This window comes from Phocoena phocoena, chromosome 17 (assembly GCF_963924675.1).
Source record: "Phocoena phocoena chromosome 17, mPhoPho1.1, whole genome shotgun sequence".
NCBI classification, from domain to species: Eukaryota; Metazoa; Chordata; class Mammalia; order Artiodactyla; family Phocoenidae; genus Phocoena; species Phocoena phocoena.
Window position 1 is genome coordinate 59,717,954 of NC_089235.1, and position 72,089 is coordinate 59,790,042.

At 39.7% G+C, this 72,089-nt stretch overlaps 1 protein-coding gene across 1 annotated transcript; it reads left to right on the forward strand.

Moving 5' to 3' along the window:
• The first annotated feature begins 11,999 nt into the window (after window positions 1-11,999).
• On the forward strand, window positions 12,000-47,096 carry SLC30A8 (solute carrier family 30 member 8). Its single transcript, XM_065895450.1, has 8 exons — window positions 12,000-12,070; window positions 23,050-23,249; window positions 31,397-31,543; window positions 34,649-34,802; window positions 39,214-39,364; window positions 41,018-41,123; window positions 45,382-45,516; window positions 46,799-47,096. Exons 1-8 carry the CDS (start codon window positions 12,000-12,002, stop codon window positions 46,942-46,944), a joined length of 1,110 nt encoding a protein of 369 aa, XP_065751522.1. The 3' UTR covers window positions 46,945-47,096.
• Window positions 47,097-72,089: the final 24,993 nt, after the last annotated feature.

Here is a 72,089-nt window from a genome sequence, read left to right on the forward strand (position 1 = left end):
AGCCAATGTGGCTAGGATGCTGGGAAGTGCAAAGCTTCCTGCTCCAGATTTTGCCAGATGGTTGTGCCCTCTTTTAATTTCAACTGCAATTATAAGGATAATAAAATGGAAAAACAAATATTTGTGCAATGCATGGGAAAAGCCAATTAGTTTTGCACCAATGAGAAATAACGCAGAACTCCTCGTGTCTTATGATAAAATTGGCTCTTTCCACAGACATTTTTTAAATGCATATATACTGTCCAAATGTACTTAGAAATTTAAATAGCACTGAGATAAAATATATTCTGCACATTTTATTAAAAGAAATCGGAGTTTCTGAATTTTAAGAAGAAAAATAATTATATATATATTTATTTTATTTATTTATTTTTTTTTATGTTGTTTGATTTTTTTGTTGTTCTTTTTTTTTTTAAACATCTTTATTGGGGTAAAACTGCTTTACAATGGTGTGTTAGTTTCTGCTTTATAACAAAGTGAATCAGTTATACACATACATATGTCCCCATATCTCTTCCCTCTTGCGTCTCCCTCCCTCCCGCCCTCCCTATCCCACCCCTCCAGGCGGTCACAAAGCACCAAGCTGACCTCCCCGTGCTATGCGGCTGCTTCTCACTAGCTATCTAGCTTACGTTTGGTAGTGTACATATGTCCATGCCTCTCTCTCACTTTGTCACAGCTTACCCTTCCCCCTTCCCATATCCTCAAGTCCATTCTCTAGTAGGTCTGTGTCTTTTTTCCTGTCTTACCCCAGGTTCTTCATGACATTTTTTTTTTAATAACAGGATCTAGGTGTATAATAATTTAGTAAATGTCAGAGTTGTGTTCTTTTCCTTCCATAATATGTTCCTGCATGATCTTCTCTTCCCTCTTGCTGTCTCCACCCGCATCCAAAGGAAGCATAGATATATCTAAGACTTAACCAGGTAGCAGTGCCATTTCAAGCTTAATACCCCTGCCAGCTCCAATTTTTTTTCTTTAAGGTAGAGAAGTCCAGTCTATTATAGCTTTTTCCTCTGACTTAGTTGAAACTTGACAACTAGATCAGAAAGTACTTTGTGATTTTTTTTCATATTTGATAAGACAAAAATTTCCTATGTGACTACAGGCTGGTTTTATATATGAAGTATTAATATGGATATCCTTTATTTACTAAGCAGTTACTATTAGCTTTATATGTGAAATTCATTTTATATAAATTATTGCATTTAATCTTATAACAGTTCTGTGAGAAAAATCTAATTATCCCCGTTTTACAGATAACAAAACAGGTTCAGAAATGTTACGATAACCCAGTTACTGAGGAGATACACAAGTCTACATGAGTGCAAAAGGTTTACTCTGAATCACTAGTAAGTACATTACTCTGAATGTAATTCTTACTAGTATCTTCTATCTACCCATCCATCCAATCATCCAATCAATCATTCCTTCATTTATTAATTTCTGAAAATTGTATTATTCACCCATTATATACCAGATACTGTGTACCAAGAACTGGGGATACAACAGTGTGAAACAGCAAAGCCCCTTCCCCCAAGAGCTTACATTCTTATAGGAATAGATGAGGCCAGAAACAAAAAACAAAGAAGGTAACACAGATAGTGACAAGGGCTCTGAAGGGAATGAAGAGTGCACTGTGGAGGAGAGAAACTGGATATGGCTGAGACCCCACGGCTTTCCACAAAAAGATCTGAGAAGGACTCTCTGAGGAGGGGATATCCGAGCTGAGACCCTCAAGATGAGAAGGTGGCATCCACATTCACGGCCAGAAGGAGAAGTGTCCCAAGAAGAGGATGCAGTATCAGGGAGGTGTCTAAGAGGGCCAATTCCAGGTCATGGAAGCTTCCCTTTTAAGTGCCTATTTAAAAAACCAGGTAAGTATTTCGGTGGAAATGATCCACAATCAATACCATACCATGCTGCTTTCTAGAAGAGAGGTCACTGGACTAGTTCTCTGGTTTCTGTTGATTACATTAAGGCCGGTATTACATCTTCAGGTGTTCATTTTAGATAACTCTCAAGTCTATCTATTGTATGTACCACATTTATTTTTGAAACTTAGGAGAAAGGAGTCTCATGTGGAAGTTCTTGGGGGAAATGATGGGCAAGTCACACTTCTAATTAGTCTTTTCACATTACTTAATGTCTTAGTTAAATTACTCGTTTTGGGTATCCTTCCCATTTCTTCTCATCTACTGAATAATAATTTGCTGAGTGTTTGTAAACACTATGCCGAAGAGTAATAACTGAAATTCTCCATAAAAGAGATGTGCTATGTAGAGTGACAAGGATAATTTGGCCCTTAGGGTGTTGAAAGAGATACTGTATCTCGTGCACTGCCATTACTTCCTCAATAAGACTAAGCCAGACGTGATTCACCTTCATGTGACATTTCCCTGAAAGAGAGGAAAATATCTGGACTCATATGACAAAGTAAACATTTCATTTTAAGTTGTCTAACTCTTCAGAACACTGTTATAAGCGTCAGTGTCTGTAATTTCAGGCTCTAGAGAGTGAGACTTTCTTTTAAAGCCGTGAGAAACTGTAAGCTAACGCATGATGTGTGATACTGTTTTTGATTGACAGAGCCAGGTCTGATCATCCAAGGGGCTAAGATAGGAGTTCTAATTTTTAATGTTGGCATGGAAAGTGACTGGGGCTGGTGATATTCACTTTAATATTCACTCTGTTCAGGTTTTGTGAACAAATGCTATATATATTCTCCAAGTATAAATATGTTGGCAGTCCTGGGACATGTTTGCTGGTTTGTGATGACCTATAGTATGTCACCCAGTACTGTACCGAATGGATTGCTTTGCAAAGGCAGTTCTACCCTCGATTATACGTTCACAGAGAGCAGTAAGTTGTCTGTATAATTCACTAAAGCTTAGGATAAGCTTGGAGCTTAGCTATTAGCGTCAGGAATTTCATCAAGGCTTGGGAGGAAGGGGAGGATGAGATGGATGCCAAATGTTGGGTTGAACAAAAAGCTGAGGTATCTCCGAGGGCTTCTTGCTTTCTTCTTTAACTTTCCTCCCAACGAAAAGCAACTGCTGGGAATTTTAGCCTGTTTAATTTGCTGTTAAACAAGACATGAGGTGGGACATGGACCTGGACTTGCCGACTTGTGGAGGTCGTGGGACGGGAGCCACAACCATCAAATCATCTTGGTCCAGTAGGTGGAAGACAGGCCTAGGAGTCTCCCAGCAAGAGCAGAAGGAAGGAAATGAGCTTTATTTTGATGCTACCTTAGGATTCACCAGACAGCAACCTCATAAAAATTGGGCAAATTTGGTGGATAAAGGTGTTTGTGAAAGAGTTTTTAGGTCAGTGAAACTACTGTATATGTTACTATAAGAGTGGACACATGTCATTATACATCTGTCCAACAAGAAAGATACAACGCCAAGAGTGAGCCCTAATGGAAACTATGGACTTTGGGTGTACTACAGATGTATCACTCTGGTGGGGATGTTGATAATGGGGGAGGCTACAGGTATGTGGGAGCAGGGGGTATATGGGAAATCTGTACCTTCCACTCAATTTCTCTGTGAACCTAAAACTGTTATAGAAAAGAAAGTCTATTAATAATTAAGAAATGACCTGTAAATAATTAACTGTTGACAGGCTTATAAGTCATTCCTAAAATACACATTAAGTTGGACTGTAAAAAAAAGTTCGTGTACGTCTGCCCATAAATGCACAAAGAATTCCATGAAGACATTCAGGATACTCTTAAAAATGGTTTATTCCCTGTATCTTAGCCTAGGATCTTAGGTAGGAGGACTTACCGTCCATGTCCACCTTCTTAAATTTTAAAGATATTTTGCTGTGGATATATGTTACTTTTTAAATTAAAAATAGGCTAACATTTTTATGTAGGTGGTATCTACCTTAAGGTACGTTTCTTTGTTTTTTTTTTACGTAAATGACTTCTCCATAGTTAATGTGAGTATTTAACAATATTAAATACTTCGGAAGTGCTTTTTTATACCTGCAAGAGGAAGGGGATTCTTTTTACTCAGAAGAGTCTTCTGAAGTAGCTTAGTACTGTCATTCAACATTTTCTGGTTAGGAAATTGGGGCAGAAAGAAGCAAACGGATTCATCGACACACTGAACATTTGTAAAAAGGACAGAACTAGGACTCGCAGCAGCCGGATCGCAAACTGGGCGCATTCAGCATGACAGCGCGGTCAGTGTAGCAGCAGTACCAGTTAAAAACGGGCGGCTGGGCTGGATGCAGGTGTCAGGTAAGCTAGCCCTGAGGGGCAGTATCCTCAGACAGGAGTCCAACACAGGGAAGTATGCCCTGCTGTCTAAGCCATTAGGCAGAAATTAAATAATTGCATCTTCCTAGCAAAGAGTTTGAATTAGTAGCAAATGACCACGTGGATTAGAGTGGAATGCCTGAGGCCTGTAATCTGGCCAGCCAAGAGTGGAAAGGGTATATTTGAGCAGACAATGAATCCAGTGTGTTCAAATATTAGGTCTAACCAGTCTACCTCAATTTAGTTGGGGGCCTGGTCTTTATTAAAGAGGAGAGATGACTATGTATTATAAAGCAGATGAAAAAGAACTATTCCTGATATATTTTGGATAGTAACCCCTTATTGGATATATCATTTGCAAATATCTTCTTCCATGTGGTACGTTGTCTTTTTGTTTTGTTGATGGTTCCCTAGGCTGTGCAAAAGTTTTTTAGTTTGATATAGTCCCATTCATTTATTTTTGCTTTTGTTTCCCTTGCCTGAGGAGACATAGCTAGAAAGATATTGCTAAGACATGTCAAAGAGCATACTGCCTGTACTTTCTTCTAGGAGTTTTATGGTTTCAGGTCTTACTGTAGCATTGTTTACAATAGCTAGGATATGGAAACAACCTAAGTGCTCATCAGTGGATGAATGGATAAAAAAGATGTGGTACATGTACACAATGGAATACTAAGCCATAAAAAGATGAAATCTTGCCATTTGTGACAACATGGATGGAAATAAGGGAAATAAGTCAGATGGAGAAAGAAAAATATTATATGATTTCACTTTATATGGCATATAAAAAACAAGCAAACAAACAAATGAACAAACCAAACAAAAGCAAACATGTAAATACAGAGAACAGAGTATTGATTACCAGAAGGAAAAGGGGGCAAAGGGAGGATGGAAGGGATAAACGGGAACCAACTATATGGTGCTGAATGGAAACTAAATTTTTGGTGGTAAGCATGCTCTAGGGTATACAGAAATAAAAATATAATATTGTACACATAAAACTATATAATGTTTAAACCAATGTTACATCAATGAAAAATAAATTTAAAAAAGAACTATTCCCCATCTGCTGACAGCAACATCCATAATAACAATGATTCTAAGAAGTGATGGAGAATTAGTACTCATTGGGACATTACATTAATCATAGAATGGATTTCTCCGTCTGTTTCCTTCAACTGAAAATGGCCAAGGGGCATCTGAGTTTACCATTTACCAGCTTTCTTGGAAACTAACTTGTGACTAGGAAATGCAGGTTATGACAAATCCCATTCTAGTGAACTTGTACCAAAAACTGTTCATACTGTTTTGTCATATTGAGTTTTGTTGCATAAATAATATTTAAAATATAGGAGGACATTGATTGCCAGTGTCTGTGTCTTGGGTATCATTTTTGTAGCAGTTTAATCTGAATGTTTATAATGTTTAAAATGAAATGCTTGGGCTTCCCTGGTGGCGCAGCGGTTGAGAGTCCGCCTGCCGATGCAGGGGACACGGGTTCGTGCCCCGGTCCGGGAAGATCCCACGTGCTGCGGAGCGGCTGGGCCCGTGAGCCATGGCCGCTGAGCCTGCGCGTCCGGAGCCTGTGCTCCGCCACGGGAGAGGCCACAACAGTGAGAGGCCCGCATACCACAAAAAAAAAAAAAAAAAAAATGAAATGCTTATTCAGTGAACGATGAAGTATCACGATTCTGGTGAAGACTCAGAAAAATCTTAGTTTCAGATTCTGAAGGGTAAAGGGGAATATTAGGCACATAAAAAAATCTGTTGCCAGATAGAATATTTTCAATGATGTGTTATGTGTTAGCTTGTTATAATTAAATATTTTTCTTCTCTTTCAGAGTTAGCTGACTGGGAAGGAAATGGAAATTCCCATCTTTTTCTCACTGACCAATATCTGGGTGACTGAGAGTCTTGGGGTGCAAAAGGTAATATGATGCCTCACTTGTCTTACTGGATGCAAATTCAAAGAACTCGTCCCCTGGCGGTGGTGGTGACATTTGCTACAGTTGGATTAGCAGCATTTAAAAATGTGGACTCACTGGATGCAAATTCACTGATACCAAAAGAAGAGATGAGTTAGCTGTGATGTCTTGTGGTTGCGCTTACAAGCAGAAAACCCTGCTGCTGTCCTCTGATGCACTTTGGGTTTGACATAAAGAGTGATGGCTCAGCCTTTCAGAGGAAAAGCTTCAAGGCAGCTTTTGTCTTATCTCCTGGACTGTCTCCTGAGAGGCAGGCTTGTCAGCTTCGAGTCAAATAAATCCAGGCATTGAGATTCGGAGGAGAAGATGAGCTATGCCTTTGCTCTCTTGGCAGTCATCTGGGGACTTGCTGTGAAAATCCTTTGCCTAAGATGAATTATCAGCCCCTCAAGACTTTCACTAAAGGAAAGTAAACTGTGCTCATGAAAATTAAATGGTGGTACTCCAGATAATGACAAGAGGGTGCTCTCTCTCTCTCCTTTAAATTCAGGAATTCAGTGCTTTGGTTTTCAGTGATGCTCTGTGCATTTATAGATCAAGGAGCTGGAATATCAGGAAGAGTGTTTTTGTCTGCCTTTCTTATTCCAATGCCTTAAAATCATGGCTTAGGTCCTTGGAACCTTTTCTTGCTTGCCAATGTAAATAAAATAAAGAAGAGAGACATATACTGTGGTGAGAATATGAAGTCAGCAGAAAACTGCTGTGGAGTTTGCAAGACACAGTCAACTATATCTAGCTCAGAAGGTGCACTGAAGGATTAATTAGTTTAAGTTGCAGAATATTTGGAAAAGGAAGCATGAGGCATGGAGACTAATCAGTAAAATATACACTTTGTAAACATTTTAACCACCTGGCCCCAATAGCTCTCCCCACCAAAACACTGTTTGTTTATTTTTATATTATTTGTTTGCATCTATCAGCCTTAATAAAATATTTCTTTTATTGTTTTAGTATCGATATTTTATCAAGTCTTTCTTTTCTCAACAGATACAAGCTGTATTTGCACTGGAACATTTCTGTAGATCAATCTCTTTAAAAATAAAAATCCCCCCCCCACCGCCAAAAAAACAGAGTTAGTGCCAATTTATCAAGAAGAAAATAAAACTCAGATGGCTTTCAGTCCATTTTCAAGTAAAGTATGAAATATCAGGAGATGGTTTGTGTTTTATACACGTTCACTTTAGATTAAGATGAAATTTTCATAATGTTCTTTAAAATACAATCCAATTAAATTTCCAGTGTCTTTGTTTACAAGTTCCTAGATGGAACTTTTGAAAAGCTCATACTGTAGTAATGACCATAAAGCCACCTTGCTAAGAAAATGTTACCCAACTTAGAAATAATGTCTTTATAGTCTGTGTGGGAATACATAAGTCCAGAATCTTTAGTAGGTGATTATACTGATTGAGTCTGCATTTTCTCTCCTGTTGTGTCCTCTTTATTGAGGACACATTCTGAATGGCACTCTGCTACCAAGTGGGGAGCATAAGGCAGGCACAAATCTATTATTTGAGAAAGTTGAGCCCTGAGAATTTGAGGCAGCTACTCAAAGTCATACAGCTGATGGCGGGTTCAAGTTCCCAGGTCTTGTTTTCAGAAACCTCTACTTCCATTCCCTGAGTAATTCTTAGCCTCTACTAAGGCTGGGGTCAATTTCTCAGGGACAGCCAAGGTATTATACTTAGACATGGCCAAGTACATAGCAACTCACATCTAGATAAAGTTGGCAGATACTACGCTGAGAACTTTTATACACAATATCTCCTCTACTCTTCACAAGAAGTCTGTAAGATGGATTCTATTAATGTCCCCATTTTACAGATGAGAAATTGAAAACAACAGAGGTCAGGCAACTTTTTCAAGGTCACATATGTAAGAAAATGGCCAAACCAGAAACTGAAACTAAGTCTTTCTGTACATTTGAAAGTCCATACATTAAACCATTCCACTCCATGGCCTCTACACATAAACAAGAAAGATACAAACGGGATGAAAATCTACATTCATTATTTAAAACAAGCACATTTTCAAATGTCTTTTTAGGGAATAGTCATATGCAAACAATGACAAGATGACGTATTCCTGAAATACGAGTTTAAATGCAAACAGTGAGAACCCAGTACTTTAGTGTGTAGGGATGATTACAATGGTTCTGCATAAATACACACATCCTTTCCGCAAGTGAAATAGCAAACTATGTGTAAGACGTGTGTAAATTATTTTTGCATACGTATTAGCTACCACTTGTAAAATCCTATTAAGAAACTGTTGTCGACAATAGCCAGCACTGGGGAGCAGAATGAGATCTCTGGTTTTATCAGTTATGTTCTCGCGGCTGACAGAATATTTATTCCCAGAGTTAACTTATAAATTGTATGTTGCCCCTTCAGTTGCTACAAGCTCGTGATGGAGACTGGGCAGAGAGGACAACCTGTAATTCAGGATGGTTTGGAAGCTGGTTGCCTAGGAAACTGGGATGAGCAGCAAATGCCCAGCAAAACTGACTTGTCAACAAGATAGGGGATTTTCTTTTTTGATCTGCATTGCTTTCTGAATACATATTTTGTGACTCACGTGGAGTCTGATTTGGGCCATTAGCCCTTGGTGGGCTGTGTATGCCAAAGTGGGCCAAAGGTTAGTCAGGGAGGATGGGAAATTTTTTATAAACATTGTGCTGACAAAATACTGGGGGGAAAGGGCATGATGGTGCAGTTAAAAAGGGGTTTATAAGATAAGCTAATCAACAGATGAATATTTTACATAACATAACATGCTTACAATTCTTATCATAACTTTACATCTAAATTTGTAGTAGCAAAACTTACTTTTCTTTAACATAAAAGTTTTATTTGTTGTAATCCACTGTTCCCTGCTCTTATACCAGAAGCTTTGATTTATAGTAAAGTAGTTACCTCCAAGGGTAGCACCTGGAAATTCACAAAGCTTTGAGGAAAATAGTACCTAATTTCCCTATAGTTTTTTTTTTTTTTTTTTTTTTTTTTGCGGTACGCGGGCCTCTCACTGCTGTGGCCTCTCCCGTTGCGGAGCACAGGCTCCAGACGCGCAGGCTCAGCGGCCATGGCTCACGGGCCCAGCCACTCAGCAGCATGTGAGATCCTCTCGGACCGGGGCACGAACCCGTGTCCCCTGCATCGGCAGGCGGACTCTCAACTGCTGCGCCACCAGGGAAGCCCTCCCTATAGTTTTAAAGCATGAACACTTAATTTTTTATTTTTAAATGTATCACACATGTACACATATACATTTTATAAGTATGTATACATGTGTGCATATATATTTAAGTAGAATCATATGAAATTGCTGATTTTAGACTATACTGGGTCTACAAAAATGGCAAATATATATATATATACTTCAACTTATAAACAGGAGAGATCATAGAATACATTTTTTTTCTTGTCCTTTTTTGCTTGGGTTCCCATTTCCTCTTTTCCCATCTCCACCTTACCCTGTCTATATCAGCCCTGCCCTGCCCTTCTCATATATCCTCACTCTATCCTCGCCTCACAAACAATTCACATTAACAAACTATCAATAATATATATCTTCATAGTCATAGAATCATAAACATATGTGCAGCTATATATGGGCTGGCGACCAAACTTGTGGTGTGGAACCTCAAACTTCCAGATTGCTTTTCCCCTGTTGAAATCTATAGCCAAATATTCTCTTTCCTGCATTTAAATAATACTTATCTCCTCTGCTTCGCACTAATCTTTAGTGGATTTCAGCCTGGTTTTACGTAGTTTCTTCACTTTTTGACACTCATTCATTCGAATTCTTTTTCTCTTATTATGTGCTAGAAACTACTCACAATTGATTCAAGCTGTAAAGTACGGCAACACGTCACACGATAGATTAATAATTCTTTTCTGGTTTCTTACTTTTGCCTCCACAGAATAGCCTATTATCTTGCAAAGTTAAGAGTAAGAATATAAGAGAAGGAAATACTTTACTAGACCCAGAATTTCTCCTGCAAATAAAAATGGCCTCTCAGAGCCATTTCTACAGTTTCCATCTGTCAGAGCAAAGTTAATGAGCAGGTTGGCAATGGGGCCATATGAAAAGACCTTAGAATTTATGTTCCAGAGGACAGTGTTGCAAATCTTAAAATCGACAAGAGGTACAGCTTCACGATGGATGTGATAGGAGACCTGGCGTTCTCACGCTCAGCCAAAGGTGACTTCTCCACTCACTGCCTACAGCCATTGCCATTGAATCCCACTTTCCTTCCAGGAGACAATATTTATTCTACTAGGTCATTGTGGGCAATCTCTGCTCAGCCGTATGGGCAGATTCCCGAGATGTTGAGCCATTGGACTACTCAGGACTACACCACTCTGAGTGCTCTCCCTAGGGAGTTAGTGTCAACAGATGAAGAAGGAAATGAGGACTCAGAGGTGGAGGGTCTACGCCCTCTTCCTACGCCCTCTTCTCTCTGCACTCGCCTGCCCCTGCCTGCATCTCTATAGGTCTTGGATGCTCTTTGGCCCACATGTAAATGCCTGCCGTGTGACGAGGCTGTTGTCCTTGGGCTATAGTCCTTTCTCTTATTTGGAAAGGAAAGTTCTTTGTAATGAAATAAAATTCATAGGAGTTTGGGGGTTGAAGGTCTCTTGGGGTCAACTCAGAAGAGCCCATTTCTAAGAGTTGTGATGGGTTTGCCTGGTAGGGGTTCCTTGGGTTGGTCTTTTATCCTCAGCAGAGGGTACCCTGGCCAGGGAGAACACAGCTCATTCTGGTTCTTTTGTGCTTGAGGGCTGTTATTTATTTAGAAGCTGAGACTGCCCTTCTCCTGTCTGTCAAAAGGGTTTCAAAGCTGCTGCACCAGGAACTGTTTCAGATTAGAGACTTCAGTAACTAATGATCTATGTCCTCTTCAGTAGTGAAATCCCCAAATGGTCCTAGAAGAAGAGAAGTAAATCTTGACAGCTGCTTAGAGGGCATTTTATTTTTATTATTATTATTTTTTTGCGGTACGCGGGCCTCTCACTGTTGTGGCCTCTCCCGTTGTGGAGCACAGGCTCTGGACGCGCAGGCTCAGCGGCCATGGCTCACGGGCCCAGCCGCTCCGCGGCATCTGGGATCTTCCCGGACCGGGGCACGAACCCGTGTGCCCCGCATCGGCAGGCGGACTCTCAACCACTGTGCCACCAGGGAAGCCTTAGAGGGCATTTTAGAACTAAATCCTAGGAGAAATGCTTTTAGGTTCAGAGACAGACCTTCCCACTCACTGCCAAGAAAAAGAAAAAAAAAAAAAAGAAAGTTGAAGAGGAGGGAAAAGATATTAGTGTACAGAAAGGCAGCTGTTTGAGCTCACCCAGGTGTGCTCTGAAGACCAAACCCCTACAGCAGCAATTAGCGGGTAACCCTTGATCTGCTCTACCTCCTAGACAGCACAGTGGAATCAGATGGCATGGGAAGTGAGTGCGCGTACACACACACGTCATGGGATCCTACCTGCAGGAAGGTAGTTTCTGTGGGTGAGAGAATGAAGCCAGGTAACATTCCAAACAGACTGTAGTTTTAGCAGATCTGTCAAGAACACTGACACGGGAGGCTTGTTATTATAATCCCAGAAGCTTTTCATTTTTTCTTTGGGAAGTGTGTGAATAGTCGTAACGCTGTTCTGCTTCTAAAACTGGACAGTGAGTTAAAGAGCAGCAGCCGTCGCCACAATAACAGCACCACCACCACCAAAATCTTTTATCCTGGCCACCATGGAGTTTCTCGAAAGAACTTATCTTGTGAATGACAAAGCCACCAAGATGTACGCCTTCACGCTAGACAGGTAACAGACATCTGATACTGCTTCACAATTCGTTGTGTCTTGAGTATTCACTAAGTCCCTAGATCCTACTGCTTCAGAATTGGAAAGTTTTGCTGTTGCAACTTGGGGGCGTTTTGTAAAATTTTATAAACTTGCTGGCCAAGTTATATAATTCTTATCCTGAAAAAGGCAATACTCTGTATAGTTGATTTGCTTCCTTAAATATGCTGAGTGTACGAAGGACATATTTTATTAGTATATTTTTCATCTGTAGATTTTCTTCTAAAAAACGGACATACACAATCTGATGTGTTTCCCTTTCTTTTCCTCAATTCTTCACACTTTTAAGATAGTAAATTTTATTAAATTATATTTAGAAAGAATTAAGGCTTTTCAACTATGTGGCAAATTGTGGTCACACTGATCTTAAGTTAATTGCTATTTTCTTAATTATATAATATCATTATCACATATACACACCTATAATAAACATAGCTGAGCTTAATGTTCTACATAGCTCTAGTTCTTTTTACTATCTCCCACAGTTCCATGTGCAAGATATTCATTCATTTCTCCCTTATTTAACCATAATTGATTGAACGTGTGTATATATACCAGAGACTAAAATATTCCTAGACCTGTATCTCTGTCCTCTTGAAAGCCTGAGTCTAATGTGGAATGCATATAAGAAACAGACAATTACAAAATCGCATGTGTGTTATTCTGGGGGTATACAGTAAGAATACCTCAAGGGAGCCTAGGTCTTTGCTGGAATTTGGGAGTCAGAGAAAGCTTTTCAGAAGTGATAGGCTGAGAACTGAAAAAATAAAAAGGAGTTAGAGTAGGGTTAGGGAAACCCTACATAGGAAGTAGGGTTAGGAAAGTTTTCCTGACTGAGATAATTTCCTGGTAAAGACACAGACAAATAAGAATGAGACTTTGGTGCATTTGGGGAATTCAATCCAAGTGGGGAGCAAAGAGAAACACACTCAGAATACATAGATAAATGAATGAGAATCTGAAATAAGTTCATGTTAGAAGCAGAATTTAAGAGAATACTTCTTACCCATTAATAATATGTGTAACGTTTTTGTGTGTTTCATGAAAACAAATTAATATTCCAAAGAGTAGCGGCATTGCGTTTGATAGCATTGAATGTTTAAGCAACTGCAAAGGGACTTTTTCTTAGGATATTTATAACTTTGCTTAAAAAATATATATGGCAAAGAGTCTAGCACATCTATTATCTCACACTGTAAGAATGATTTTTCTAAGAAAATAATATTAGATGTGATTTATTGAGACCATAAATGACAAAGCCTCACATTAGGTCAGGCAGAAATTTTGAACAACAAATTGTTAACACTGTGGATGCTATTAATAGAGCATCTCTGCATTATTAAAATAGCAGTATTTCCCTTCTCATGAAACTAGACCATTAGTACTCTGTTATGCAAATAAAGCCAACTGTTTATGGTTATAGGGTCTCAGTCGCCTCATGAATTGGTATGGTTTTCAGGATACAGTGATGATAAAAACTGTCAAACTAATTTTTATTTTTTTTCCAAATAAAAACAATTGAACCTAGATGAGATTATTTATCCTGATCCCTCATTTCACCAGTTAGGAAAGTGGATTCCAGAGAGAATAAATGCCATTTTAAAGGTTGGATGTCTAATTATGGCAGAGTTGGGATGTGGACCATGCCTCCTGTTTGTGAATTTTGTTCCCCTCCCCGTCTCCTGCACACACACTTTCACCATGTGGCCTCCTGGCTCCTTAATCTCTTTCCTCCTGAGCTCATATGAACCTTGATCCCCTCACTAATTCACTTTTCCTCACCTCTCCCAATCTCCTTTCTCATATATTTTGTTCTATCTCTATTTCAGAGGTAACTTTGTCCCTTGAAGGTCCTTCTCTTTTCTCCTTCCTTCTCTTTTTTTCTACTTATCATCAGCTTTCTATTTAAGTTGTTATCATCTGTTAAGAAACTTATCGAGAAGGAATCTGTATTCTCTAATTAAACAATAAGAGTGCTTCAGTTATCTATTGTTGTGCAAGAAACTACCCCCCAAAACGTAGTGGCTTAAACAACAATCATTTTATTAATCACAGTTCTCGCTCCATGTGGAGTTATCGAGGTTTGCTTGTGAGGCTGCATTCTGCTGGTGTCTGGGATGTGCTAGAAGGTCAAGGATGGCTTCACTTACTTGTCTGGGGTCTTTGTGTTGGCTTTGACTGGTCTTTGTTCTGCTTCCCATGGCTTCTCTCTCTGTGTGGTGTCTCATTTTATCAGATTAGCTTGGACTTTTTTATATGGCAGTTCAGGGGAGAAACAGAGCAGCAGTGGAATCTGACAGGTGTCAGACAGCTTAAGACCAGAACTGGCACAGCACCATTTTCACCACATTTGATGGGTTAAAGCAAGTCCCAAGTCTGAGATTCAAGGGGTGGCACAGTGGATTCCATCTCTTGCTGGCATGTGCATATAGGATGACAGGAATTGTTGGACATAATTTTAGAGACATTTTACCACAGGAAGTAGTAATATTAGGCCCTGTAGGTACTATTGTGTAATCTCTCCCCCACCAATCCCTCCAATTCCCTTTCCAGTGATGTGATCCCCTATGCTTGGGCTCATGGTAGCAAAGAGATAGTTGTATAAAGTTGACCTACATACTCAATATGGTTTTCTTGGTACTGGAAACGAGCTTTTCTTTTTCCCAAGTTGTATATTAAAGAAGTGCAGGGAATGTGAGGGCAGGTCCAGATGGTAGGGACAAAGTACTGGAATCGTTTCAATGTGAAGCCTTAAAGTGTGTGTGTGTGTGTGTGTGTGTGTGTTTGGGATGGCAGGACTTCTGGAACGGTGGTGTAAGTAGCTCAATGGACCTCCTTCCCCAGTGAAACATTTTTACCATTTTACTGGTAAAAATAATACTAAAAAAACTCCAACAGTTTAGTCTCTGGAAACTGTCTTAAGGGCATACAGCAAACTGAGATTTATTCAAGAAAATCTACTAAATCTCAGTAAAAAGCAAGAGTCTGTGGCATTTGAGCCATGATCTGCCCCACTAACCTCTTTCCCCTCCAAGCTTGTTGTGATGGAAGCTCTACTCTGGTTGGATGTGGCCAAAAGACAGGGATCTCTCTCCTCCCAGCTTCCAACTGGGGCTACAGTTCACCCCTAGAGCAAAGGGCTGCTGGAATCTCTAATTGCCCCAGCTCCATATTATAGAACCTGTATTCAATGCAGACATGGCCAAGAGGACTGGGGGCCCCTTCCTTCACCCAATCCCTACTCATAGTCCAGGAGCAGCAAGCCCCTGAACACCCCTGCCCTGGCTCACACACAGGGTGAGGTTCTTCACCACCCACTTAGGGAGCAGAGGTGGCACTCCAGGATAAGTGGGTCACTGTTCCTTCTCTCAGTTTTGGGGCAGTGATGCAGAGGTTCTGCCCATGGGAGAATCAGGCTCTAAGAACAGAGAGCTATGCATCTTTCCCTTAGAGGACTGATGATACATCATCTGAGTTATTTGGAACAGAACATGGGGTATTTCAAGCATAGCGCACTGTCGAAAACAATGAGGATTTTGCTGTTGAGCAGTCAAGGGCAGGCTGGTTGCTTCATCAGAGCAACAAGCTAAATGGTAGACCAGTTAGAAGTTTAACAGAAACAGGTAGGGAAAGGCAGGTAAAAAGAGCCCTCCTGGAGTTGGCACAAGCCACAAAGATTAGCCTCAAATATTATCCCTGTAAGGAGGCTCTTATGGACTGAATGTTTTTGTCATTCCACAATTCATATACTAAAACCCTAGCTCCCATGTGACTATATTGGAAACAGGACCTTTAAGATGATTAAGGTTAAATGAGGTCATTAGGGTGAAGTCCTGATAGATAGAACTCATATCTTTATATAAAGAGGAAGAGATACCAGAGATCTCTCTCTTTCTACCATGTGAGAACATAACAAGAAGACAGCCATCTACAAGCCAGGGCCACCAAAACCAGAAACCAAATTTTCCAGCACCTTAATAATGGATTTCTAGCCTCTAGAACTATGAAAAACTAAATTTCTGTTGTTTAAGCTACCCAGTCTGCAGTATTTTACTATAGAAGCTAGAGGAGACTAATACATGGCCCAACTTTAATTGGATAACATTGTAATTTATGCCTCAGGTTACTGCTGAAAACATTAGAGCAATCAGCAAGTGATTAAGGAGGACAAGAGCTGAGTGTGATACCAACAAAGGCAGAGCAGCCAGAAGCTTAACAGTGATGCATGGAAAAAGACAGTCAAAGAAAACATGATTAAAATGATCACCATCCCTGGGAAAGCGGGTAGGGAGAGGGAAGGATAACTGTGCACACGTCCAAGGCTGCACTCTCTGAGAAATGGCAATAGAGGCTACACAGCAGGGAAGGTCAAAGAAAATACTCCACTGAACTAGACAAGCCAATTCACTAAACAAATAAAAAAGCAAACAAGTAAGCAGCCACAATAACAAGCCCGCTGGGGATCAGTATTCAGAATTGCTACAATATATTACCTAAAACATCCAGTTTCCAGAAAAATATGACAACCTATGCAAAGGAACAGGAAAGAATAACCTATAAACAGTAAAGAGAGCAGGTAATAGAAACTGCCTTGGAAAGGGCCCCCATGTTGAACTCAGCATTCAAAGATTTAAAGCAGCTATTATAAATATGTTCAAAGAATTAAAGAAAACTGTGTTTAAAGAATTAAAGAAAGTCATGATGACAATGTCTCATCACATAGAGAATATCAGTAATAATAGATAGAAATAATAAAAAAGAACCAAATTCTGAAGTTGAAAAGTACAATACATGGAACAAAGGGACTCAGCAGTAGATATGAGCTGGCAGAAGAAAGAATCAGTGACTGTGAAGACAGGTCAATAGTTATGCAACACAAAGTACAGAGAGAAAAAGGAATGAATAAAAATTAACAGAGCCTCAGAGAAATGTGGTACATAGTTAAATATCCTACCACATACATAATGGGAATACCAGAAAGAGAGGAGGCAGAAAAGGAGCAGAAAAACATTCAAAGGAACAAATTTCAAAATTTGGTGAAAATATTAATTTATACATCCATGAGAGTCAACAAACTCTAAGAAGAATCAAGGCAAACAGATCTATACTCTGACACACACATCATAGTTAAAATATTGAAAGCAAAACACATAGAAAAATCTTGAAAGCAGTAAGAGGAAAAAAGACTCATCGTGAGCAAGAGTTTCTCAGTAAGATTAACAGCTGATTTCTATCAGAAACAAAGGAGGCTGGAAGGCAGTGGGGCAGCATATTTAAAGTACTGAAAGAAAAAACAAACCCTGCCAATCAATCAACTTTTATCCAACAGAACTATCTTTGTAAAATGAAGGTGAAATAAAGAAATTCCCAAATGAATAAAAATTGAGAGAACTTTTTGCTAGCAGATTCATTTTACAAGTAATAGTAAAGGAAATTCTTCAGGCTTAAAACAAATGACACCAGCCATTAACTAGAGTCAACACACAAAAAATCAAACAGCATCAGTAAAGGTAATTATGTAGATAATTATAAAAGACAGAATATTTACTCTCCTTTTTTCTCTTAATTGATTTAAAGATAAATCACATAAAATAAAATGCATGTAATCTTTGATGAAATGGAAAACTTCACAGAAAGATATCAGCTACCAAACTCGAGAGGAAATAAAAATCTGAGTAGACCAATAACAAGTAAAGAGACTGTATTAGCTTCACACAAAGAAAGCCCAAATGTCTCACTGATGACTTCTACCAAAGATGTAAAATAGAATGAATATCAATTCTTCCAAAAAATAAAAGAGTGAACATTTTCCAACTTATTCTATGAGTTCAATATTCCAGATAGAAAAACAATAGAAATGAAAACATACTTCCACAAAACCTTGTATACAAATTTGCAAAGTAGCATTATTCATAATAGCTGAAAAAATGTAAACAACCTAAATGTCCATCAGATGTATATCCATACAACTTAGTACTATCTGGAAATAAAAAGCAATGAAGTACTGACATACTGAAATTTGGTATAACATGGATGAACCTTGAAAACACTATACTAAGTGAAAGAAGCCAGTCACAAAATCTACATAATGTATGCTTCCATTTATAGAAAATGTCCAGGAGAGGCAAATTTATAAAGACAGAAATAAGATTAGTGATTTCCTGAGGTAGGATTGTGTGTAAGGAGACTGGGGATTTACTGGGTATGGAATTTCTTTTTGGGGTGATGAAAATGTTCTAAATTAGATTGTGGTGATGGTTGATGACTTTGTATATATGCTAAAACCCATTAATTGTATACATTAAATGGGTTTGTGGCATATGAGTTATATTATAATAAAGCTGTTTAAAAAAGGGGTGGAACACTGGATAGCTGGTCTGGGACAAGAAATTACACCTGTTAGGTGGACACTTCTATTCCCCACTCCCTCATAACATCTAATCAAATAAACGGTCTCCATATTTTGCTCACTATACTCTAGCCTTCCAAGCAACACCCAAAACGATCATTTTAGAAATGTGAACCACATAATGTTACCTCCCTCGTCAAAACCTTCCGACTTCCTCCTTTTATATTTTGAAGAAAATGAAACCCTTTACAATGGCCCACAGAGTTCTGCATGGTCTGACTTCTGCCTACTTCTTTGACTTGATTCAGTTTTACTCTCTCGATGCTACAGTGGCCACTATGCAGTTTCCTTTCTGTTCAAGACAAGCTTCTGAACAAGACAGGTTCTTTCTTGCCTTTTGGCTTTTGCACCAGCAATCCCCCTTCCTGTGGGTCTGCTCCGGGTTATCTTTTAAGTTACTGCTCAGATATCATCGACAGAGGTGCCTTCCCCTACCACTCTATTTCAGGTAGCCTCACCTTTCCTCTCCCAGTCACTGCCCATGATACTACACAGCCTCTGTTACTATCAGCTCGTTTGCTGTGTTCCCCTCTGCTAGGATATAAGCTTCTTAGGTCAAGAACTTTGCTGGTCTCAAAGGCATGGTATCATTAGCACCTCTGATGGTGCAGGCATGCAACACATTTGTTGAACGAATGAATACACGAAGTGTTGGAAATGCATGGCGGGACCTTAGATTTTACCTCCTCTCCCAACAGGAGGAGTGGTTTAAGGCTCTTGGGAAAGGTAATGTGAAAGTACAAAAACAAAGTGATTTTATATAGTCAACATGTGAAGTAAGAGTGTGAAAAATATTACCAGCTCCACTTAAGAGATATAGAACCAAAGGGGTTTGACTTCTACCAACAGACAAAAATAAGATACAAAATTAAAAACAAAAATGCTTCTCCAAGATCACAAAATAAAGCTCCATTTTCTAATTCTTATTTTAAGAGATGAACTCTAAGTTCTAGGCTATTGACATCAACTTTTGTAATATTTCCCTACTTTTCTTCTCTGTTTCTCCCCGTTTTTTCTGTTTGATGCTACAGTAAGTTTCTTTGCTCTGGCCTATTGTTCCTACTCTTCAAAGCGTCAGCCATATTTGAATGTGTGGTGACCTCTGGTGATTTATTCTTTGAAAGCAAATTCATATTTTGATGCATTCTGGCATTTGCTTTTTAGAACCTTCGTTTTAAAATTCTTCTTAGAATTTGCATCACTTTTCAGATCAAGAGCCTGTACTGCAATCTAGAGACACTTAGACCACTTTGCTCTTATGAGATGATGAGGAATATATTTTAACTTCAGTTTTTTAACTTCTTTTGGAATCATAGACCCTTTGGGGAGCCCAGCGAAGATGGTGGACTCCCATCTCCCCTCATAAAACACATACATACACACACGTGAACACACTGTATCCAATTTCCGTCCTGTTTTGGATTTCTGGCTTAGTGTTTCAAGGAACAATCTCAGCTCAAAATGTATCCAACTTGGTTAATCTTAGGTCTAGGACAAGGTAGCAGCATTTAAAAGTAAAAATTGGCCAGGCTTCTTGCACTTTTCCTCTTGTGGCATTGCTCACAGGCTGTTCTCCTGGTGGAATTCCTGCCTTGGTCTGCTTCTAAACTGTTCCAGGATAAGTTCTCTCTCAGTCACTCACCACCTGGTTTTCTCTGCCCACAAGATTCACGAAAAATAGAAAATGAAGTTAAGCTTCATATGGCCAGAGTGGTCATATGAACAATGCCAGAATATTTGGTGACCCTGTCCTGCTCACACTGCCTTCTCAGCACTAGGAAAAAGGAAACCTCCACCATGTTTTCTTATTAGTTCTCTGGCTCCTCTGCGTCGATGACCATTGGTGACTAACACTACTACCTTATACGGTTGTTTATTATCAGGGTATGTATCACATTACAAAGGTGAAAATTTATAGGTATGAATACTCTATGTGCCTCTTGCCAAATAGTTCTTATTCCAATATGGAGATTACTTAGAATTGCTCAAAATCCTGAGTGCTGTTAACATCATCGGCAAAAACATTCTGAAGCCAATTTGGCAAATATACATCAAAATCCTTAAAAATGCAGATACTCTTTTTTTAAAAAATAAATTTATTTATTTATTTTTGGCTGTGTTGGGTCTTCATTGCTGCGCGTGGGCTTTCTCTAGTCATGGCGAGCAGGGACTACTCTTTGTTGCTGTGCGCGGGCTTCTCATTGCAGTGGCTTCTCTTGTTGTGGAAAACAGGCTCTAGGTGCTTGGGCTTCAGTAGTTGCGGCACGCGGGCTCAGTAGTTGTGGCTCACGGGCTCCAGAGCGCAGGCTCAGTAGTTGTGGCGCACGGGCTTAGTTGCTCCGTGCCATGTGGGATCCTCCCGGACCAGGGCTTGAGCCCATGTCCCCTGCATTGGCAGGCGGATTCTTAACCACTGCGCCACCAGGGAAGCCCAAAATGTAGATACTCTTTAGCCAAGTAATTCCCCTTTCAGGATTGCATTTTAAGGAGATAATAATATACTTAGCAAACGATAACTATAAGGATATGAATCACAGTGGTGCCAAATAATTGGCAAAGAGGCAATTGTCCAATAATAGAAAATAGTTACTTATGTTGCAACATATCTATACTAAATATAATGCTCTCTGTATGTTAAACTAATGATATAGAATATTTAATAAGTTGAGAAAATGTTAACAATATGTACAGCTAAAAATTAGGTTCCAAAGTTGTATCTTTGGTGGAATCCTATTGTGACACTGTCATTTCATCCACAATCTATTCCAGCCCATCCCCACTGAGTTGCAGTCATGTGATTTGGGCAGCATTTACCACACTCTCAGCTCCAGGAGTCAGCGTTGTTGGGTTTAGCCAATCTTCTGGCTGTAACAAGGTCTAAGCCAATTAGCACATCCATAGTCCTCTGGCTACAGAGGCTGGCCAAATCAGCATGCAACTCAGGACTCCTGTTTTGCAGTTGGGAGAATGAACACTGTTTCTCGCTGTATAAGAAAAAACAAGTACACAGTCCTGATTATCTTGGGCAACTATTCCACTACATGAGGAAAACCAGCCTGAGGTTGAAGAGTAGTTGAGAACTGCAGAGTAATGGATCTGGAGCTTTGATAAATCAGGCTGAAGCCTAATACTTCTAGATGTTTTCAGGTGCAGAACCAATAATTCCCATTTGTTAACTTACCTAGCATGAGCTTTGTTTTCTGTACTTGCTATCAAAAACATCCTATTTACTATGGACTCTAAGTAAAAACAGTATTTATTTATTACAAAGCTAAACAAAAAACTATCAATAATAGTTGTCTCTTGGTGGTAATTTATTACTGACTTTTTTCTCTCTGCTTTGTGCCTTTCTGTAATTCCAGGTTTTCTATAATGAATATGTATGTTATTTTATTCAGGAAAACCCCCCAAATATAAGGATAATTAGAATTGTAATAATAATCATCACTTAAGCCAAAACCATCAGATCTTTTTGTGGATGGTGATAAGACAAAGTAACTCTTCAAGTGGAGGAAAATAATTTATTTCCATGTTTATACCTTTCAGTCATGAATGTAAAGGTCTTACTCCTAAGAATCTTATTAATGTCTTCTAATAAGTTTATTAAAAAATACAAATCTAATTAGTTCAAGATCATGGCATCAGTAAAAATTGGTTTTAGGTGTACCGATGTTCAGGTAGAGAGGCAGTGTGGGCATAGTGGAAAAAACACTAGGCTTGGAGTCCCAGCTCTCCCGTTTCCTGGCTGTTTGATCTCAGGCAATTACTTAACCTCTCTGAATCTTAATTACTTCAGGTAAGAAACTGTGGGTTGGACTAAATGTTATCTACAATCTTTGCATTTGTGAAATTCTATATTTCTATAAATGGCTCTATATTTCTATAAATGCTTTATATTTGAATAGAACTGACAGGCACTGCCTGCTTTGGGAAGTATAAGTAGGTTTAACTCTCATTACAACTTTGATAGATTGGTAGAGATTTCTGCAAAGCTGTGTTAAGAAGGTTTCTGAGGGTTCATATGGACTCAGCAGGAAAAAGTGCTATGATCTATTAACAATGTTGCTGTGCAGAAGAAAGGGAGAGTGTTGCCATGCCATAGTGAGTGTCTGAATCACCAGGCTGGCTCATACGCACATTACTCGTTAATAATAATAACCTCATTACTGCGCCTTTTAAAATTTACAGCAGTGCCCAAAATGTTTTCAAAGTGAAGTGACTGTGAAGGAAAGGCACCAAAATGTATCTGCTTCCTTTCTCCTTTTCCTTTACTTCCTTTTAATCACTGGTAGTATAGACTGAATAAGAGCTTGCCTAAATAAAAGCAAAACTCTTTGTAGTTGAGAATTCAGAAGGAGAGTTCTCGCTTGGTTCCTTACATTTGATATTTCTTGTAGAAGGAGCCATGAATTATAAGTTCCTAACTAGTCAGCAAATGTCCTCATAGCAGCTCTGATAATGGGTAGGGCTGTCGGTGAGAGGTTTATTTGCAACCATGTTCACTTCTTGCTTCTGTCAAACTCATCCTCAGCATGGAACTCCAGCAGAAACCCTTGAATAAAGATCAACGTCCTGGAGAGAAGCCAGAGGAGCCAGAGTCAGGAGCCGTGTATCACTGCCACAGCAACTCCAAGGCCTCAGAGAACAGGGCAAAGGAGCAAGTCTATGCCAAGTGGAAACTCTGTGCTGCTTCAGGAACATGCTTAGTTTTCATGATTGCAGAGGTCATCGGTGAGTATTTCTCAAGACTTCTCTGATTAAACAAGCAAACAAAACCCTGCATCATCACAGGAGAGTTGCCTAAGTTCTTTTAAAAAAAGACTGAATATTTTATGCAAATGTAACAATAGTAACAATATGTTCATTTGAGATAAGTTGGAAAGCAGAAGGAAACAAAATAAAATTAATCACAATCCTACTTTTGAGTGATAATCTTCAATAACATTATGGAGTATTTTCCTACGGTATATTTTCTATTCATAGCTCACAATTTTTTTTAACATAACTGAGAGCACACAATGCTTTTGGCCATGCCATCAAATACTCTTTCAAAAACATTTCTATGCCTGAACAATATTCTATAATATGCTCTACTGTGATTTACATAACCATCTCTCTATTGTTAGAAACCTAGGGAGTTTTTTCCTACTTATGGACAATGCTGCAATGAAAAATCTGGAATAAAACTCTGCTTGGATAATTCCTTCAAAGAGATTCCTAAAAGTGGAAATAACTAGTTGAAGGACATGAATATTTTTATTACTTCTTTATGCACATTGCCAAACTGCTATCCAGAAAGCCTGAAACAATTCCTATGTCTGCCAGCTCTACATGAGAATGATTCTCTCTCCAAATCTTTCCCAGAACTTATTTTAATCTTTCAAAAATCTTTGCTAATGTATAGATGAACATGCTTTATTTTAATATGCATTCCTTTGTTACTATTAATATTATTTGCATGTTTATTAATGATCTGTATTTCCTTTTGTTAATGCATTTCCTATTTGCCTTGTAATATCTGTGGCTCACTTGTTTTTTCAGATAATTTGTAATTCTTTATATTGATCTCTGGGAACTCTTTTTTTTTTTTTTTTTTTTTTTTTTTTTGCGGTACGCGGGCCTCTCACTGCCGTGGCCTCTCCCATTGCGGAGCACAGGCTCTGGACGCGCAGGCTCAGCGGCCATGGCTCACGGGCCCAGCTGCTCCGCGGCATGTGGGATCTTCCCGGACCGGGGCACGAACCCGTGTCCCCTGCATCAGCAGGCGGACTCTCAACCACTGTGCCACCAGGGAAGCCCTCTGGGAGCTCTTTATATAGTTATTAAACTTTTGTTATATCTGTTATTAGTACTATTCTAGTTTGTTGTTTACTTTTTAGTTTTTTTTAATTTTTGGTTTGACTTAGAGAAGTTTCAAATTTTATAGAGCTAATTGTATCAAACATTTCATTTTGAGCTGATTTCTTTTATGACTCTTTCACTATTTTAGTGCTTAGTAAGCCTTTCCTACCTACTGAGAAGATAAATATCATTTTGTTGCTCAATTTTTTGCATTTAATTTTAAATCAATGTGAAATTATCTATGCTCTTAGCATTGAAAATTCTCTTTCTAAAGAGCTAACAAAGATTTACACATCATTTATGGAATAATTATTTCCTCCATTGATTTTTCTCCATATGACTTTTATCATTTATCAAATTTTTATAAATAATAGAGTTAGGTTCTAAGGTGTTTTATCTGTGCTGCTGATCTCGGTCAGTAGTAACATATTTAATGTAGATTTACATATTATAATATTTGTTGTTGTTTCCTCATTATCCTTTGTTTAACAGAAAAAAGGTAAAGGCTGTTCATTCCTGTTTATTACTCTAAATAAACATGAGAATAATTTTGTTCAGTTTCCTCCAAAATCTAATTTTGATTTTATTGGTATATAAATTAATTTGGGAACACAAATCTTCTTAAAATACTCAGTTTTTCCCTCCAGGAATACAGTATGTTTCTCCATTTATCCAGATATTCTACATCTCTCATCAAGTTAAGGTTTCATGTTTTTAGTTTGCTTGTTTTAACACAAGGACAACCTACTTGCTAGAGTTATTTATAGTTAGTTTGTGTGTTTGGTTTATTCTTTCCAGAGGTGAGTGGGGTCTTCCTTTTCTCATGTCCTGCTTTCTAAATGGTTACTTTTGGGATTTTGGAAAGTTTTCATTTTGTATATTCATTTTGTACTCAACAGTGTGTTTGAACTACTGTCATTCTAAATGTATCTCAAGTTAATTTTCCTTGTTCTTCTCTCATCTCTCCTCCTAGGAGATAATCCTCTCTTGTTCAAAAAAGTTATATTTCTCCTTGCTTTCAATAGTTCTGTCTCTTCTGTAGGTTTCATATTTTTATCATGTTAAATAATATGCTAAATCAAATCATATGTTCAACTATTTAGCTGTTAAGTGAAATGTTTCCTGAGGGGTTAAGTATTTTTATTATGTTAATGAAGTATTCTCCTTGTCCTGGTTTTTTAATGGTTAATGGATAATCAAGGATGAGTGTTGACTTTTATCAAAAACCTTATCTTTTAAATTCATTCTGTTTTAAAACGTTTTTACCCATTGTTGATGTGTATTATATTAAGGGATCATGATGCATTTCTGGTATTAGGATGACAACAGCTAATATTTGTTTAATGCTTACTATGTGCTGGGAACTGTGATGAGTGCTTTCTACGTATCACCTTACTTAATCCTGATGAAATTCCTGAGAGGTAGGTCCTATTACGAATTGCACTTTATAGACCATAAACTTGAAGCACAGAGAGTTAAGTACTCGACTTTAACAACATCCTATCAGTGAGCAGGCAGTCTGAATTCCAGAGCTCATGTTCTTAGGCTCTCACTATGGTGACTAGACCTTGGTGGACCATTCTTTCAAGGCATTGCTCAATCTGAGTCACTAATATTTTTGTTAGGATTTTTACGTTGAAAAAATCGTTGTAATTTTTTTGATCACTGAAATTTAACTATTGTTTTCTGTTTTGGAGCTATTTTTCTCGGTTTTTGAATCTGAGTTATGCATATTAAAATGAAAAGTTTAGTTTTAATAATTTCCTTTTTATATACTGGGTTGGCCAAAAAGTTCATTCGGGTTTTTCCATAAGATGTTAAGGAAAATCCAGAATGAACTTTTTGGCCAACTCTATAAAAAAGCTAAAACAGTTTATATGACATTGTAATTATTCTTTCTTTTTAAGAACTCCCTGATAAATTGTCTGACTTCAGAGACATTGTTGGAGATAAGTTTTTCATATATTTTAGCTTCTTCCTCATTCATGGACATACTCAAAATTTCTACTTCTTGAGTAAATTCTGGTTATTTATAAATCTCCCGTCATTCATCTCACAGAAATTGTCAAATTTATTATCATACAATGGAACATGACAGTCTTATATTGGTATTCTCTTATTTATTCCAGCTCCTTTCTCATTTTAATATTGTTTGTATATTTTTACTTAGTTTCCTTGATAAAACTTTATTTTATTGATATATATTTTTTTATTGAATATATTATTATTTTCATTTTCCTTCTGTGTTCTAATTCATAATTTTGGCTTTAAAAATATTTTTACTTCCTTTCTTTTCTCAGAGTTGTAGTCTTATTGCATATTTTAATATCTTAAGTTATATCCTTATTTAACATATTTGTATCCTTTCTTTTTATTAATAATAAAGCTATGTACAGCTATAAACTTAATCTAAAGGTTTTGGTATGCTGTGGTATCTTATTTATAATTCTTTTTACCAAAAAATTAACAAGAACACTATAAGCTACCTATATAGTACCATAGGCTACTACCACTCTTACCACTATAACTTGTTACACTCTGTTACCAATATTTTGGCTTCATTTTCTCTTTATTACCCCCAAAGAGTGCTAAATTAATAATAATCTGAGAGTGGAGGAGAATCTGTTAAGCTTTTTTTCTTTTTTAGCACTATAGTAGCAAGCAATTAGAATTAGTTTCTTCAAGTTATGGAGTCTTCTGACCTATACACATATACTTTCACAGTTTTTGAAAACTGGAAGAGAGCTTAGACCCAATCCGGTCCAAGAATCCAGAGTTGCTATGAATCCAGAGCTGGTAAATAACCTTCCAGTCAAAATTTTTTTAAAAAATTGAAACCATACAATTTCTAGAGCCAGGGTGAGGCTTTTGAATGAATGACTTAATAGCTTGATAGAGCTGCAAAGAATTTACTTTTAGCAGCTCCAATCTGGAAAACTCCCTCTGGAAATCCATTGATATCTACATTAGAGGGGCATTCTTCTTTGCGGTACGCAGGCCTCTCACTGCCGTGGCCTCTCCCGTTGCGGAGCACAGGCTCCGGACGCGCAGGCTCAGCGGCCATGGCTCACGGGTCCAGCCGCTCTGGGGCATGTAGGATCTTCCCGGACCGGGGCCCGAACCCGTGTCCCCTGCATCGGCGGGCGGACTCTCAACCACTGCGCCACCTGGGAAGCCCGGGGCATTCTTTTTTATTATTGAAAGTCACGAGACTACGGACAATTTTCAATTGCTCACGTAAGAGATCAACAAAACGGAAAATCTACAAAACATAATCCATTTGAAACATGATTTGAAAAGCTGATGTTCTGGATGTTCACAGCCTTCCAAATAAAGTACTGGCACAACCCCATGCAAACACAGCTCAGCAGCATGTATAAACTGGCTTGTTTTCTGCACAACTTTCTTCTCTTGCTTTTCCCGGAAATCATGTGGATGCCGAGAATAGATGCATATTCTCCCCAGCTGATATCTAATTAATATTCTGAAATGAGATGGCCTCCCAATCACAAAACACAGTTTTCTCCTTGTACCTTTCCGTATGCCCTGTCAATTTGTTTCTAAAATTTGTAGAGGGGACATGGGAAGCTCTGCACTTGGAGTGAGCAAATCAATCTCCTCCTTTCCTTCTCATTCCTAATAATTAGTCTATGAGTTCAAATCTGGCTTTAGGGTCAGAAGAGAGTGATGTTGTCGGTAAAGGAATTAAGTGGATACTGACAGAAAATCATTTGGAATTTGAGCTGTATTGATGTTGAGCTAATTTTCCTAAAACATTGCTCTCATCATGTTAATTCTGTTTTCAAAATTCTTCAGTGGCTCACCTTTGCCATTTCAGTCCTTCACAACCTTTTCCCCACCACGTCAAGCATAGGACATTTTACTGAGCACAGCGGCAAACTGACAAGTATCCTTGTAGCAGAAAGAGGCTGGTTCAGGGGCCCTCTCTGTGGTAGGCCCTACTCAGCTACACCAAGTGAAGAGAGAGCAATATATTGGAAAACTCTGGCATCCCGCACAAAATGAAAAATTCTTACTTTGGCTTTCAAGTTATTCCACCATTTGCCTGCCAAACTGACTATCAATCTTTTTCTTCTACTACTTCCCTATATGACTCTTCTTCTGGTTCAGCTATTTATTCATTCTATGCAAAAGAATCATTGCACCTTAAGGTCTCTGTAACTTTTGCTTATGCCTTTTGATTTACATGGAAAACCCTCTCATTCTCCATAGTCATCAAAACCCTAACCATCATTCAAGACCCCAACCCACAACTCACCTCCTTCCTAAAACCATTTTTGACCATGTCAGAGAAAGCAGGTAGTATTCTCAGATGACTTTTGGGAAGTTGGGGGGTCCTCCTGCAGGATATGGGATCTGAGCAAAGCCTTGAAGGACGAGTAGGAATGGAGAGGTGACTAAGAGGGAGATGAGAAGGGCCTTTCAGATGGAGCGCCTTGAATGTAGTCCAGGAGTTAGTACATATCAGCCTTACCTGGAAAGATTTTGAGTTCTTAGGTCAGCAATAGGACAAGAAATCTGTATTCTTAGAAGGAAAAGCCTAAATACAGATCTGAACATGTCACAACCTTGCCTCAAAATCACAAAAAGATCCCTTTGTCCCACAGGATAACATTCAAATCCTTTAGCATTACATGTGACACCGTACACAAGGGTCCCCAAGCCACCTTTCCAGTCTCATTTCCCGTTATTTCTCCAACACACCACACCTACTTTTCCACAAAGGTGCCCCATTCTTTCACTTCTCTCTTTTTGTTCTTGCTCTTATCTCCTTCTGAGAAACTCTTCCTTTCTAGCTAATTCTTACCCCTCCCTCCTGTGGAAAGTCCTTCAGGGCTCCCAGTGGGAGTGGCGTTCTGATCCCCTAGCCCATGACGGCTGCTTTCTATACAGTGAGTGTTAGACAATGGGATCACTGAAGACAGGAACTGTGCTTTGTTTAACTTTGTTTATTTTCGTATACCCTATCCCTGGGATGTGCACAGTAAGGTCTCAATACATCCTGGCGGGATGATTGAATTAACTGTCGATAATACCCCATGCTTTCAGAAGCAAATGCAAATTCAGTCACAGACTACCTCTTACAAACAGTTTACTCCATGGGAGTCAGCATGATTCCCCACAGTTTTTTGGATTGTTCTTATAAGCAGCTTGGATGGTTGCAGAATGCTTCTCAGTTCCCGGGTCTCCATATAACCATGCTGCTTCCAAAGCAAGCCCTTTTTCTTTCCCAGTTAGCTCCTGACTCAGCTGGGCCTGTTGAAGAACCCCTGTGAGACTTCATTTCCTTGACTTAAGCTACAATTTTAGCCCAGCATACACCATCATTCATCACCACCATTCATCGCTAAGACTGAGGCATGCTGCTCATCTGTGTGCAGTCATTCCCTGGGCAAGAAATAATGCACTATTAACACAGCTTTATTATCAGGCCCAAGCTTGGCAGACAGAGCAACATCAGGGGATAATTGGAAGGACAGCTGATTTGTTAGCAAAATGTTGCTTTTTGGCTAATGAATCATTCTGATTTTTGCCCTGACAGCTCAGTAACAAGCTTGAGGACTTCTTTGCTTCAGACCATTAAACTTTGACAAACCGGATATTACCTATAGCTAGAGCCGGCGATCTCTGGGGCTTATTGCAATTATGAACCTTATATGCAATTTTTAAAAATCATTAGTTGAGACAAGGTGAGTCTGATGATGGAGGGGCTGATGACTGGCAGTCTCCGTCGCTTTGTTTGCACACAAGGCAATAAACAGCTTCTGGGAGGACTAACCAGTCAGCGGAAGCTCTTTGCTGGGAAGATGTAGTAACAACAATAAAGGTTATTGCACTCAAACAACAGCCCTGTTCGAGAAGGAAAAGATAAGGTTGTCCTTTTGACTTCTATTTTAGAGGCTGGAGGTCTTTGCACAAAGGAGAACTAGACAGAAGTACAGGGAACACACCAGATGGAGAGAAAAACAAGGCAGGTGTCCTACGGCTTGGGTTCTCTTCCTGTGCTTTACTGGACTGTTGGTGCATTCAAGATTATCATACTAAGTGAAGTAAGTCAGACAGAGAAAGACAAATATCATATGATATCGCTTACACGTGGAATCTAAAAAAATGATACAAATGAACTCATTTACTAAACAGAAACAGACTCACAGACATAGAAAATAAATTTATGGTTACCAAAGGGAAACGGGGTGGGAATAAATTAGGAGTATGGGGTTAACATATACACACTACTATATATAACATATACACACTACCATATATAAAATAGATAATTAACCAGGGCCTACTGTATAACACAGGGAATGCTACTCAGTATTCTGCAATAACCTATGTGGAAAAAGAATCTGAAAAAGAATAGATATGTGTATATGTACAACTGAATCACTTAGCTGTACACCTGAAGCTAACGCAACATTGAAAATCAACTCTACTCCAATATAAAACAGAGATTTTTAAAAAAGAATCTCATTGGAAGGTACATGCCCTTTCTTCTTACTCCTCCCCACTATTCAGAACAGCGATCTCAAAACCAGGTGGATAACATAAATTAGCGGAGCAGAAGGAAGTGGTAAAGACTGTGGTAAAATTACAAGTCAAATAACAGCACATCAGGGGGCCAGATTGTGTCATTTGGTTTACAGACCAAAGTCCAGGTCCTCAGTCTGGAGACCCTTGCAATCTGGCCTGCACCTCTCCTGCCTCCTCTTTTTAGATTTCTTTTGAATCCTCATGCCCCAGTCTAACTGGGATGTTCTTCAAATGTTCCCCACATTTTATCCCAGGAATGGCCTCTCTCATGCAATTCACTTCTACATGTTCAAATCCTACGCACTCTCTGGATCTTGGTTTCTTGTCAAATTGGGGGAAAGAGGTGGATTAAATCAAAGTTAAGACCCTTTCTCGTCTTCCGTTCTGTGAGTCTGTGGCATTTTCACCAACCGCAGTTAGTATGTATATGATCTAGTTGCACTCTGGGGCCCTAACCCCATATTCTATTCTGCATCCCCCAGGTGGACACATTGCTGGGAGTCTTGCTGTCATCACAGACGCTGCCCATCTCTTAACTGACCTGACCAGTTTCCTGCTCAGTCTCTTCTCCTTGGGGTTGTCATCGAAACCCCCCTCCAAGCGGCTAACATTTGGATGGCACCGGGCAGGTACAGTTCATCAATTGAGTATTGACACAGAGTAATGCTGCAGAGTCAAACCGAGGATAAAAATGGAAGGGACAGTGCAAAGCCTTGTTTGAAAATCCCTTAGAGGTACGTGGTAATGTGTGTTCTCAATGCTAATTCTGCTAACAGCCAGATTAATGGCGCTACCTCTAACTCCAGTGGGACAACAGGAACACATACATCACTTTAGCAAACACCCCAGTCCAAGAATCTCAGTGTGCGGTAACAGCCATGATACCATTCATTAAATGACTCGGCATCTGGGAGAGAGGGTGGGGTGAAGCTTCTACCATTTTGCAAAGTAAAGCAAAGAGAGTTGGAGAGATTGAAGAACTTCTTATAGGGGGGTTGGGGATAGAATATGGACTTTCCTGCTCACACAGCATTTAGCCATTCAGTGAATGGCTCGGCTGGATATCTTGTTCAATCAGCCATCAACAACAACAAGAAAAGGAGAAGGAGGAGGAAGAAGAGTCAATGAAAGTTTATTTTTCCTCTTTCTTAGATCTGGTTCTTTGACGAGTGATAGCTTGCTCTTGTCTAGGAATGGGCCCAGGTATGATGAGGGTTTACTACCTGGGAAGCTTTTACTGTGGCTCATTTTTACAATCCACCTGGCTCTCCAACACATACTGTCACTCCACTTCTCCTCCTCTGTATTATTCCTTATATCAGCTGGAGGAGCTACTGGCTGAATGTACAAATCATGTGTACAAAGAGGTACAATTCCATATTTTCACACCTGTTGAGAAAATCAGTGTGGAGGAGATCTGAGGGCAGAGCTTTGGGCAACATGCTAACACGGCCAGCGTTCACCAAAAGGCGCCAATAGACAGAGACCACAGCTTGTAGGCTGACAATTGTGGATTGTGGTTTTTCAAGTTTAGAAGGATAGGAAGTTCTAATTTCATGTCAAACAACTTATCAACACAGGTGTTTTAGACTGCCTTTCCTTTAACACTGAGAGAGAGAGAGAGAGAGAGAGAGAGAGAGAGAGAGAGAGAGAGAGAGAGAGAGAGAAGGAGGGGTGAGGCAATAAACATCAATAAAAAGACTTGGTGACAATGTGATTTAAGATGCTTTTCAGTCCCTGAATAGGGCTACACTTGGAAAACATGTACCTTTGGCTGAGCACCCATCATTTATCTGCATAAATTTTTACATGTATTTTACCCTTTATGATACCATTGGTCAAAGCTGCTTTGTAAACACAGGGAAGACTCAGAATTTAGAATGCTGCTTGAACTTTCTCATCCTGGTGATGGAAGTCTGTGAGCACTGACACTGTAGAAGACCAGGGCTGTTCAATAGGGCTTTCTGCTTCAAGGGAAATACTGTATAATAGATAATACAGTGTGGTCATGGAGCACTTTAGATGTGGCTAGTTCTACTGAAGAACTGGATTTTTAATTTTACTTATTTTAAATTTAAATAGCCACATGTGATTGATGGCTACCATATCAGGCAGCACCTCCATAGATATATAGGTGAAAATCAACTAGCACAAATCAACTAGCACATGTTTGTTTACATCAAACATGTAACTTCATGGATAACTTTGTTGAGGAAGAAGCTAAGTACAAAAAGTGAGTTTATGTAAAGATAATGGTAATACGTTCACCCCGATGTTCATAGCAACATTATTTACAATTTCCAAGATATGGAAGCAACCAACAGCTGAGGGGATGAAGATGTAGTATATATATACACATATTTACATACGTATACATACACATACAATGGAATCCTACTCAGCCATAACAAGAATGAAATTTTGCCATTTGCAACAACACGGATGGACTTGGAGGGCATTATGCTAAGTGAAATAAGTCAGACAGAGAAAGACAAATACTCTGTGATATCACTTATATGTGGAATCTAAAAATTACAACAAACTAGTAAATATAACAAAACAGAAGCAGACTCACAGATGTAGAGAACAAACTAGTGGTTACCAGTGGGGAGAGGGAAGCGGGGAGGGGCAAGATAGGGGTAGGGGATTAAGAGCTACAAGCTATTATATATAAAATAAATAAGCTACAAGGATATATTGTACAACACAGGGAATCTAGCCAATATTTTATAATAACTATAAATGGAATATAACCTTTAAAAAGTTTGAATCACTATCTCATACACCTGAAATTTACATAACATTGTACATCAACCACACCTCAATTAAAAAAAAATAGGGTGTTAAGTGGCCAATGAGACAGGGGGCATGTGAATATGGTAAAAATCATGAAAGTGTATGTAAATGACTGAAGTCTGGGAAATAATATGTTACATTGCTCTGCTTTAAAAGGGGGAAGGTCGGAATTATGAAATGTGCCCGACCACTGACTCACAGAATATTTCTAGAGCCTTGTAGGTTTTTAGAACCTATTTACAAGGTTGAGTGAAAGATCAAGGTGAGGTGTAAGGAACTTCTAAGTGAGCAAACATACTTCACTTAGAGGGAAGCCTGAACACTATCTTATCTTTAAATGTTCATGTAAATGTCTACATTCTGACACTTTTTTTCCTTACTCTTGCTTGTAAAATGCAGTTAGAGTGTTGATATACCTTGGAGTTTGTCTCTGTGTTTATAATATGTTGGGTTGGCATATGAAACTCATTTTCATTAAGTCTCTGAAGGATTCCCTTTTTACTATTTTACAGTGCTGGCAAGTTGTAAGTGTTTTATGGCAAAATTAAGAGTTTCTAAACACGTTTTACTCTGTGTCCCATTATTTCATCTCCTAATAAGTTTCAATCATTTTAGCACCTGTTTAAATTAAAATCTCTCAGGAAAACAGCAAGGGTAGGCAGCCATTAATATGCTTTAAAAATTTGCTGAAAATTACTTAGTAATATGGAGCATAATGAACTCAGACACTGGTGTTTTATGAATACAACATTAACGTGTCTCATCTTAGTGCTAAAATCCATCCACACTTTTGCTTTGCGAATCACCGAGTAAGCTAGTGTGAAGCCTCTCTTTTTTTGGGGGGGAATGGAGCATTAATATCTTATGACTCTTGGGGAGGTTAAGGTGATTCACAAATTCTTTGTGTATGTGTGTCTGTGTGCATTTTGAATCCCTAGAGATCCTTGGTGCCCTGCTGTCCATCCTATGTGTCTGGGTGGTGACTGGTGTGTTGGTGTACCTAGCGTATGAACGCCTGCTGTACTCCAATTACCAGATCCAGGCGACCGTGATGATCATTGTTTCGAGCTGTGCGGTGGCAGCGAACATTATGTAAGTCACCCCACACACTGCCCGTGAAGCTTGTCTGGACATAGATTTGTGGGTTTGCTGTTGTTGCTATTGTTTGTTTTTAATTCCTCCACTTGTGAGGATGGTAGAGACCTGACAGAGTGTTCAAATGGCTCTAAGACTGAAAATAGGGCTGGTTGTGCTAGTTTAAGTTACAGTGTGTTTTTTTGTTTTTTTTTTTTGCGTTACGTGGGCCTCTCACTGCTGTGGCCTCTCCCGTTGTGGAGCACAAGCTCCGGACGCGCAGGCTCAGCAGCCATGACTCACGGGCCCTGCTGCTCCGCAGCATGTGGGATCTTCCCGGACCGGGGCACAAACCCATGTCCCCTGCACCGGCAGGCGGACTCTCAACCACTGCGCCACCAGGGAAGCCCCTACAGTGTGTTTTAATATTGGCTTCTAATAGCTACCATTTTGAATGCTTCCTATGTGTCAGAGAATGCGCTGAGATCTTTTGATCTATTTACATTATCAAGCTCAATGTTCACAACACTCATACCATACAGATTAGGAAATTGAAGCTCAGTGAGGTTAAATAAACTGCCAATGAGGCAGTGCAGAGCAGGATTTGAAAACAGACCCACCAAACCCATAATTGAACTTCTAGCTACTCTACTCTCTCACACAAATTGATGGTTCCGTGTGGGATGTGACCTACTCCTATTCTTTATGTTACATGAACACATTATGAGTTCCCAGAGACCTGGGTTGGAAGAGATAAATTTTATTTACTTCAGTCCCCTTTCTACTTTTGAATTCTCTTTTGCAATATCCCCATAAAGTGGTCATTAGTTTCATATATTTTAACAGAATAATAAGGAATTAATTTCTCTCAAAAGCAGTCTATCTTAGCTTTGCATCATTATGATTGCATGAAAACTCTTAAGCTGTGCTAGCTAAACTCTCTCTTTAGTTTCCATCTCTTGGTCCATTCTCTCATCCAGGCAGTCTTAAATCATTCTTAGAGGAAATGTGATCATGCCCTGCTGGACATGTGATCCTTGCCATACTGGTCTGGTCTTCCCAAATGAACTATCTGATTGCTCATGACAATGCGGAGCTGAAGCCAGGGCTTTGATTCTTTTTGGTTGATTTGATCTTTCCGATTTGATAGTCTGATTTTGGGCAACGTTACTTTAAACTCTATCTATCTATCCTTCCATCCATCCATCCATCCATCTACCTACCTACCTATCATCTGTGGTAGTCACAATAATGGTCCCTCAAAGATTTCCACATTCTAATCCTTGGAACCTCTGAATATGTCAACTTACATGGTAAGAGGAACTTTGCAAATGTGGTTAAGGATGGATCTTGAGAAGGGGAGACTATCCTGAATTATCCAGATAGGCCCAATGTAACCACAAAAGTCCTTATAAGAGGGAAGTATGAGGTCAGAGGGGAGAGAAGATGCTGCATTGCCGGCTTTGAAGATGTAAGTGACCTCTAGAAGCTGGAAAAGGTAAGAAAATGAATTCTCCCCTAGAGCCTCCAGAAGGAATGCAGTCCTGCATACTCATTTTAGACTTCTGACTTCCAGAACCGTAAGATAATAAATTTATGTTGTTCTAAGCCACAAAGGCTTTGTGGTAATTTGTTACAGCAGCAATAGAAAACCATCCACGTATCACCTGTCTATCTTGCAATGTAACATGATACGTTCAATGAGGTAGGTTCACGAATGGAAGAAGACAGTGACGAAGAATGGCATTTTAAACAGCGTTGTTTTGTTTTTGTTTTCTGAGAGCGGGCACAAAGGAATCCCTGGAATTAGAGGGTAGTCTGGGCACAAAGGAATCCCTGGAATTAGAGGGTAGTCTGAGCGTGTGTACTTTGAATAAGTTCCTCCAGGCACTTTCATGTCCTTAGCTTGTACCTGCCTCAGTTCCTCATCCCTTAGTTTGGGACCCATTGCTCAAAATCTCTAAGCTAAACAATTAGAAGAGTGGTATCTGATCTGCTGTCACTGACTAGATCACTATTTCTACCCAGTTAACTTGAAAATGTGTTTCATATTGGCCCTGGGAGAAAAAGTATGGGAAGATCAATGCAAATCTATCACTACTAGGAGACAAATAAGCCAGACCACATGTCCTGCTGACTGGGAGTCAACACCATCATCTTTGCATAAGAAGAACAATATGTCCCCAGGGCGGCAGGAACAATAAAAATGTTAATAATTTCCCGAGTCATATGTCACATAGGTTGTGTGTATGCCGCATAAAGATGAAGAATGCACCCGGTTAACTACCGCATAAATCTGGCACCTTGATGATCAAGTGTGACTTTCGAAATAGATACCATCCAAATTTCCTTTTTACTACCACTGCTTTCGAACTTCGACCCTAATACTACATGTGCTTTTCATGCTTACAAAGACCAGGGAATTGAAAAGCATTGACTTCCCTGTGCAAGCAGGAAGTTATTTATGGATAAGGATACTGAGTGACTCGAATGTTTACTCCCAGAACTGGGATCACAGGTTTCAAGTTCTGCTAGATGCTGTATTGTCTGACCGCAGAGATATCAGAACCATAATTTGGGAATAAATCTATTCCTTGGGAGCCCAAAATCAAGGTAGAAAGTTCTAACAGAAGTTGCTACGGGATTCTCGGATGAAGATTACGGACAGCGCCTTAAGGCTAAGTTTTTCTCTGCCTGCAACATTTCCTAGCCTATTAACTAGCCTATTTAACTCTAGTATAACCTTTCAAATCCAACTCAATTGCCTTGTCTAACTAAATCAGAGTCCCCTGTTGTACTATCTGTAGCACCAGTTCTTAATAGACTTAGTATAATTAGAATTTTCCATTTATGTGTGTCTTTCTAAAATCTCTGCCATCTCCATCATACTTAAAGCTACAATGGGGGAGGGACTACGTCTATTTTCACCTTTATGCCCCAAGCATTTAATAGTGCCTGGCATATAAGAATCCCTAAGTAAGTTTTCTTTTTAAATACAAAATGAGTAAAAGAATGGATAACAATGTGATGAGCATACATGGCAGACCTAGAAAGAAAGTCTATTAACTTCTTTCTAGGTCTGCCATGTATGCTAGGCATGTTAGGTTGTCTGAAGAACTTTAAATGGTAACTCCTAATTGAGGGTGAATTTCTGCCCAAACACTGACAATCTAAAAACTGTAAATTATGTAATGTTCACATCTTGGTGGATAGCAGTCTCTCTGCTTTGTGATGATGGCCTGAGATTTAACAGACACCTACCTGCAAATAGACTGGGATACATGGTACTGAAAAATTATTTTTTTAAACCTTTGTTCCAAAAGGTACAGAAAGCGTTTCTAGGCAAAACATTAGAGATATTACTCCTGGACTTCCCTGGTGGCGCAGTGGTTAAGAATCCGCCTGCCAATGCAGGGGACATTGGTTCGAGCCCTGGTCCGGGAAGATCCCATATGCCGTGGAGCAACTAAGCCCGCGTGCCACAACTACGGAGCCTGCGCTCTAGAGCCCATGAGACACAACTACTGAGCCTGCGTGCTGCAACTACTGAAGCCCATGTGCCTAGAGCCTGTGCTCTGCAACAAGAGAAGCCACCACAACAAGGAGCCTGCGCACCACAATGAAGAAAGCCCGTGCACAGCGACGAAGACCCAACACAGCCAAAAATAAATAAATATATTAAAAAAAAAAAAGAGAGAGAGAGATTACTCCTAAAGTTGTGGATAAACAGAATCAGGTACATAATTTATAGGGCCCACTATTAGTCTCTTTGACTTGGATTGGAGCTGTTAAATTATGCAATATGTTATATATACATATAACATTTATATACATTGTAATACATTAATATATTTCAGTCTCTTGATAAATAGCACAGTACTCTCATCATTGGCCATTAGGGAATTATTCAAATTTCCAATTCTCATGGAAATGAACAAAATTAAGTAAAATAAAAGATTAAAAAATCCAACTTTGAAGAAGTTCACTACTTATTTTGTTTTATTGTTTTCTGCTGCTTTTTTGCATTTGAAACCAGCACATTAATTAAGCTCCCACCAAAGCTCAGCTTTAAGCCTAGCTCAGTGCCTGACATTCAGTAGACCCTCAATAAATATTTCCCCTCCTCATTGTCAAATACTTGGCATTTACCTAAGAGGTGATGGTTTCCAGTTTTAAAATGAAACAGAGTAGTATTAATTAGATGGAAAAGAAAACTGAGGTGAATCTTCATTGTCTATCCTTGTGTGAACTTTTTTAAATTCCATGATACCCTTGTGTTCAAAATTAGTTCAAAATAGTCCACTATAAAGCATTAATGTTTCAACTCTTTGCCATTTTGGGTAATACATGCTGTCGTCAACTCCCCATTGTGTCGCACAGATTTTTAAGGGTTAGTCTCGTGGGCCAAGGACATTGCTTTTCCTTCCAGACTAAGTGTGATTTTGCACCAGAGACACCCTGGCCACAATCACAAAGAAGTGCAAGCTAATGCCAGTGTCAGAGCTGCTTTTGTACATGCCCTTGGAGATCTATTTCAGAGCATCAGTGTGTTAACCAGTGCACTTATTATCTACTTTAAGGTGAGTATGTTTGAGTTTACTCACTGTCTTAGTGATTTTATAGATTAGGTGGTACAGAAGCTGACCCTCCATTATTAACTTAAATGAGGGTGGACAGCCGGTTTGCCTACACAAACTACTTTACAAGGTTTAAACAAAGAAACTTTCAAAGCTTGAAACCTTAGACTTTCCAAATTCCTAAGAGCTATGTCTTAACTGTAGGGCTGCCCGTCTTTCAAGAAAGTAGTTCCTTCTGTTCTGCGGTTAAGATGGATTGCAATGGAACCATGAATAACTTAGGGTTCTTGGGTTGTAATCAACAGAAAAGGTCTGTAGCTCACTTAAGCCAAAAGTAGACTCATTGGCTGAAATTTATTGGATGTACTCCTCTACAGAAATCAAGGTAGAATAAAGAGCAACTTTTGGTATCTAGACTTCAGAAACTATCCAACTTCTGTCCCAGGCACCATGATGAAATGAATGTGACTCAACTAATCTTTTTCCTGTTCTTGTCACTCTGCTGAAGACTCATATTTCTGGGAAATGGAGCCCAATTGACATAGGTTGGGTCTTGTATCTGCTGTTTGGCTGGGGAGGGTAGAGCACCTGACTGACTCTCCCACCATGGGAGACAGGTAACTTATTTCCAAGAAGTCAGGGTGTCAGTTGAAACTTGGAATAGATCCTGAGTGGGCCTCTGACCCCAAACAAATATTCACTACAAATCTCTATTTGGTAATACCAAGAACCAACAGAGTTGGGTAAGCGCGGAGGTAGGGGGGTAATGGAGGAGAGGAGTGTATAGCTCTGTCTGTTCACATCACGACTGCCCAGTTAGCAAGGACTCTATTATTTTTAGTGGAAAATGAAAACATGTAAATAAAAATTACAAAGACATGTCTGAATTCAGTTGGGCAAATCCTCACTAAAAGCTTTAAGTTTAAGACCAAATCGTTCATAATTGTAGGGCGAGTGAAGTTTGAGAGTACTCTTACCAAGGTTATTCTTGCCGGGTTTCTTAGAAGTAATGAGGAACAAATTTTTCTGTGGCACCAGAACTTCATCACGGGCAGAACAGCAGGTGTCTTACCCTGAGGCCAAGGGCTCCAGCGGTGAGAGAGCACGATAATGAGGCCTCAGTACATATTCTTTGGACTGTATCAAAGGTGCCTGCCTTGAGTGTGTGTCATATTTAAGAGGGAAAGAAGTAAACTAACCCAGTCTGCCAAGACCAAGCTCTGGCTATACCTTGGTTACATTGCAACCTCTGAACAAATGATATCCTTTCTTTTCATCATAATTAAGGATGAAAAGTCATTGAATGTTGCACAAATGTGTGCATATTTTCATCACATTCTCTGTACTTCTATTAATTTGAGAGAAGCTAAATCAGGCCTTTTGAGAGCGCACTCAAGGATATCTCTCTTTTTACTTCTTAAATTGTGGGGAGAGCATGTCCGTCCTATGGTCTCCCTTTCTTGAGTCACTGAGAGTTGAAAGCTTAGAAGAAGGACTGAGTCTTCAGGAAGTCTTGCCTCTGAGTTGGAGTTCAGTGTCAGGAGGGTGAATGGGTGACAGGGAGGGAAGGAAGCGTGAGGGTTTACTTATTTGATCCATCAGACTTTCCGCATGGGAGGCCTGGATTCAATTAACTGAAATCCCCATATTTTCTAGCCAGACTATAAAATGGCTGACCCGATCTGCACATTTGTCTTTTCCATCCTGGTTCTGGCCAGCACCATCACTATCTTAAAGGACTTCTCCATCTTACTCATGGAAGGTAGGAATGATTTTCTTATTATTCCCAGCATTTGTGTTTTCTCTTCCTTATAATCACAAAAGGGAATGGCCTCAAGGCATGCTCACTGTGAGTTTGCATTATAGGGAAAGTGTAAACTTACAAGAAATTTTTGTGAAAAAAAATATGATTTTTATTCAAATGGGAATACATAAATAAAAAGGATTGGCTTCTGTTTTCTTCAGCAACTGTTAAATGATATGGCATAGTATAAAAACAATACGTACAAACACCAGAATGAGTGATTCAGTGAGGGAGATACAGCAAAAATATAAAGTTATCCCTAAATATGTGGCAAATACCTAAGAAATATTGAATAAATCTATCCCTCAGGCAGCATTATAGCTACTATGAAGGACTTGCCTAAAACGCTCATTAGACTAGGCCAGCAGTTCTCAGACAGTGGCATCAGAACCACTTGGAGGGTCTGATAAAACACAGACTGCTGGGCCCACCCAACAGTTCCTGAGACAGTAGGCCTGGGGCGAGGCCTGAGAATCTGAATTTTAACAAGACGTTGCCGCTGCTGGGCAGAGGCCCGTACTTTGAGAACCACTGGACTAGTCTCTTCATACCCCTGAAAGGGTTCTTCCATGAGGACACTGGGAGTGGCGCTTAGAAAATTCAATCACAACCAGATTGACCACAGTGAAACAGAAAACGGAGTCAAACATCACTGAGTAACAAGTGAATGTCCTCGCTCAGAAGGGGACAATATTTGGTTTGTCAAGTCACAGATGCATCCACTTCCTTTTCTGAGGGCCAAGCACTGAGCTGCAGCTGTTACTGCTGTTACAGAACTTACTGACTTGAAGGTGGAGAAAAGACAAATGTGTGTACAATGTGAGATGACTACATTCCACTTTATCTCTCAGTACAGACGTTCTCTCCTGATTATCTTTTTTTTATTTAAGCAAAAATGTAACTAATTATTGAAACTGGCAGGTAACTCCTATCTGGAAGATGCTTAATTTTTAAATTAGGTTTTCAAATTAGGTTAGCATAAAATAAAATAATACTTGTACTTGGTAAAATTTTTTTAAAAAAGATGGAAAGGTATAAAATGATAAGAAGAAGTCTCTCCATTTTTCTACCTTTGAATTCTCAGTCCCATTATTCAGGAGTAACACCTACTAATAAGTTGACATATATCTTTCCAAAAATATCTATGCATTTACACATATATGTACATGCAATATACATATATACATGTGTGTATAAGTGTGTGTATATATATATATAGTGCATGTGTCTTTTTTACACAAACTAGGATTACATACATATTTTGTTCTGCACCTTACTTTTTTCAACTGGAGATCTTTCCATTTTAGTACATACATAGATACACCTCATTCTTTTTCATGGATACAAAGTATTCTATTCTACTGTAAGCACGTATCGCAATACCTGCTTATTGACAGACATTACAAATAATGCTGCAATTATATTTTTAGCAATTGTATATCTAATTATTCCTAGATAATAATATTCCTAGATAATAATCTAATAATTCCTAGAAGTGTATTGCTGTTTCAGAAGTTATGTGCCTTTTCAAATTTGATAGATATTGCCCTTTCTACCAAAGATACCATACCAATTTCTTTCTTACCAACAGCGTATGAGAGTGTTCATTTCCTCACATCGTCACCATCACTGGGTATTGTCAAACTGTTGATTCTCTTCTAATCTGATAGGTGAATATTATCTTACTGATTCCATACACAAGTCTTTAATTATGAAGAATACTGAGTGATTTTTCATATACTTATTATGAGTGAGTTTTCATGTACTTATTAGCCTGGGTAATTATTTTTTTGAAAACGAATCTGGGTATTTTCCTGGATACATTAATATTTTTGCAGGCTCTCCCCCAGAAAGAAAAAGCTTTCTAAGGTGTGATGAAACATTGAGGCCAATGGGAACATATCCTTTTGCTTGTCAATATTATTTCATAGAGAAAAATAAGTAACAGTGGACTCGCATTCTCCATAAAAGTCAAGTGATAAAGAAGGCAAGAGAAAAAGAGGTAGTGGGATCATGAGTTCATCTCAAGGGTCCTAGATGAATGACAGCAGGTCTTCAAAGGGTCAGATGAAACTTTCCAGAGATGACACGCTGGGCATAATAGTCAACTTTGGGCTACAGTACGTGGAGTCTAGCATTTGCATGACACTCCAACGCAGAGCACGTACCTTAGAATCTGACATGCCACTTACCTATGTGGCCTTAGCAATTCTTCTTAACCCCTCTGACTCCCACTTTCTTCTCCAGTCAAACAGGAGTTGTAACACTCATTAACTAGCTCTTAAAGTTCTTATGACTATTAAATAAAATAATCACTATAAATAAAGTGCTCAATACAAACCTTGACGTGCAGCTTCTCAATAAAGGTGTTATTACTATGATGACGTAACACTTTCACCCACGACTCCATGCACATTCTATGGCTAATCTGAGACAAGAACTTCTTTGTTTCTAGTACCCTGAGCTTTTTGCAGCTCACAGAGTAAAAAACCGTGTTGACAAGTTCTATGAAATATGAAGTGGGACTAAACTAAACTCAAACTGTAGTAAATTTTAAGTTAGCCTCAAGGAGGAAATCCCCATGAGCAAGGTTCTTAAATCCTGAAAAAGGACAGTTAAGGATTCCCTATTCCTTTTAAGTACATGGTTCTCTACTAGCTGCTCATTACAGTCATCTGGGAAGCTTTTAAAAAATACTTATACCCAGGCCCTAGACCCAGAGATTTTGATTTAATAGGGGCTGGCTTTGATGTTTTTCAACATGCAGCCAAGCTTGAGAACCACCGTAAGGTAGAGCTGCCCAGTAGCTGGTAAATATTAGTGGAATGGTCCTCTACCTTGACTCAGTTAGAATCACCAAATGAGCTAAGCAAATACTGATGCTGGGTCTTATCCCCAGAGAATCTGACTTAATTGGTCTTGGGTGTAACCCAACAAATCATTTTAGAAATTTCTACATTTCCTGATCATTTTAGAAATCATCAGGATTTCTAAAACTCCCCGGTGACACTAACGTGTATCCCAGGGCAAGAGCCGCTATGAAAGCGTATAGATTTCAGAGCCTCATCCACAGAAATGTTCTTCAGGAGCATTTTAATGGAGCCGAGGCATATTTATTTTTAACAAACACACCAGGTGTTTGTGATGTATGTATACAATTGAAGTGGAAGCTAAAAAGTGTTTATCCTTAGAAATCTCTTCTACAGCATCCTCTCTGGATCAACTTTAGTTGACAAGGATTTACCTATTGCATCAAATGGCTTTACCACGTCTGCACTAGTTGAGTTGATTTTTTTTTTAATTCTTATATCAAACCGATGTCTTCTATGATTTTAACCAACCATTGACTCAGGCCCTTACACTTTCATATCCTGTCATCTTCTATGTGACAATCCTTGCAATGTTTGAAAACAGTAATCCTACTTCCCTTAGCCTTCTCATCTCGAGGCTAGAGATACCCCAGTTCCTTCAGCCCCAAAGAATAGGTGATTGGCTGCCAGACTTCCCACCTTCCTGTGTGTCCCACACTGTTCCTTTAGAAACAAGGATGAAAGTCAAACTACTACATTCTGTGGCCCTAATATTAAACCCTAAGATACCGAAAATAATAGAAATTCTACAGACTGAATAATGAGATGGTATTACAACATTAGGATCCCCTATTAACACCGTTCACTAAGTGACCTGTTGGATAACTAACACTTGGATAGCAGTAGAGTTTTCAAAGGACAGATTATTTTCTGAGATATTTTCAGAGTCCCCAAAGGACTCTGTTAACTACATATTGTTCTTATCATCCCTATTTTACTACAAATGTTCTAAGGATCAGACAAGTTCCAAGAGTTGGGTAGATTCACAACAGTTGTAGTCAGATGCCAACCCGTGATAATCTGATACCAAATCCCATGTGACTTCCTTTTGCTTTCCAGATAATTTCAAAGATAACTGGGTAAACCATACACTCTGAAAATGAAGGGTGATGACTGCTGTTGATGATTGCCTAGTAAAACCTGCAAATATTCTTTGTGAACCTGTGATTGATGGTAAAACCTCTGAAACAGTCGGGTGAATCTGCTTTGTAAATATTTGAAATAAGAAACCATAAATGGAGAGGGCAAGTTAGTAATTTACTAAGGGCTTTCTGTCCTCGATTGGCCATTGCACTGAGCTGTATTTAGTGAGATAACAGCAGCCTCCCACTCTGTCCTCTTGGCAGGTGTGCCAAAGAACCTGAGTTACAATGGTGTGAAGGAGCTCGTTTTAGCGGTGGATGGGGTGGTGTCTGTGCACAGCTTGCACGTCTGGTCGCTAACAATGAACCAAGTGATTCTCTCAGCTCACGTTACTGCAGGTCAGTGAGTTTTGTAAACACCCTGGACGAAATTCAGTCCTTGTCCTGTAAAGTCCGTAGTTTCCCTCCTTTTGGTAGAGGAGCCCTTTTGTCTGTTGCCCCTGCCAAAACAACTGTAAAGTGTTTTGCGTGACCAAGGGCCTTTGAAAATCGTCCCCCTTGCCAGTGCCGTCGTGGCAACAGTGATACTTATGACAACCCTGGAGGCCGACTGCAGAGGGTTAGAGAGTAGAACAAAAGGCTAAAAGGCCACCCAAACTTCAAGGCCTTAAACTCTGTTTGACTTGATGTCCTATCGGTCAAATAAGAGGAAGAATTTAAGAAGAAATCTTCATTGAGTATCTTTGGTGTGTAAGATGCTTTGCCTATCACCAAAAAGAGAAAGATGGTCCCATCCTTAAGGTTCTAAAAAGTTAAAAGATACTCTAGTCAGAATTAATGGTGGTTCCTTTACTGAATGGTTAGAAATTCTGTAACCATGTGAGATAACTCTTAGGATTTGGGGTTTATCCCCAAAACTACTTTTTCAAGTAGAAGGTGATTTTGTTCGTGATACATCCTAGGGCTGAGAAAATGGGCACTGCCTCGGGAGACAGCTCAGGCTAAGGATGACATATTAGGCTTCTAAGAAATAACTCATGAAGTTACTTAGAGGCAGAGAACAGAAGAGTCATTTGAGGACTGTGCTTTCTCAGACATCCTCAGCTTTGCTGAGAAGCATGGATGGGGCTGCAGGGAATTTACAGCCTCTACTACACCAATATTTCACTGCAAACGGAAGAATCTAGTAAACAATCAGGTTACTACGGAGGGAACTTTACAGCCTCCTGATACCTTTGGGGACAAGAGAAAAGATGGCAGTGAGGTCTGCTGCTCTAAATGCTTCCTGGCTCTTGTCACTATCCTTGATATAAATTCTGATTAGCTATAAGGGTGGCAACCCAGAGAACCCAGGGAACTGGTGAGCAGGGCTGTATAAGAAATAATAGTTTTGACTTGGCTTTTTCATGGCTTATCTCCACTTTCATAGTCAGCTCCTAGGAGCGCCAGACTCCAGAGAGGCTGTGGGCGAGAAGAGTTCCCAGAGTGACGGGGTGCTTTGCAGCACTAGGATATCCCCTGTCTTGTCTGTGTGAATGTAGCTGATTGTCAGAGCCATCATGGTTCCTTCTGAGTGCACTGCCTGTGCCCCACCCCACCAGATCAAAGACAAAAGCTGGAGATGCGACGTCGCCCGTGTGTACAAATCAGTGCCAATCTCACTGTGATTCTTTATCAACAGCAGCCAGCCGGGACAGCCAGGTGGTTCGGAGAGAAATTGCGAAAGCCCTCAGCAATAGCTTTCCTGTGCACTCACTCACCATTCAGATGGAACCTCTAGCCGACCAAGACCCCGATTGCCGTTTCTGTGAAGATCCCCTGGACTAGCTCAGTCGCACTGCCAGCTCCCCAAGTTCGATGGGCCACTACGTGCTGCTCTGCAGTTCCTAAGAAACCAAAGGAAGAAGTTTGAGAAATTCATGATACAGTTCAATGCACGTTTTATCCTTCTTCATTTAGCTCCATCCTCCATGAATGAAAATGCGTTTAGATTCATCAGTCCATTGGATTATCAACCCATCTGTAGCTGTGTTCAATTCCAGGAATGTGTGTATAGATTATTCCCGACTCGGGGGTGGGGGGGGGGGGCTGAAATAACAGCTGTTTGTAACCACAGGTGATAAAAAGTTCACCTCCTTTCAATAATGCAGCCCGAGGCTGAGTGGGTAAAGCTGAACTCACGAAAGTCCTATCAAGAATCAGCGTCAAGGAAGGAGTCACAGATTTTTTCCGAAACACGAAAAGCAAAACTGACAGGAGCCAAGTCAGGGGTAAAAGAGAATGTGGGGGTCTAGTACTCCCTTAGAGCTTGACTTTCCCCCTAAGCTGTGATATAATTGGGGGCATTATCTTTCTACTCCTTGTCAATATCACTATTCACTAAATGGGATAGAATTCCTCTCTTTATCTTGCTTGCATACTATGCTATGTCTGAAACTGCTGAATTATATTTTACTTCCCTGTATAAAAGGCGCCTGTACAAATGAAAAATGAGGAAACTGCTGCTTTTTGAGGGTTTTCATATGGTGTGGCCTAATAATAAAAGAAAACGAGGAGGCACAGAGAGGCAGAGTATTTATCCCAAGTCACATGGAAAATAATTTAGTCAAAGAATTAAGATAAGAGCTCCCAGGTCTTGAGTAATATCTATGGAGCACCAATTATTGTCCTAGTTGGCTCTTATCTTATACTGGGCTCTTTAGATATGTCCTCTTATTTCATTCTAATGATACCTTTAAAAAGTTCAAATTAATACCATCGTTGTATAGATATGGGTGTAAACGTTAGGTAAAGTAACCAATGTCATTTATTCATTCATTTAAAAATACTTTTCGATGCAGGCTATGGGCTGAGCATTGGTTAAACCAATCTGACATGGCCTTTGCCCTCACAGAACTGTTTCCCCTATGTGGGGAGCCGGGCATTATACTAATAAACACCACCAAGAATGTACTACAAATAGCAGCAGGTGATATGAAAGAAGAGGCTGACTGAGATTGGGGGAGGTCAATGGAGGGCCTCTCTGAAGAAATGGCATCCAAGTTGAGACTTGAACGAAAAGACAGGTGATAGCCAAATGCATTGTAGAGGGAAGCACATTCTAGAAGAAGCCGGAGAATGAGTGGACACCCTGAAGAAAGAACTGGGTGCATTTGAGGAATTGAGGAAAGTCCCTGTGGCTGGAGGGTACTAAGTGAAGGATGAGTTAAAGAATATGAAGGACCAGAGCCCGAGGAATAAGCAAGTCCAAGTTAGAAAGTAGCTGAAACCAGATCTAACTTGGCCAAAATCCCATCTACACTTTCTCTTGGAACACTTTTTTTTTTTGGCTGTTTCTTTTTGACCAAGTAACCTGCATTGACAATCAACCATTATTTCAGAAGTGCCTGATAAAGACGAGCCTACATTCCTCCAAGAATGGGATGAATAAATTGCTGAGTTTAAAAGTAAAGGCACGGCAATGCTTCTGTAATGTATCCTGTCTTAGGTAGCACTAAACTTGTATCTTGTCTACCCAAAAGTCTGGCGAAAGAAAGAGGAAACCTAAACTAATGGAAGTGGTTGTAGACTGACCTACCAAAAGACCTTGCCCCCAGAGACCCTGAATTATACCAGTGACAATGGGGACATGAAAGGGAGAGAGGAGTGACATGGTGGAAACAGGGGACTCTGTGGTGGAGGAATGAATGTGAGAGGGAATTAGAAACCCTGGTGTGAGTCCCTTTCTGCTGCCTTCCAGATCTGTGACCTTCAGGGGCTACTCCATTTCTCTGAGCTTTAGATTCTTCTATCTGAAGATGGGGATTATATTTTCATCAATGGGTTTCTGTTAGAATGACATGGGGTAATTTCTGTTAGAATTACATGGGATAATGTAAAGAACAAGGTTCCTGGGACTTCCCTGGTGGTCCAGTGGTTAAGACTCCGAGCTCCCAATGCAGGGGGCCTGGGTTCAATCCCTGGTCAGGGAACTAGATCGTGCATGCCGCAACTAAGAAGCCCGTGTGCCGCAACTAAAAGATCCCACATGTGCCAACGAAGGTCCCATGTGCTGCAACTAAGACCCGGTGCAGCCAAAGAAATAAATAAATATTAAAAACAAGAACACGGTTCTTTGTGTGGTAAAAAGTGAGTGCCCCATAGATATGCTTTCCAATCCAGGATTTCTCAACCTTGGCGTTATTGACATTTGGGGCTGGATCAACTCTTTGTTGTGGACGAACTGTTCCAACAACAACAGCAAAAAGTTGTTTCTGTGCATCATAGGATGTTTAGCAGCATCCCCGGGCTCTACCCATTAGCTACTACTAGCACTCTCCAACACACACACACACACACACACACACACTTATAGACTAAAAGGGAAAATACAGCAGTTGAGTGGGGCACGGAGGTCTTGGCCCTCAGGATGGCTGCCTTTTGACAAGAAGCCAATGGGATAAGAGGAAGTAATTTGAGGCTTCTCTTTACATTCCAGGTCCACTTCTGTTCACTTTCCAGATCCTCCAACAAGGGGACAGGAGTATTTAACATGATTTGTCTGAGACTAGGACGTTCTTTGGGCTGTGGTTTTCTCCTAGACAGGGTTACTGTGTCTCAGAGCCAGGGACACATGATCTCGTTTTTCCTCTCCTTGCCTCATGGTAAATAAACCCAGGCACGCAGTATGTCTCCTTGGTCCAGGCCAGGCATGCTTCTCTTCTTTTCTTTTCCAACTCCCCTGAGCAGAGAGCTGAGTGGGTAAGTTAGGCCAAGGCCTTTTGTGCAGATCTAGCCATCCATCTTTCCTTCCCACCCCGTCTTTGCACAGGGGGAATTGAATGTGCTGGTCTCAAGATTTAGATTTAAGTAGTAGGAAGGAAATGGAAGGCTCACTTCAGCCTCCAGCTGGAGCACTGTGTTCTGAATGTGGAAACATTTCACTGGGTTATTGGATCTTGCCTCAGATATTAAGGATGCACTATTTTGATTTGTATTGTTCTATTATTCTTTGTGTGGCTCTCACCTGTGGAGAGTCAAATAAAGATGTGCAGGCCTCGGTGGGTCTGGTTTGGAACCTGAACTTCTGTAGTTTTTAACATACCCGGAGATGATTCTAAAGAACAGCTGGAGTCTAGAAGAACCTCAGCCAAAGGAGGTCACTAAGTGGGGGATTCAGACACATACTCAGATACCTATAATAATTTCTCAAGTTACAGCCATGTGGATGGGGTACGAAGGGAGCATAGAGTGGTGGGGACTGCAGTGTGGACATGGCCACTGAGACTTCATGCCATTGAGCTGACAGCCATGCTAGACTTTGAATTATATATGGAGGTCCTCCAGGCAGATGAATAAAAGGGCATTTGAGACCAAGGGAAGACTATGTGTAAGTCATGCTTGTGTTTCTCTGCTGGTTTTTAATTTGAAAAGCAGAATATATGTGGCAAAGAAAACGACCAACTCTGTGATGTTTAAAACGATGTAATTTTTGCTACTTTGTCATTATTAATATTGAGAAGAACAGGAGTTCTGCCTTTGATGATTTTTATGTCATTGTCAGCATCTAGCAGGGTGCTGGAAACCCAGCAGGCGTTAATAATTGCTGAGGCAATGACTCTGGGGCTATATGTGGGCCTTGTCATTATTTTTCATTTACATTTGTATTTTTCTGAAACTTTGAGGGCCAAGAAAACATTGACTTCGACTGAGGAGGTCACATCTGTGCCATCTCTGCAAATCAATCAGCACCGCTGAAAGAGCTACTTACTTAGCAATCTGCTGACGGCTCGCCCTCCTCAGTGGAGACAGACAGACATGTCCCACACCTCAGGAAGCACGCTTAGGCAACCAGAATGAGGCGCACTCAGGTTCCTAGTGGCTCCTGCCTCAGCTGGTTCTCGGAACAGAAGGGACGGTTCACGCCAACTCACGTCTCCTGTCTGAAGGGCCACTGAATGGTTTCGCTTTTCTATATTTTCTACAGGACAGACTTCTAAAGGACAGATGACCCGGCAAACACACAAGTTCTAGTGGCATTGTCTGCTCTGCTTTTTTTTGAAATCGTGTTAATCTTCGATTTTATGTCAGAAACACATTGAATGCCAGGTAATCATAAGGGAGATGGACTTGTACGTCAACCAAAAGAATAGCCCATGGCTCCAAGCCATTTCTACTATGCCCCTGAAACTCTACTTCTTTAGTTGACTAGATTGAAAACTCTGGATGGTAGATGTTTTTGTGTTAAAGTCAAGACAATCTGCAATGGGGATTTTAAGGATTTGAGATGAAAGAACAGCTGCCACCAAAGGACTTCATGTGCCAGACATCACTGTTGAAGGTCTGTTGCTCCCTTTTCCCCCTCCTTGGCATGGTCAGAACTCCAGGCCATTGAAGTTACTGGAATAGTGAATTCTTTACTTCGTGGCATTGTACTCTCTCTGGCTATTGAAACATTAATGATCTTTCATGACTTTCAAAGCAACATGCTTTATTCAGCAGAATACTAAAATCAGGCCAATTGTACTGCTGCCCCCCTCCATCCTTAATATGCTTCACTGTCATCCAGTACCCGGTCAAGATTTATCTAGGACTCTATGGTGATGTTAGGGCCCATAAAAGAAATTTATGGGTTCCATATGTTTGGTTAGAGATGGAAAATGGGAATGTTGAAGGACATGAAGGAAAGAATGCTTATCCTTTGAACAGCTGTTCTGTCAACTGCCTGAGCTTGAATCTTAGTTCTTCCCTTTTTAGCTCTGTGACCTCAAGCTAGTTACTTAAAGACTCTGTCCCTGTTTCTGATCAGCAAAACTTCCCTATTCAGAGGCATGAGAATTTAATAAATGAGGACACTTAAGGAAGTTGCATTTGTGCATAGCAGGTAGTTAGCACTCAGTAAATCTTAACTGTTATTTACTGTTATGTACAAAATGAGTATGTATGCATGTGTGCACAGAGATTTTTTTAACATCTTTATTGGAGTATAATTGCTTTACAATGGTGTGTTAGTTTCTGTTTCATAACGAAGTGAATCAGCTATACATATATCCCCGTATCTCCTATATCATGCCAACTTTTAAAAGGTTTTGAGTCATCAACACACTCCCACAAGAGAATGGCCAAATTATTGGTGAGAATTAAACAGGGCTTTCTCTCACAGGGAGTGACTGAGGCTTGCTGAGATGAAGCCTTGTCTGAGAGAGTGTTACCTAGTAAGGGAGTCCTGGATTCATTAAAATAGTTAAGTCCCTTTCTGACATGCTTTGAAAACTTCTACTTTTATCTTTGAAATAAAAGCTGAATGAGTCACTCAAAGTGCGTTTGTTAGCAAAGTCTAACTGTCCAGTTCAATGAAGGCAGAGTCACAGACCCCCTAGGCCTTGTAACCTGTTCCTATGAAACATCACTTCCTTGGTTTCTTGGTGTCTCTTTCTCTCATGGAGTTGAGACTTGCTCTAACCAGGTGCATTTCCTTCTGCTGGCCTCTAAATTGTCATTGCCATATTCAGATCATTTACTTACCTGTTAAATTTTGCAAGCCGACAGACAAAGGCCTTTAGCACTCTGGTGTCAAAAAAAAGTGCTCCTGGGCATATACTTTTTATAGATTCTTGGAGAATGCTGCTCTCCTGCGCCATCCCCACCCAATGAAACGGAAGCCAGAGAACCCAGCAAAGAGACAGACCTCATTTCCTGCAATTAGCTTTCAAGTACCTTAAGGAAATGATTTTCTCAGCTCATCTCCCTGTACTCCCTGTTTGGGATCACAGGGCAAACTGCTTAGATGACTAATTACAGAAATCATTAAAGGCACCAAGCAAATGTTGTCTTTGAATACCCACCTCCCCAGTTTTACAAGTCCTGCTTGGCCTGAAAGTGATGAAACCACTTAATAGTCCAGCGCAGGCGGATGTTAAAAAAACGGTGACCATATGTGGTTCAGTTTCCTAACTTTCAGATTTCACACTTCATGTTTGTCATTCTGTTACTGGGCATCTGTTTAAATTCTATTTTAAAATGTTAATATATGTTTAAAACAAAATGAGGAAAAAGAGAATTTGGGTTAAGTCATCATCTTTTGATCACTAAAATCATGACAGAAAATGTTTCTCATGACACCCATCCGGACTGTATTGAGAATACACACATCCACTCTCAGTCTTTTATTGGAGGGAAGAACCCGTTTGAGGAGCAGATTAGTCTAAGAGAGATCAAAGGTGACCTAAGAATCAGAGGCACTTCTGAAATCGTCCTGGTCATTGCTATGAAGCCCCAGTGGGGGAAGAGGATGGTGGTCAGAGGCTACGGTAGCCCTTGACAGTTGTAAAAAATCAAACACACTTGTCCTTCTTCAACCATAAAGGCCAGGAAGTGATGAGAGATGTCAAACTGAATTGCACCCTTTTCAGGTATGTCAAGCAAGACCCAGGAGATAAGGTATCAATATAATTGCCCTATATTTCCTTTCTTCAAAGGGGTACCCATTTGCTGCAAACATAATTGTCCTATTTGCAGCCATTAAAACCACGTGGTTGATGTACACAGTCCAACGGCACCGTCACATGCTATTTCCCTAGACCTGTCGAGTCTAGGAGTGTTTTGGGGTACTACAGAAGAAGAAAGGGTGCCAGCTGCACTGAAGATACTATAAACCATGGTGAGTTAACCTGTACAATGGAATCAGCTTCAGATGTGACCTTGGGGTCTTCTTTGAAGTTGAACCGAATTCTTCAAATGGGATTCAGCAGGAACTTCATAGACCAATACCCTGTTTCTTTTCCATCCCCTCCCCTATTTTTTTTTTTTTTACAGAGATGAATAGGGGATTTTCTTTGGCCTCTATATGGGATTTATCAACAAGAATTTCTTTTACTGTCCCGTTCTCCACTCCAAATGTGTCTCTGACATGGCAGAAGCCACAACCAGAAACATATGAGTGCTCTGTGTTGACGTTTCATTAGAGCAATACCTTCTATGAGTAATTAATAGCCCAGAAAGGTGAGGCCTCCTTTTCTGGTTTCCACTTTCTCACAGAGTTCAGCACCTTGTATGAATCTGGATGAGGAAAGGACAGCTCAGATTTCCCTGGCTCAGTAAGCCCTGAATTCATAAATAAGAAGCAGGTTCTTCTTCCATTCAATCTCTAATCCTTTATAAACAGAAAACCACGGAGAAGGTTTTTCAGGATCTTAGATGAGATCATCTACCCAAAGTTATCTACAGATTCAATGTAACTAATATCAAAATTCCATCGCAATTTATCACAGAAATAGAAAAAGCAATCTTAAAATTCATATGGAAGCACAAAAGAGCCTAAAGAGCCAAACTAATCTCGAGCAAAACAGAGCTGTAGGCATTACGTTTCCTGATTTCAAAATATATCGCAAAGCAACAGGAATCAACAGTATGGTACTGGCATAAAAACAGACATTTGACCAATGCAATAGAATAGAGACCCCCGAAATAAATCCATGCATTTATGGTCAACTGATCTTCGGTAAGGTACCAAGAACACACAATTTGGAAAGGATAGTCTCTTTAATGATATTGGGGAAACTGTGCCTTTATCTCACAGTGTGTACAAAAATCAACTCAAAATGGATTACAGACTTAGAGGTAAGACCAGAAATTGTAAAACGACTTGAAGAAAACATAGGGAAAAGGCTTGACATTGGTTTGGGCAATAACTTTTTTGGATATAACCTCACAAGGAGTTATAATGCAAATCTGTAGGACCTGACAATATTTGGAAGGTATTTAAAGCAAACGCCTGTTAAGCTAAAAAAGTGCCTGTTTTGCTAGGGCGCCAACCCAGATAATAAGGTAAGTGTAAATTACTTTCCTATTGTGCACAGAAATAGAATAAACTGGGAAAGCGGAGATATGCGGTGGAGAATGGGATATGGTAGAGAGAAGGGTAAGAGGTTGAGGATAATAGAGTAAAACTGATTCATAAGTTACACATATCCTGGGGAGGACATCAAAATAATGTGATGCAAGTGTAATAAAAGACGGCTGTTTCCCTCCATTCTTAGCAAAGTCAAATAGAAATTGGGGTATTTTAAATACTAATGCCAATGCAGGGCAGAATTTAAGTCACCTAAAGCTGCCTTTGCTTTTTCATCCACTTGTTTATTTAATGAGATTTTAAGGGTTAATACGTGCCAGGCTCTGTGACTGACAAGGGGATCCAGGAGTGATGATGATACTCACATTCCAGTAGGGGATATGGACAATAAAGAAATAAACAAAGACCTAAATAAGACATTTTTCAGATAGGGGTAAGTAGTAAGAAGATGAAAGCAGATGATACGGTAATGACTGGTGTGGGCTAGAGGGGGGCAGTTATCTATACAGGGTGATCATGTAGGTCCTTTATGAGTAGATGGCATCTGGGCTGAGCCCGGATGTTAGGAAGAAGCCAGCCATGCAAAATGGTGGAGGAAAGGGGAGGGCAGCATGTGCAAAGGCCCGAGGCAGGAAGGACTTGGCACGTTTGAAGAAAAGAAGTCAGTGCGTCTGAGCATATGAGCAAGGCCAGGGAAAGAGGGACATGCTGGGCTGGGCTGTCAAGGAACAAAGCTGGAATTTTAGTAAATGCAAAGATCTCCACTGGATGGAAAGGGGAACTGCACCAGAAACTTGGTCTGCTACGGCTCTGTAGCTTTGCGCTTTGTGTTTTTGCAAAATACATTTTCAGACAAATTCATCAAAGATTTACCAAGTATCAAAAAATCCTTTGTAAAGAAATGCTCCATTTTTACACACACACACACACACACACACACACACACACACACACGGATGGAGAAAGTGAAACACTACACTCAGGGAAACACCCCCCACGATCAGTGCAAGGAGAATCATCAGGTGGAAGGGGGAGACAGGATGACTAGATGACCAGTAAAACTCCACGCTCCTGGGATGCAGCTCTCCTTTGGAGCTTTTCTCCTATCTGCCTTCACAAACATTTAAACAAGATTATGATAAAATAAACCCAAAAATGGTTTTCTTTTTCTCTTTGTTTTGTTTTGTTTTGTTTTGGCTTTTAAGGCATGAATTCCTCCTCTGGGTCTGTAGGAGCTGTCCCTTTCCTTCATGCAGCCACCAAGGAGAAGGCATGATATCCAGACAATCCCCACCATTGACTCTAAGGCCCATATCTTATCCATACCTGATCTGGGACAATCTTGGCCTCTCTCCAGAGAAGCTAGTTTAAAGTTTATTATTTACAAACCTTGTTGCCTTTTAAACAATTACATTCTGAAAATATACATCATACACAGGGTTAAATGCTAGACTGCTCAGTTGAGGTCATCTGGCCTGATTTCACCTTCCAGTTTCATCTACGATCACTGTTCACAAGTATCCTATACTGAGAGTCTCCCCTGTTCACAAGCAGGCTTTCACAGTTCACGGCTCTATGCTTTGGCTCATTTCCCTTCCTGAGCTGCCCTCTCTTCCTTCTTCCCCCTCCCCAAAAATCGCATAGTCTACAGATTTCCAGTTATAAGACAAATAAGTTCTGGGGATGTAATGTACAGTAGGGTGACTATAGTTAACAATACTGTATTGTATATTTGAAAACTGCTAAAAGAGTAGATCTTAAAAGTTCTCATTACAAGAAAATGTGACTATGTTGATGTTAGCTAAACTCATCATGGTGATCATTTTGCGACATATACATATATCAAATCATTATGTTATACACCTGAAACTTATAAAATATGGTATGTCAATTACACCTCAATAAAACTGGAAGAAAACCACCACAACAAAAACTCTCCTATCCAGCCTCCAGAGTCTTGCCAAAGATTGACTCTGAAGATTTTCCGTCTTCCTCTTTCAGAAGTTAGTCCCTCCATCTTCCTTGTTTATTCAACATTTTGTAGGAACTTATTACATTCCACAAAAAATATTTATTTACATCAATATTTAAATTTTGACTTTCCCAGTTAGATTTTGAGCCCCTCAAAAGCAGTGGTCTTTATCTTATTTGGCTTTTTATCCTCCCCTAGAAACTGTCATTGTACTTAGCATCTAAGTAATCGTGGGATAGCTTGTCAAATGAATAATAATGGAATATATCAACTTCTGAAACATAGGAGCAGCTCATGATCTCTGATCAAGCCCTTAAGGAAGTGCAGTGCAGGGAGATGAGAATAGGTGATAGGAAGTGTAACAGGACAGGTGTCAACACAGCCAGTTCTGTCCTTGTAAATTAATCACAGCTAACTCTGGAGTTCTGTCTCCCCACAAGTAAAATGGGAATAAGAATCTCCCTTCCGTTGTTACAGAGACCAAATGGGATAGCATAGGTGAAAGCACTTTATGAACTGTAAACCATCATATAATCAGCAGATATTATTATTAACTGCAGTGGTTACTGCATGGCACTCTGTTGTAGAAATTATACAACAGATTTACCTGTGTCCACAAGAATATAGCTGCCTCCCCTCCCCAACCTTCAACTACCGAAAACGTAGACACTCACATACACACTTTTTGCTTGTCTGAGTTGTGGAGAATCGCTTATTGAGATCTTCCTGCAAGACTACTTGACTGAGGGGCTGCAAACACAAATCCATGGAGGCTGAGAAATAATTCTTCTGGTAGTAACTGTTGTTCTCATTTCAGCAAACATTGACCGAGCAGCTTTATACGCCTGGCACCGTATCTGGGGAACTAAAGGTAATTTAATGGAAAATAAGGCAGAGTCATCTCAAGTCCCCCTGCCCCTGCCCCAGCACTGCAGGCCAACTTCATAATACAGGGTTTTAATATAAAGGTCCTGCTTAACTTTTTGTGAGCATGTTGGCACAATTAGACTTCTCTGAATGCCATTTACCTGGCTGAAGCAGGTAATGAAGTAAAGAGAGCAACTACAGGATGCATTTTGTGACTTAGAATAGAATCTTATCACTAATAAACATGATAGAGGAGACAGCTTCTGTACTACTGTTATGTTGGAATTCAGGACACCCTTGGCCTTCAGACAATTTTTAGAAGTGTTGGAAGTCGAGGGCTGGGTGGTTCTAGAAGGTACAATTGGTTCAAAAAAGCTTGACCACTTTCCTAACAAGAAAAGGAATCTGGTATCTGTTCCAGGAGAAGTATTATTGGAGTGACAAAGCCATAAACCGCCAAACGCGTCTCTTAAAGTGAGAGTTTGGCAGTGGTGTTTATTCAAATTAGGGGTTTGCTTTATTATAAAGGAAGAGTCTCTGTTTTCCAGTGGATCGATCCAGCTGACAGGAGTGAGATGAGGCAGAAGAAAACTCAGCCTCCTGATTGATGTGCGCATCTATATATCACATACCTCTTTAGGAGGAATTAGCATCTTAGACAGGAGGGCTGGGGGAATGTTAATGTTAAGTTGATTAGAAGCCAAATAACTTGGCTTAGTCAGAGCCCCTACAGGCTTCCTGAGAGCCCTGACTGCACTGGTCCAGATGGTCTTTTTTGGCTATGCTACCCCCAACCACACATCCAGCCAGCTTCATGCTCCCAGCTCAACTCAGAGCAGGAGAGGCTGCCCCTACCTCCTCCTGTGCCCCACAAATGCTGCACCATCTCAGTGCTCAGTCAATATTAAATAATCAAAATAGCAATAACAGCCCAAACTTGGCATATCCCTTCAAAAGTCTTGGACAGGGGACAGGAGATACTGAATTGACGGCTGGAAGGAGAGAACAGGGTCCAACCTTTTCCTCATTATAAAGGATAATCTTAATAGTGATATATTGTTGATATAATATCGATAATGACATTGATAGGGCCTGGCAAGGTGTCAGGTACTGGGCTAAGAAATTAAATACATTTTCTTATTTGACCCTCAACCAAATTTCATGATGTATGTATGATAACCTCCACGTTACAGATGGGAAACAGTCCAAACTGTATAAGTGACCTTTCCAAACCTAACATGTAATAGAACTAAGATGCAAACCCAGGTTTGTGACATTCCAAAACACATGCTCTAAAACTTTACTTTATAACCCTCCCCCCGCCCCAGCTCATTATGGCTACAGGAATAACATGAAAAATGACTTGAAGGTCAAGAGGGGCCTTCAATTCCCTCATTTGTCACCAAAGGAGAAACATTTCTCGGTGAGGTAACGAGATGGGGGCTGAAGTGAGCAGACTAGAAGCGAAGAAAGTCAAGTGATGCTATTTTTTTTTTTTTTTTTTTTTTTTTTGCATTCTGTCTCTTGGACCCACTACCCCGAGGAGTGGTGAATTTTGCCTCATTTGAGAAAGGCAATTATACTAATCATAATGGCGATGATGATGACCACATAGCTTCAGAGAAAATTTTCTCAACTGTCGAATAATACTCAAAAGATTATCAAGGTCCATTAGCTATAGAATTATAAATGCAACTCACACATGCAATGTCCTGAGAACACTGAATGTCCTAAGAAACCAGCTGATCTTGAATATGCTTCAACTTTTCTACTTAAAGAATGAGGAACTAGAATTTTGTTTATGTACGTATGTATATACATATATGTATTTGGATATAAATATATACGTATAATGTTTCAGTGAGATGGGTGGGAAATTGTGTTTGTGTGAATATATTACTTATTTAAAAATAAACTTTGAAAACCAGTCACTCTCAATAGTTTGAAGTGCTAAATTAAAATACACTTACATCTGTAGAGTTCTACATCTATAGTCTGTTGACTATCCGTATACAAAAATACACAAAACAAAATTAAATGATTAGCTTTTTCTACTATTATATTCCCCTTGTTTCTCATACTCAGAGATTGGGTGGGACAGAGTTTTGCCTAGAATTTCAGAAAAGGCACATTTGCCTGTGAGAGAGATTATCACTGCTCTATCGCACAGTTCATTTTGGGGAAAAGAAAGGCTCAAAACTTTCAATATTTTCTAGCCTTCATTAAAGATTGGGTACAGTTGCTAAATGATTCACCATCACCCAAGGGCCCAAGATCTGGGTTTGACCTTGAGCATCTCACATTAAAATTATTAGACTGTGATAGGAGTAGAATGCAGGATGGTTGCACAGCTGAGAGAGGAAAGCTCTGAGTGAAAAAGATCTTATTAATCCAAGGTCTGCGATAAGGCAGGGAATGTAGGGAAGGTATATGACAGTTTGATGGAAGTTGCTGAAATATGGACTCTACCTCCCATCTTTGCAGAGCCTCTTAAGTGCAAAATGTCTAATAGGCGCAGGAAGTACTTGTGCTAGTGATGGTTGCATTTGTCAAAAGGCCTCCTGCAGCTGTATGTACCCAAGGCAAATAGATGACCAGTGATTTCTTGAAATCTTAGTCTACTCTTGTTCACTCATGTATCCCACTGATATGACTGGTGAATGGAACACGCTTACCAATGACTCCCCTCTGAAACACAAAGCTAATCATTAGAGGCCGTGTCAGGTAACAATTCAGCTGGGCTCTAGAGCTAGACTGCCTTGGTGTGAATCCAAGTTCTCTCTGAAATTTTCTAAGGCTGAGCTTCCCCAGGTATAAAAGAGGGAAGATCAGATTTCCACCTGTAGAGTTAACGTATATAAAGTGTCCTTAGAATAAAGTCCTATGTCAATCATACAATAAACTATGGCTGCCAATGCCTTCCATGACCCATATCTTCGGCCTCAACTGGCACCTCTTTTCTTTCCCTCTCTCCAGCCATATTTCTACTCATCCCAGCTTTCTCCTTCAGGGACTTTGCATATTCTATTCCTTTGCCTGGAAGATTCCTACCTTCTTTCTTACAAAAAAGGGCTAAATTCTCATCCAAGTCTTGATTTAAATGACACACAATTAGGCCTGGTATAGATCCCCCACACTACATTACCATAGCATCCTGAACCTCTCCTTTGCAGCAGTAATCACATCCATAATTAAACTTAGACTTTTAAAATGTCTGTTTCCTGCCACCCTATGTTGACTGTAAGTATACACCAGTGACGAACACAGTATCTGACATTTAATAGAGGCTTGAGAAATATGTAGTGGCTGAATAAATGCTATTTGGCTGTGGTTGGTATTATGCAATAATAAATATGGTTCCCAGTTTATCAATATGGGCCTGTTGTACAAGTCTTTGGAGAAAGTTTTTGAGATTATAGATAGCTTTACTACACAAATTGTGGTGATAGTTTCATCGGTGTACACTTATCTCCCAACTCACCAGGTCGTACCCATTAAATATGTAAAGCTATTCGTTATGTCAACCATAACTCAAGAACGTCGTTCTTAAAAATTCAACTACAATGCTTCTAACATGCTTTATAGGTCCCAGTAGTTGTTTACGTGTCGAACTCCCCAGTAGATTCTATAGTCTTCAAAGACAGAAGCCAGTGGTGGAAACATACTGAATCTAACATCAAGTATGCAAAAGGTATTTAATGAAAAAGAATAAAAGGGTTGGTTATGCTTTGTTCTACACAGCCACCTGGCCTAGTGAACAACCATCACAGCTATGAATGCATGTCTAATATGCAGGATCTCAATTAGAAGTTGACACTTTGGGGGTGTTGTGACTTACAATTGTCTGAGCGCTGATAGCGCCCAAGGCGGACAGTGTGGCACCCGACCTACCTACGCCACATTCCCGATAAGCAGCCATGGCTGCTGTGGCATGTCACCTGTCGCTTTGTTCTGCTCCTTTGCCCTAGTAGCTGTGAAAATGCTTTCCACTCAGAGTCAGCCTGGCTCAAGTTTCCACACACTCCAGTGCGTCTTTCTCCCCAGGAGTGATCTATGCTCCATTATGGGGCTTCCTGCCAGGTGTGTGGCTCTCCTTTATCCGTGTTCGGCCTGCCCTTGTGTCCTTTCTGTTCCCTATGCGCCACAGCTTGAGCATCTTTAGGTAAAGCCGCCAATCATCTAGGTTCAGTATGTCAGCCTAGCACTTGCGCAAATGCAAATTAGCATGATTTTTGTCTCTCTAGGAACAACACAGAGAAGGAGTTAAGAGCGTGAGATGAACCTGGGTTTGATCTTGCCTCTGCCATGTGTTAGCTCTATGGTTTTGAAAAATCAGAGCCAGTTTCTTCGGCTTTTAAAAGAGCTATCTTACGGCTTGTCAAAAGCATTTAGTGAGACAATGTGTATAAAGGGATCAAGATGGTGGTGAATGTCATTACTACTATTACTATTATTATTACCCTTACTACTATTATTACTACTACCACCACTACTATTACTATGTACTATGATTATTATTATTTCAGGTTAATCCTAAGCTGATTGGATTTCACTGATTGATACGACATATGGCAGGTGTCCAGAGACCATTGCCCTACAGTTCAAAGTACCCTAAAATATCTGAATAGATGGTTCTGTACTCCTTAGGGAAGCCTTCAGGCAATTCCTCAGAATCTTCATGCTGATGGAAGTGCTGTGGTTCAAATAACATTGAAAGGAAGAAGGGCAGATAAAAAGTGAGGACAGATGAAAGACTTGTAAATTGAAAGTTATACTTGAGAATAACACGGAAGCCCTTGCTATCTATTTTGCAAATTACTTTGCTTTTTAAATTTCCAAAAAGCTTAGCTCCACGAACTAGCAAGCCAGCAGAAAGCAAGATTTTGGTGAATTCCTTATGGATACTGCAATTTCATAAGTATATAAACACACATATGATATATCCTTCTGTACAAATATCAATATATAGGCTCCTATATGGGGGTTGATTTTTAAAATTATCATTTGTTAGCACTAGACAACTTTGCCCCAAGGCTATTGGGGCCAGCGGAGAACAGAGACAGAGGCATGGTGGCCTTCTTTACATGTGATTGTTACCCTCCCCTCCTGTCAACTCCCGACTTGTAGTTTTCAAATAGGGGACTTTCCTCTTGGTGACAGGGTAGGTCCAAGCAGAACTTTAGGCCCCTAGGCAAAGGAGCCACTAGTAAGTGTGTTTCTTGTGGAATTTCAAGATAGAGAGGCACATCGAGAATTTTCCATCTTGGATGGCTTCTTTGAAGTTTTAATCTGCTCGGTTGGGCATGAGTGTGATGGTAAAGTGACTGGTTCAAGTGCTGAACACCTATTCCAGATGTGAGACTCAGGTTAGGGTCAGCTTTACCTTATCAACCTGTGGGGCTTCCCTGCTAACCTTCCCACCATCATGCTGATTTGTACTGAAGCTTACAGATAACTTTTAAGTCAGGTTGTACTGTTTTAAGCACTCTTGTTCAACACAGTAGTACTTGGAGGCTAGGAGCTGTTGGTTTGGTTGAGAAGTTCTCTCTCTTAAGGGCCCTGGCAGTCTGATCTACTGTGCTTCATCTGAATCTTGCTTAACACAATCAGGATGCCCCACTCTGCGATCTAATAAAGTGTGAGCCTTAGGGATTTGTTAAGTCCCATTCTGAAAAGTCACTCTGAAAGTCAAAATAAGCTAAAGTGTTTCAATCTCTAAATAAAAGATGGTTGTAAAGATTTCCAGTATACAAAAGGGTAACATTACCAACTGTAGCACCTATCGATGGTTTATGATAACCATGCCCTTTGCAATGAATCTGTTCCAACTCATCTGTGAAGAGGTGGAGTCTCTTCCCCCAGTCCTTGAAACTGGATTGACCCTATGACTTGATTTAGTCAACAGAATGTCCTGGAAATGTAGAAATGCTAGTTCCAAGTTTAGGCCTTAAAAGGTCTTGTGGATTTCTGCTCTCTTTCTTCTTCCTTTCCCCAGGCTAGTCTTTTAGAGGATGAGACACACGGAGCAGAACAGCCAACCTGGTTATCTCAGTGAAGCACTGATCACATGAGAGCGGCCATTCTAGATCAGAGGTCACCGACAACCTACCAGGTAACTGCAGACTCAGGGTGAGGCCAACCACCATCAGCCAAGCCCAGAAAGAAATTCCCAGATGATCCATAAACTTGTGAGAAATAGTAATGCTTCTTTCGAGCTACTAAGTCTTCTATATAGCATTATTGTGGCAATATTAATATATACAAGTGTATAGAAATTTGGAGAAGGAGCTATGAACAAGATAGAAAATATAATTGTCAGTGGGGTAGCTGATCATCAAAACCCTCTAATTTTCTACTATGTTGAATGTAAAACGAGAGAGGAATGTGGGTGCCAATAACTAAAATTACTTTTAAGTCCTACCACTTTCAAAAATGGGCTACTTGGAATATGATCCAACAATTCCATTCCTGGGTGTAAACCCAAAGAAAATGAAAACACTAATTCCAAAAGATACATGCACCCCAAAGTTCATATTGACATTATTTATAACAGCCAAGATATGGAAGCAACCTAATTGTCCATCAACAGATAAACGGATAAAGAAGATGTGGTACATATATACAATGGAATGTTACTCAACTATAAAAAAGAATGAAATTTTGCCATTTGCAACAAGATGGATGGACCTGGAGGGTATTATGCTTAGTGAAATAAGTCAGACAGAGAAAGACAAATACTTTGTTATCATTTATATGTGGAAACTAAAAAAATGAAACAAATGACTACAACAAAACAGAGACTCACAGGTATAAAGAACAAACTAGTGGTTACCAGTGGGGAGAAAGAAGGGGGAGGGGCAGTATAGGAGTAGGGGTTGAAGAGGTACAAACTATCATGTACTGTATAAAATAAGCTACAGCGACTTCCCTGGTGATGCAGTGGTTAAGAATCCACCTGCCAATGCAAGGGACACGGGTTCAATCCCTGGTCCGCAGAACAACCAAGGAAGATCCCACATGTCGCAGAACAACCAAGCCCATGTGCCACAACTACTGAGCCTGCGTGTCGCAACTACTGAAGCCCATGCGTCTAGAGCCCGTGCTCCACAAAAGAGAAGCCACTGCAACGAGAAGTCCGCGCATCGCAACGAAGAGTAGCCCCCACTCGCGGCTAGAGAAAGCCCGCATGCAGCAACGAAGACCCAACATAGCCAAAAATAAATAAATAAAATAAGCTGCAAGAATATATTATACAGCACAGGAAATAGAGCCAACATTTTATAATAACTATAAATGGAGTATAACCTTTAAAAAACGTGAATCACTATATTGTACACCTCTAACATATAACACTGTATATCAATTATATTTCAATGAAATAAATGAATAAGTAAATAAGCTATAAGAATAGATTGTACAACATAGGGAACACAGTCAATATTGTATAATAACTTTGAATGAAGTATAATCTATAAAAATATTGAATTACTACACTGTACTCCTGAAACTAACAATATTGTAAATTATACTTCAATTTAAAAAATTACACAGGATACGTTATAATACTAAGGAAAGTGAAAATATGACATGAAATTGCACACACAGTGTGCTCCTAATGGTGTAAAAATATGTAATATAATTAGTAAATTTTTACTGATTGCTAAAAAAATAATAATAAAATTAAGATGGGCTACTTGGAGAAGCAATGTCTAATGCGTGCTCCATTCTGTGATTCTCAGAATTGTCTACGATTTGGTGTATGTACCTGCCCACTGTACAAAACTCAGACACTCTCAAAAATGTTCATGCTAGAGCACAGGCCATGAGGGTCTCATGGGGAATTTAATGCATGTTTGACCAACTGCTCAGAGGGATACAAGATTCTGATGACTGAGAAGTTACTTTCTTGGAAGTCAGAGATTTCTGATACAGTGGAACACTCTTCACATATAAAATAAACACCAAAGAAGTTATTTATTTATTATAAATTCAATAAAACACGGTTAAAACCATTTCAAACCAAGATGGGGAAACAGAAGCTGCTACACACTGGATTAAGCCCACTGGGGTCTGGAGTCATTACAGCTTGGCAGTAATCCCAAAGCAAGCTCTAGACTCCCCACCCCACCATCATAACTAGGGAGATTCAGGCCTCCACTTTGCCCCTTGTCTCACAAATCCCACTTGGAGGCTTTCTGTGCCAGGGGTTGAGGACAAATGCAGCTTTTCTACTTCTTGCCTATAGGGTAGGAAAGTGATGTCTCCTAAGACTGCAAGATGTGTTCTCTGTCCATTTCTTCCATCAAGCTTCCTGGCCAATTCCAGGACTCTCAGCTATTGTGACTATTAGGATTTTGCTTTTTCAACCTCAGAAGCCTTCTGTGGATTGATACTTAGAAGTTTTCGGCTCACTAAATATGACTTCTGCTGTCTTTGCTCTTTTGATAGCAAGCAAAGACAACGTGTTTCGGTCCAGATGGTGTCAGTTTACTCATTGGCACCTAATGTAGCATGATACACTAGTGTTGACCCAATGTACGTGATGGGTAATTTTCTCAGATTTTGCTTTGGAAAGGAGAATACAGAACAGTTTGGAGAAAAATAATACTTGTAGTAGTGTGAAAATCTGATCTAAGATTTTTATTTTACTTTTTTTTTTCTAAACTGGAATTAAATATACATATATATATATATATATATATATATATATATATATATATATATATATTTTGTGTGTGTGTGTGGTACGCGGGCCCCTCACTGTTGTGGCCTCTCCCGTTGCGGAGCACAGGCTCCGGACGCGCAGGTTCAACGGCCGTGGCTCACGGGTCTAGCTGCTCTGCAGCATGTGGGATCTTCCCAGACAGGGGCACGAACCTGTGTCCCCTGCATCGGCAGGCAGACTCTCAACCACTGTGCCACCAGGGAAGCACTAAATATACATATATTATTAATGTAACCGTAGTATTAATCTTTTGTTAAAAACCTGAAATGTGCTATTAAATGTAATTGTTTATTTTATTTACTTTTAATTTTAAAAATTTTATTTTCTTTTTTTTACAGCTTTATTGGTATAAACTTAAATATACAAAAAATTGCGTATATTTAATATATACATATTGCTGAGTTCAGACATAAGCATACACCCATGATAACGTTACCAAAATCAAGGTAATAAACATATCTATCACCTCCAAAAGACTTCTTGTGACCTCTTGCTTTTCTGGTTTTGTGTGTGTGTGTGTGTGTGTGTGTGTGTGTGTGTGTGTGTGTGTGTGTGTGTGTGTGATAGACAATAGCACTTAACATAACATTTACCTTCAACAAGTTTTTAAGTGCACAACACTGTATTGTTAACTATGGGCACCATGTTATAGGACAGCAGATTTCTTGAATTTTCCATCTTGTATAACTGCAAACAACTCCCCATTTCCAAACTCCTCCTGCCCCCATTCTATACTTTGCTTCTATGAGTTTCTATTTTAGATACAAATGGGATCATGCAGTAGGCATTTTTCTGTGTTGGCTTGTTTCACTTAACATAATGTCTTCCAGTTCATCCGTGTTGTCACAAATGATAGGATTTCCTTCTTTTTTAAGGCTAAAAAATATTCCCACTACGTATACACCACACTTTCTTTACCCATTCATCTGTTGATAGACACTTAGGTTGTTTCCATGTCTTGGCTATTGCGAATAATGCTGCAATGAACATGAGAGTACAGATAACTCTTCAAGATCCTGATTTCAGGAGTGCCATTGCTGGATCAACTGGTAGTTCTATTTTTAATTTTTTGAGGACCGCTATACTTGTTTCAAAAGTGGCTGTACCAACTCACATTCCTTCCAACAGTGTATAAGGGTTTCCTGTTTTCCACACCCTCGCCAACACTGATCTTTTGTTATTTTGATAATTGCCATCCTAACAGTGAGAGGTGATATCTCGTGTTTCTGATTTGCACTTCTCTGATGATTAATGATGTTGAACACTTTTTCATATACTTCACTGTATATGTCTAGGCCATTTGTATGTCTTCTTTTGAAAAATGTCTATTCAAGTCTTTTGCCCATTTTTTTTCAGTTGATCATTATTTTTTGAGTTGTATTTTTTTAATATATTTTGGAAATTAACTCCTTATGAGATATATGGTTTGCAAATATTTTCGCACATTCCGTCAGGTGCCTTTTCACTTTACTGATTGTTGCCTTTGCTGTGCAGAAGCTTTCTAGCTTGATGTAGTCCCAGTTGGCCATATTTACTTTTGTTATCTGTGTTTTTGATGTCATACCCATAAAATCATTGCCAAGACCAATGTCATGAAGACTTTTCTCTGTTTTCTTGTAGTAGTTTCACATTTTCATGTCTTATGTTTAAGTCTTTAATCCATTTTGAGTTGATTTTTGTGTATGGTGAAAGATAGGGGTCCTATTTTCCTAACACCATTTGTTGAAGAAACTGTCCTTTCTCCATCATGTGTTCTTGGAACCTTTATTGAAGATCAGTTGCCCATGTATGTGTGGGTCTATGGGCTCTCTATTCTGTTCCATTGGTCTATATGGCTGTTTTTATACCAATACCATACTGTTTTGAATACTGTAGCTTTATAATATAGTTTGAAATCAGGAAGTGTAATGCCTCCAGCTTTAGGAGACAATTAGTGTCTGCTGCAATAATCTCATCTTACACCACTCTCTGCCATGCTCCCTATGTTCTAGCCACACTGGTTTCCTTTGAGTTCCTTCAGTGTAGACAGCCCTTTTCTCCTCAGGGCATCTTTGGAATTACTGCTTTTGTTTTTCACTTAGAATATTCTTCCCCTCACTCTTTTCCATGATTTGCTTCTTCACAGCTAAGCTCACACTAGGTAAAGTGGTGCCCCTCCTCCCACCCCTAAGTAGTTACTGTTGAGCACATCTTCTTGCTCATGGCTCTAGGCACCATCATAATTATTTACTTTCTTGCATGATATCTGATTGAAATTGAAATTAAAGCTCCATAAGGGTGTTTTAAAGCCTTTCTGTTGTTCATCACTGTGTCCCCAGTACCAACTATATCAGGTGCATAGCAGGCACTAAATAAACAGAAGTTGACTAAATGAGCATCTTACTTTAATATTCCCAGCAGTCCTAGAGGAGAGCCAGTCATTTTCTGTGGTTATAGAACTATTGAATGTGTCAGAGTCAGAATTCAAACCCATGTCTGCCTGGCTATCACACCATTTCTCTTTCCAGGAACACTGCTTCTCACAGAAGGAAGGTTCAATTGGCTGTTCTCAGAAGTTCTCTCTATTTCAGGGCACGGAGGTCATGATGTGAATCAGGCTTAATGATCTGTTTGTCACTTCCACAGCAGCCAAGGATGACTGACATTAACACTCCCCCACAAAAGCCAGCTTTCCCATTTGATTCTCTCAAGAAAGCCAGAAACCAGGATGTTTGTCATTACCCTTGAGTGAATTCATCTTCAGTGATGAGAAATTAACTTCATTCTGCTGACCAGTAAATGGGAAACTCCAGCCCTTAAAATACTTATTAACAAAGCGTTTTCACCCCCAGAGATAAGGGAGTTATTTTCCTCAGAGTGAGGACTCCCTCTAGACTCAAGTTAGTTGTTTCTAAGCATGATGTCTAAATTACAGTCAAAACCTGATTTGTATATAAATCTTGTTTATGAGGCCCTCTCCTGAGACAACTTGTATCAAAGAAACTCTTCACCTGGGTCTCTAGTCCTTCAAAGTGACTCAGACATCAGAAATGAATTAGCTGCCTATCTCACCCACTCAGCACTTCAAAACTTAGGCCTCCTGCACACTAGAATATTCTCATCTGAGCGCTCTGGACGTGTTCCTTTTCCTACTCAGGACATTGCACTCTACATCTGGAAGGTTTTGTTGTTGCTGTTTGTTAATATGTTTGTCTGTTTTTCTGTCAGCCATGCTTTTCTCTTTGCTTCTGCATGAATTACCACTGGAAGCTTCTTCCTTTTGCCCTTTTTCTGTGTTAAGTTAATAGGGATTGTGGGTGGTTTGTCTCCATGACACATGCTGTTGGTTTTCTTCCTCAGTTGTTAATCATGGATACTCAGAGAGAGCTATCCTCCACAAGAAGTGTTAATTTTTTGGCCTTAATTGTCATGCCCTTCTGGTTTGGGTCAGGTGCCCCTCTTACGTGAGGTCACTGCACTCTTTCTTTACCTCTGGTCTTCATCCGGTGAAATAAAACCCATATCACACTTGATCCACACTAGACAGTACTCTATCTCCTGCTCTCTATCTTGATCATATAAATAAATATTTGTGAAAATAAAAAATAGATGAATGGATTGCCAATATACTTGTCTTACCCCATAGAAAACTGGAAAAAGTGTACTTGACACAAAAATAGTATTCAATAAAATAGATAGCTTGCTTTGCATCATCTCTGGTGAATGAATCCTCAGTTTTGCTACTTAATCCCCAGTTATTTTGTCTGTGGCCTTTACCTTTTCATCAGTCTTGACATAACACTCAATGAGATCATTTAAAGGCCAGTGGGTAAATCAAATTTTTGTCTCCAATTCAACTCACTGAGCACTTCTTTTGTTAGACACTTAAGGGAATACATGGATGAGAAAGACACAGTCCCTATCATTTAAAATCCAAAAGATTAGAACTAGACAGTCATATAGCAATGCAGGGGGAGATATAGCCAGTGCTATAAATCGAACAAAAACTACGTAATATGGGAGGAGATAGCTTCTTTTTCCTAGGTGTGAATTAGGAGAAATTTCTTTGGCTTTAAAGGTAAATAAAATATGATTTCCCTTTTCAGAAAAGTTAAGATGAAAAAGGGTGGAATATGGTGGGCTAGTTTATCAGGTTGCCATGTGTTGACTGGACCTTTCTACTACACCCCAGCTCCAGTTAGGAGAGTCTCTAATTCTACTCAGCACTGGTAACCACCACTCACCTGCTGGAGGCTGGGACTGGTAATGGCTCCCCCCACTTGCTAGTCCTGGGATTCTATACTCTCCCTTCCTAACTCCCTACATTTTTACCCTCACCTTTGTGATGTGTCCGATGATGAGACATTCCCCAGTGACTCAGTTTGATGTGCTACCTGTTTACTAACAGGGTAAAGCTGAAATAGTACTTTCAAAATGCAGGGCACTGCACATTTTCTGATTTCATCTTCAAAACAAAATTGTGGGTGGGAATTACAATCACTGCTTTAAACATGAAAAATATTCATTTCTGCAATGTTAATTAGCTTAGAAAGTAGCAGGGGGCCCAGGTAGCCTGACACCCCATTTTGAATCCTTTATCTAACCTTTCTTTGCTTCTAGCTATAAAAAGGTGACTGCAGCATATTTTCCTTCTTTCCTTTTATTTCAGTGCTCAAGGTTTATTCATTATTTTTCCTTCCAGGCTTTCCCACCCCTCAGTTATATACACTACATATGTGCATTTGAGGGACTTTCCTGTCAACATTTTTATGAATAGTCTGTGAAAATGAAAGCACAGAGAAGGTCATTTCTCATCCACCCCAGGTATGTAAGAGCAAAAGAAAATAAAATTCAATTCTTACAAGTGACAACCACAGATAATAGATACTATCAAACCAGGAATTTGTGAGTGGGTTGTAAATCAAAACAATACAATATGTAATCAAACAGATAAGGAATAGAAGTGATGAGGGCTCTTTTCATCTATGTATTTGTCCACTCTCGGTAAAAGGCTCTGGAGAATCTGAGCTCCTAGAAATGTCAGTTCTCATTGCCAAGCAAGGTGGGACACTGACACATTACTGCACACATCAGGCTTCAAGCTGCCAGCGTGGTCTCCATGGCAGAATCTACCAAACACCAGAGAAGGCTGTGATGGAGGGGTGCACATTTTCAATAATGGCAAGAAAAATAATAAGGCCCCCAAACAGAAGCATTCACCAGAGTATACGCTGACAGATGCCTTTGACAAGAAAGGCTTGAAGCTGCTTTACTATGATATCATGAGAAGCCGGATGGCACTTTTACACCATGATAGTGATAATGCTGTTTAAAATTTACAAAGCCCTTTTCATTCTGAAGGAAACAGAGAGTGTGGAAAACCACAAAAAACACTGAGCTTTGCTCATTTGGTGCTAGTTGCCCTGGCTACAAGACAGTGCATGGTCTGAAGAATATAACAGGATTGTGTGGGATATCTATTCTGCTTTTGGATTAGTCCTTTTCTGTTTCAGGAAAGCTCGTAACAATCAATGGTATGGAGCAGACATTTGTTTTACAACATTCAGGCACTTGAAACATTTCATTGCTTTGTTTTCCAA

Coding starts and splice junctions, on each gene's coding strand:
- SLC30A8 (XM_065895450.1), top strand. CDS start 12,000: ATGGAGTTTCTCGAAAGAACTTATCTTGTGAATGACAAAGCCACCAAG. Junction 31,544..34,648: donor ATTTGGATGGCACCGGGCAG/GTACAGTTCATC, acceptor TTGAATCCCTAG/AGATCCTTGGTGCCCTGCTG. Junction 39,365..41,017: donor CACTTATTATCTACTTTAAG/GTGAGTATGTTT, acceptor CATATTTTCTAG/CCAGACTATAAAATGGCTGA.